Source organism: Podarcis pityusensis (genome assembly GCF_964106645.2).
Source record: "Podarcis pityusensis genome assembly, chromosome: 2".
In the NCBI taxonomy this organism is placed as follows: Eukaryota; Metazoa; Chordata; class Lepidosauria; order Squamata; family Lacertidae; genus Podarcis; species Podarcis pityusensis.
This window is the reverse complement of record NC_138029.1, coordinates 112,371,299-112,423,208: the sequence shown is the minus strand read 5'-3', so window position 1 is coordinate 112,423,208 and position 51,910 is coordinate 112,371,299. Positions and strand designations below refer to the sequence as shown.

The following is a 51,910-nucleotide window of genomic DNA, read 5'->3' as shown; positions in this document are numbered from 1 at the left end:
CTCTGCCTCCTTTCTTTCAGCAAATGTTTTGTGCCACTGGGGAAGTGGTAATTCTGTATTGATTTAAAATAAAAAAAATCCTTCCAGTAGCACCTTTAAGACCAACTAAGTTAGTTCTTGGTATGAGCTTTCGTGTGCAAGCACACTTCTTCAGATACACTGAAGAAGTGTGTATCTGAAGAAGTGTGCTTGCACACGAAAGCTCATACCAAGAACTAACTTAGTTGGTCTTAAAGGTGCTACTGGAAGGATTTTTTTTATTTTGACTATGGCAGACCAACACGGCTACCTATCTGTATCTGTATTGATTTGTTTTGGATGTTTGTATGTGCTGCCAATAAAAGGTTTGTTGATGATCGTGTTTATGGAAGACAATCTTACTCAGCTGCGAGTGATCGCCAAAGAAGAAGAAGAAGATAGAAAAAATAGGGGTGGGTGGCTTTTGCTGCCCAACTCCCCAAGGGACTGAGTCCCCTAAGTCCATGATCGGTCAGAGATGAATGGATGGAGGCAGGAGGCAGTGAAAGCAAGGCAGATCTTTATTTTTCTGTCGCAAGAGAGTTCCCTCCCCTGCTGGCAAGTAGGCAAGAGAACCCCCCCCCCAACCAAAAAGAAACATCTCTTTTAAGGGTTTGCATTTTGGCTGGAGAAGAATGACATCCCCTCTACAAACAGTCCAAAATTATATCACATGTAAGGTTGGGGTTACTGTGGCTCAGGTTGGCCAAGGTGTGATATTCCTGAGGATTTAGCAAGTTTTACATAGTTCCAGCAAGTTTTTACATAGTTTTAATGAGGGTGAAAGAGGAGATGGGGACAGAGACCAGGCTAACAGCAAAAACCTTTTAATAAAGGAGATATTTATTTAACTGCTACCAGGACCAATATTACAGGAAAAGAAAGGCGTTACAGCCACACAAATACAGTCATTTCACCCCTGTCTCTTAATTACAGGTAAATGTCTTAAAACAATTAATTTACATCTACTTGCAAAGGAACACAGCGAAGAATATTTCTGGGATTAATTCAAAAACAGGACCGATCATCTAGTCAGTACTTGGATATACTTCTGTTCACAAAAATAATGTTTTTAGAAGCATTTGAATTTCCCGGTATTTTAAAAGGGTGGGTGGAGTGGCTTTTTGGCTGATTGATTCAATCTCTTGTCAATTTAACACAATCATTTCTTCCATTCTGGAATGTCAGTGTTTGCTATGATTTCTACGTCATCCATCTTGTTCTCCATTTACAAAAGAAGGATTCGAAATACACTTTGAGTTTCCTGATACCCTAAAGGTGGGAGCTGTCAGGGAGATCTCGGGCGGTTCTTCTGAATGATAATCTTCCTGTATAATCTTCATGAAATGCTAGCATTCTGATTCTGATTCTGTCTATGCCTTTTCCCCTTGAAGATAGATCTTCCTGACTGCTTACTAAACCCTTTCCACTGCTCTGAGGTGGAGATGTTTTGCATAGCTATTGTTTCTGTTTGACTATGTGAGCCTCTTAGTTTTGTTTCAATAAAATGGAAAATAAAACCATCTATCTTGAGTAGCGATTCTTTTGATACTTTTGTCTGTGGTGAATCTGCCTGTCTGAGATTCATCGGAATGCCTGAGGGAAAATGGGTTTTAGATGAGGAAGCCTAAATAGGAAAACAGGAAAGAATGTAAATGTTGGGAAACATCTTAACACAGAGAAATTTGTTTCTACATTTCTGGTGGTCCACGGTGTCAAGATTAATCTCCTAAATTTTAACTCTTAGGCAGGGTTTCATATTTTCATATTTAATCTTTTTATTGAAAAGGTTTCAATTATAAAGTGATACAAAGATAAAGAGGAAAATAAAAGAAACATTAAAAGGTACAGAAATGTGTAGAAAGAAGCAATATACAAATATATACAATCAGTGCTTTTTTCCTTAAAAAATGTTTAGGGGTACTCTCATTTTCCTACTCATATTGAAATACTGCCCCTCGATGAGGCCAGACTTAGATTAAAAAATGTTTAGGGTATGCGAACCCCTGCGTCCCCCCAGAAAAAGAGCACTGTATACAATACAGGAAAAAGAAAATGTAGCATAATAACATCAAATTTAATATAAGAATGTATGGGAGCATATTAAATTGCTTGCTTTCATATTTTCATGTCAGAAAGAACCATGTACACCACTTTGAGCTCCTTGGAGGAGAAAAGCTGGATATAAATGCAATAAGTATTTTTTAAAGTTTGCTGAGACATATGAGCCAGATATTTTCCTATGTTCGATGTAAACAGTGCGGTTGAGGATAACGCATGTTATGTAACCATATAGCTGATATTGGGATTTCAACAACTGCTTGAATGTATCTTCCCAAATAATTAATGACTTGGACAGCTTCTGCATTTCCCCGCAGTTTGGCAAACTTAAAAATGAATTTTAAAATGTGTTAAACCATGTACAGTGGTACCTCAGGTTAAGCACTTAATTCGTTCCGGAGGTCCGTACTTAACCTGAAACTGTTCTTAACCTGAAGCACCATTTTAGCCTTTGGGGCCTCCTGCTGCCGCCACGCCGCCAGAGCACGATTTCTGTTCTCATCCTGAAGCAAAGTTCTTAACCTGAAGCACTATTTCTGGGTTAGCAGATTCTGTAACCTGAAGCGTATGCAACCCGAGGTATCACTGTATTATAGTTCTTAATCAAACTGAAGTAGTTCCCTGTGTAAATATGGCCGGAGTCAGACTTGTGCCCACCAAAAGAGGTGTGTCTCTCTCTTTTTTTGGAGTGGGCGGGTTGCAAGTCATCACAATACAAAATCTCAGTACAAGAACTGACACTCCCCTCTTCTCCTTCTTCTCACTCTTTGAAGCGGGAAACTGTTGGCAGCTTCAGTTTTCTTTTCTCTTTCTCTCTACAAGCAAAGCCATGGCTTCTGCAAACCCAGTCCAGTCCCTTCTCCATGAGCTCACTTGCTCCCTCTGCCTGAAGGAGTTCATGGACCCAGTGATGCTCATCGGATGCGGGCATAACTTCTGCAACACTTGCATCACCAAGCACTGGAAAGGCTCCCTTAAGAACGTCTGCTGCCCTCAGTGCAAGAAGGGTTTCTTGAAGGCCAAGCTGCAGCAAAACGGGCCGCTGAAGAACATGGTGGAGGCAAGTCGGCAGATCACCTGGGGAAGCCTGAAAGAGTCAGCCACGTCCGAGAGCACCTGCCCTTCGCACAAGGCGCCTCTGACACTTTTCTGCCAAAAGGACAGCATCCTGATCTGTGCAAAGTGTGAGGTTCAGCATCAGGACCACACCATCCTGCCCATACAGAAGGCTATTGACGAGCAAAAGGTAATAATAGACGGAGCTTTCAGATAGAGGGGGGGTGGCAAAACTATGTACAGTGGTGCCTCAGGTTATAGTCACTTCAGGTTACATACACTTCAGGTTACAGACTCCACTAACCCAGAAATAGTACCTCGGGTTAAGAACTTTACCTCAGGATGAGAACAGAAATCGTGTGGCGGCAGCAGGAAGCCCCATTAGCTAAAGTGGTACCTCAGGCTAAGAACGGTTTCAGGTTAAGAACGGACCTCCAGAACGAATTAAGTTCTTAACCCGAGGTACCACTGGAATTGTTATTAATGTTTCTTTAGAATAGGTTGCGTCTTGCCCAAAGTCAAATTTCAGCCAGGACTCTGCCTCCGTGCCCTTACAAGATGTCCAGAGAGACCCATTCAACTTTTGAGGCCACTAGCCATAAAAAAGAAAAATGACAACACGCAAAATTAAATTAAGGCACCAAAAAAAGGGGGGGTGAGTGGGGTTTTTTATATAATCAGCAGACCTGAAAGGATGTGTTCGTGATGGTCTAACCTTATGCCTTCAGAACATATATTATTTTATTTATCAATGTTTTAAACTTTTTAATGTGGCAGAATCTGTATCAGTTAACAAAAAGAAATACGTCTTTTGCCAAATCACATCTCTCATTTGTTTAAATCTGTAGCCCTAAATTGAAAAACAAGTTGCCAGACTTATTAAATGCCAAAAAAATACAAAACCACTCCACAAGTGTCTAATGGCGGTGTAAAGGCAGAGCCAGACACAAAATGGAGGCCGAGGTTGGCATAATCAGCTAGCAATTACTAACATCACTTTTTACTGCTCTCTGATCCATCTTTGGAAATAGCTGAAATCTTTCCCACAATATCTTCCTTGTGGCAAGCAGTTCCATAGCTCAGTTTTCCTCCATCTGCTCTGGAGGTATTGTGACTCAGCCTCCCCATGTTAGGGAGAATTTAGTGATCCCTTCCCTTTCCCACCTTTCTCTCAAATTATTTTTAACCATCTCCTGTAATTTCTTCTCCCAATCCCCTTTTGCATTCAACTTGTACCTTATTCCTCATCCCCAAACTGCTAGTTTTTTTTCATCCCTCCCCCTCCCCTGGTCATTTCACATTCACTTCTGCCTGCTATAAGAGCTTTCCACTCCTATTCCCTTCCTTTCTATCCCTGTTTCATTTATTTATTTAATCAATATGTTGTTGGGGGAAAGCTGCCTGGGCCTCATCACTCCTCAAGTTCTAACAAAAGTCTGGGTGAGGTTAGGAGGACATGTAAGTCATGAGTTTTCAGAAAACGAAACTGAAAAAAGCAGCCCTTATGCTGTCTTCACAGCAAGAGTCTTTCTGCGCCCTTCAACCTACTCTGTACTTTTCTGCCTGCTGTTAGCGAAACTTTGAAAAGCCTTTATATAAGGCGTCTGATATGCTTGGAACTTCCTGGGGAAAACCTCCTGATGCTTTGAGTGACCAACTTGCATGTATACTGTAATTAAATTGCTTCTGGCAGATTTTTACACTAAACACAAAGTGCAATATTCCAGAATATTAATTTTTAATCTCTCTCTTTCCCGCCCCCCCCTTCTAATTTTCTTTCTAATTTCCTCTGGTCCAGCCAAAAGGCTATCTGCATGAGTTGTAGTAAGCCTCAATATCCACCTTGGAGCAGGCAAGCCAGAACACAGATGTGTGTGAACTTTCTTTCATTTTTATTTTTTATTTCAGCCCCTTCATGCCTGCCTTCTACTCAGAACCTTGGGTGTTATCAGTCAAGCATCCAAGTATTCTGACTAGGTCGAGCTGTGCTGAAAGTTTTGAAACCAGGTAACACCAGCTGCACACATTCCTATGGGTCCTTTGTTCTGGGTTTCTTCTTCCTTGTTTTTTTGCTTGGGAGTTGGAACCTTGTTGCAACAATAAAAGATCAGGCTTCCAAGCCCCTGTTTTGCTTCAATTGGCCTGGCTGTGGTCTTGCTTGAACTTGACTAATTCTGAACTAGCAGAGCTAGCGAAGTTGAGAAATTAAAGTATCCTACCTCAAGTTTTGTCCTTGTCACTTGTGAATGTGTATTTCCCTCAGCACTGTCTGCTGCAGCCCCTATCCTCTTTTTAGAATGTGTGGGGTTTAGGTGTGCCATGGCAACAATAAGTGCTTGGGTGCACTGTGGCCAAAGTTTCCTGTTTAGGGAAGTTTTTAATGTTTAATGTTTTATCATATTTTTAATATTCTGTTGGGAGCCGCCCAGAGTGGCAGGAGAAATTATTATTATTATTATTATTATTATTATTATTATTCCCTTACGTGGTGCCTGTGTGGTAAACCAGTTGCATGAGAAGCGAACTAAGCTGGGAAAGTACACTGGTACCTCGGGTTACTTACGCTTCAGGTTACAGACTCCGCTAACCCAGAAATAGTACCTCGGGTTAAGAACTTTGCTTCAGGATCAGAACAGAAATTGCATGGCAGCGGCGTGGCAGCAGCAGGAGGCCCCATTAGCTAAAGTGGTACCTCAGGTTAAGAACAGTTTCAGGTTAAGAACGGACCTCCGGGACGAATTAAGTATGTAACCAGAGGTACCACTGTATAAGGGTTCCTCCCTCTCCCTTTTTAGATTATGTGGTTGTTTTGAAGTCAAACCACTGCATTAGCAACATCAAAGTGACCTCCCTGGCGTGCCAGTCTGGGCAGTGTCTATGGAGGTCTTAGGCTGCCCAGACTACAAGACCCCCTGTAGTGAAGTTGGGAAATCTCAGTATGCCAAACGCTGGTTCACGCAGGAGTGAGGCATTGTGGGAGAGATAAAATTGTGGCCTTCTGGGGAATGGTTGTGTTAACGGAGAAATCTGAGGGCTCCCTTGGACAAAAAAACAAGGACACTAGTCAGGAATACCAGAGCAAAACAGGAGCCAGTAGGCTTGGTCTTTATTGAAGACTATCATGACAGGACTCCCACCTGCCACAAGGTGGAACAAGATGGAAGCCCTGAACAAAAGCACCCCCAAACTTTTATTAGCTGCTAATCCCTATGTTACCCCCCCCAAACTACATCACTCATACATCACGGTTACATCATGAAAGGGGAGGTCTGGTGGCAGTAATCTGAGCATCCTGGACCCTGCCCCATGGCTCTCCTTGCCCTCCACCAAACACCCATCAAGTGTAACAAAAAAGATACTTACATTTCCCTGTTTCCCAGCCAAGTTAATCACACCCTTTTGTCTTCATCTGGGTTTGTTATTTCTGGAATGGCTACCTTTCTGGCACTCAGGTATCAGGATGCCAGGAATTATCACTCAGGCAGAGGGGCTGCTGAGTAGCTGAGCTCACATGTCTATATGAATTTCTGAAGTTTTCCCAGTGAGCCAGTACATTTATCCGTGAAATGTTACATTTGGTATCGTGCAGCAAATGCCCTTTGAATAGACAGGAAGAAGCTGTGATGTAGTGTTTTGTGGGGACAAATCACAAAAGTCACAAAAGCGATTGTGCTGATTTGGGTAGTGGGCTGCATGTGCAGGATATCTGCTGGAGGGCCAACCCCCCCAACCTATACATAAATTCCTGCAACAGTTGTTTGGTCTCTTTAAACTTAAAACCCCCTTTCTCTAGAAGTGTGAGTCAATTCCATCTTGACTCTAGGCAGGAAGAGAGCTTATCTGATTTGCAGACCCTGGCACAGCTAGGTGTAGATTGGGTTGTAAATAAGGCACAGGAGGCTATAAAGTAATTTACAGTTTCAGAGCCTGGGAACGAAGGAAGAGCCTTTTGAACTATTGTTGCTGTGTGAATATGGTTTTAGCTAGTTGTATTTTACAAAGTTTTTATTTTTTTGTTTGTAACCTTCTAAGAAACGCGCAACTTTTTGAGTGGCTTGTTCGATAAACTTGGAAAAGGACTTTTTGTGTTTTGTACTCTGCGCCTTTGCTCGGGGAAGCTAAACTGGTGCCTGACCGTTTGGACACCTACCTGTTGAATTTCTGTCTGCGTCTCGGTAAAGTGACTCAGGGCTGGGCCAACCCGGTAAATATCGAAGGGGGGTTCTCCTCCTTGAACCGCCTACAAGGGTGGTCCAGGAAAGGAGGTGTTTGGCAGCTTTACCGTTTGGCCTTCGATTTGCAACAACTAGAGATCTCTCCCCCTTCCTGGCCAAGTCCTGCCGGTGTCTAGGAGGAATGGTCAGGGGGGATGGATAGTCCCACTCACTACACCCCCCCCCCTCGGCCTCACTGATGTGGTCCAAAGGAAAGTGTTATGGAAATTACGGGGGGGGGGGCACATCTTTAAAGTTGTTAACAGTTAAAAATATTATACCTGAATGTATCCTTTCGACTTGACAGCTCAGGGAATATACCTAGCTTTATGAAATATATAGGGACACGGGTGGGGCTGTGGTCTAAACCACTGAGCCTCTTGGGCTTGCCGATCGGAAGGTCAGCGGTTCGAATCCCCGCGACGGGGTGAGCTCCCGTTGCTCGTTCCCTGCTCCTGCCAACCTAGCAGTTTGAAAGCACGTAAAAGTGCAAGTAGATCAATAGGTACTGCTCTGGCGGGATGGTAAACAGCGTTTCCGTGCGCTGCTCTGGTTCACCAGAGGCAGCTTAGTCATGCTGGCCACATGACCCAGAAGCTGTCTGCGGACAAACGTCGGCTCCCTCGGCCAAGAAAGCAAGATGAACGCCACAACCCCAGAGTTGTCTGCGACTGGACCTAACGGTCAGGTACTTTACCTATGAATTGTATAAAATCAACACCTTTGCCAAGTTCCTCCATTCCAACACCATTTTGCCCTTGGAAAAAGGACTTTTTCCCCTGCCACCTCCCCAAACTTGAAGACATGTATACACTCCAGGAAATGCCTAGAGGTGATAATTGCTGGGATCATTGTTCTCCAAGGGAAGCCAGAGCTCATCAACAGACTTGCCTCAGGCTCCAAACATGCAAAGGAAGTTCTATTGTACTTTGTGTTGTGGGACTTCAGAGGTGTTTGCCTATGCTAATCTTATACAGTGGTACTGTAGGCTTATGCCTTATACTTGCCAGGGAATCGTTTGCCCGCGTCCCCAGGACCGAGGAAAGAACAAAAATGGTACCAGGAAAGTTTCTTCTTTGGAGAAAAGATTTTATTACGATCTGTGCACAGAGACAGCCAGCAGAATAATTTCTGAAATCTGGCTGTCAAGCAATACGCATCTGCAAGCCTTCTTATACTTTGAGAGTATTTACCCACCTCCCAGACCTCCCCCCCCAAAACTTCCCCAATCAGCTGGCAAGTTTTCAACTTATTCCTTATATGGCACATCCATATTGCTTGCTGAACACATTTTATTGCTTGCTAAACATTCCTGTTTTTCTGCTAGCTAAGCACTCCCTCCCCTTTCCTTCGTACACGTGTCTTTTCACATCTTTGCATTAGTAAGCAGGAAAAGGGGCCTCTTTAGCAGGCCTGGTTAAATCTGCAAACAGCAGCTATAATGTAACAGGGTAGGAAATGGACTTTTGACCTGCCAGCCAAATTTAGCAGGTCTGGTTAGTTACTGCTAACAGCAGCGGTTTCTTGCTAGCTGGCTAGGCAGGAAACGGCTCCTGACCTGTTGGACTTATATTTTGCAAGCAGCTGCAATCTTGAGCCGTTTAACCACAATAGCAGAAGTAAGTTTAGGGCAGGAATTTACTGTGTGTAGGTAATATTAATGATTAACCCTTTCCCTCTTCCTTCAGTACCGCAGGTTACATACACTTCAGGTTACATGCGCTTCAGGCTACAGACTCACTAACCCAGAAATATTACCTCAGGTTAAGAACTTTGCTTCAGGATGAGAACAGAAATTGTGCTCCGGCGGCGCGGCAGCAGCAGCAGGCCCCATTAGCTAAAGTGATGCTTCAGGTTAAGAACAGTTTCAGGTTAAGAACGGACCTCCGGAACGAATTAAGTACTTAACCTGAAGGACCACTGTACCTGGGTCTTGCCCTGCCATGTCTGCTTATGGTAATCTTGTACCAAGGACTTGCCCGGACATGTTTGCCAAGGTTAAACTAGTGTAATCCCTGTCTACCCCTCCTCTTTTGTGACATGTCAGTGATGTAGCAATGATGCTGTACGAACTGTATTCTGGGATATGGTGGGGAAGTTTTAAAAGTCTTTGTCACCCCATCCTCGGGGTTCAAAATTCCTCTTTGAACCTGTTGCGCAATAAACTTTGGTCTACAGCTATTTGCTCCGGTTGATGGCTGGGCTCCTTCCTTTATTCCGCAGGGACCCACAGGCTCTGGGTGACTGAGCAGCCTCACACCTAGATTTTTCCATAACAGAAAGTAGAGCAATACATTTGGCACCAGTTTGGCTGCAGGAGTTGCTGAAAGGAGGCGTACAAGGCACCAAACCAACCACTTCTAGTAGCATTGCAGAATATAGCCAGTTTTCCCTGTTATTTGCATCCAGGAGAAAAAATATGCTTGCCAATAAAATTTGCACTATATTCTGCTACATGTCTGGAAGTGGCTTTTATTCCATGTAGAAGCTCAGATATATTGCAGAACTCAACTGTCAGAGAAACAGAACCAACTGTCCTATGAATGCAGCCTGAATGTGGGCAGGGGGACTGAGTTGTATTCTGGGGCAGGAAACTGCAAAGAAACTGCAACTACCTTTGACTCCTGAATGCTAGGACCTTTTCTCCAAGTTCTTACACCTGAGAAGTCTAACTGTAATGTGTCTGAAGGCAGGAACAAACTAAAATCCAATTCTCTCCTCCCCTTCACAACTTCCTCTTAGGAGCAAATTCTGAGCAAGCTGAAGCAACGACAAGCTTTGGTGGAAAGGTTCAAAGAAGCTCTTGCATGTGGTGCCAAGGAACTGCTGGTAAGTCTTGCATAAGCACTCAGCACCTACAGATGGATGCATGGTTTACATGATACAGCATATGAGGCCTGCTGTGGACTGGGAGAAGTCCCTGCCCCACTGCTATGCCTTATCTCATTCCCCAGGAGGAGAGAGAGAGAGAATTAAGAAGCTATTTGATAGTCATTTTCAAGTAACTGAATGTCAGGCACTTACTCAAGAGACCAAATTTTATTTTCTGTTGCTCTGGATGGTAAGACCCAAACCAATGGGTTCAAGTTACTCTCTCTCTCTCTCTCTCTCTCTCTCTCTCTCTCTCTCTCTCTCTCTCTCTCTGTGTGTGTGTGTGTGTGTGTCTGTGTCTGTTTATTTTCATTATGCAGTAACACAGCATATTAAAACCATCAAAACAACCAAGCTGTGAGTACTCAGGGCAGAAGTCCTGTCCAAACCACCACACTCTGACCATCTTAGAATCATAGAGTTGGAAGAGACCACAAGGGCCATCGAGTCCAACCCCCTGCCAAGCAGGAAACACCATCAGAGCACTCCTGACATATGGTTGTCAAGCCTCTGCTTAAAGACCTCCAAAGAAGGAGACTCCACCACACTCCTTGGCAGCAAATTCCACTGTCGAACAGCTCTTACTGTCAGGAAGTTCTTCCTAATGTTTAGGTGGAATCTTCTTTCTTGTAGTTTGGATCCATTGCTCCATGTCCGCTTCTCTGGAGCAGCAGAAAACAACCTTTCTCCCTCCTCTATGTGACATCCTTTTATATATTTGAACATGGCTATCATATCACTCCTTAGCCTCCTCTTCTCCAGGCTAAACATGCCCAGCTCCCTTAGCCGGTCCTCATAAGGCATCGTTTTCAGGCCTTTGACCATTTTGGTTGCCCTCCTCTGGACACGTTCCAGTTTGTCACTGTCCTTCTTGAACTGTGGTGCCCAGAACTGGACACAGTACTCCAGGTGAAGTCTGACCAGAGCAGAATACAGTGGCACTATTACTTCCCTTGATCTAGATGCTATACTCCTATTGATGAGGCCCAGAATTGCATTGGCTTTTTTAGCTGCCGCGTCACACTGTTGGCTCATGTCAAGTTTGTGGTCAACCAAGACTCCTAGATCCTTTTCACATGTACTGCTCTCAAGCCAGGTGTCACCCATCTTGTATTTGTGCCTCTCATTTTTTTTGCCCAAGTGCAATATATACATTTCTCCCTGTTAAAATTCATCTTGTTTGTTTTTGCCCAGTTCTCTAATCTGTCAAGGTCGTTTTGAAGTGTGATCCTGTCCTCTGGGGTGTTAGCCACCCCTCCCATCTTATGAGAGGGCTACCTAAGCTACCACGTTGCTTGCACACTTTCCAGTCCATTAAAAAGTGCATCATCGTTTTTTATTTCAGTCCTCACGTAAGAACAAAAAGTTCTTGCCTGAACATTAGAAAGAGCTTCCTGACAGTATGAACTGCCCACTAGTTTGAGGCTTGTTTATACGTTGCACTGAATGCAAGTACAAGCTGTTGTATCTGTCTACTCATGTTGTTGGCACCCGCCTGTCACAAGAGACAATGGAGTGCGCCTCTGAGGGTGAAGTCAAACATTAGCAGCAATGAAGTGACCTCCCCAGGGTGCAAGCCTGGGTGGTGTGTATGGAGGTCCTGGGCTGCCCAGACAACAAGACACCCCCCCCCCCCGCCCTCGCTGGTGTGGTCCAAAGGAAAACAGAGCAATACTCACGTATGTGTGAAATAAATCAAAAAGAGGCTGCGGACATACCATACATTTATTTTATTTTTAAATATATTTTATTAGATTTTCTTCCAACTATACAAAGGTAAAAATCACCATAACAGAAACAATAGTCGCACACGCACACAACTGTATGTCAAAACAATTTCAAATCCAAAAATAGGGATTCTCCAAATCTTCCCTCCACCCCCTCCTCTGATTCCTTAATTTTTCTTTTCAACTGCCTATCATTACTACTACAAAAAAAAATTCAACCATTTTTTTCCTATTATATTTCTGAAATTACAAGTGTTCTTAAAATCCTGCCAGTGTGTTAACTTGTTTACAATACTTTTGCATATATATAATAAACATTTCCCATTCTTTTCTGAATTTGTCGTCTTGGCTTCTGAGCTTTCCAGTTAATTTTTGGCATATTCCATCAACTTGATTTGCCAGGGACATACCATACATTTAAAGCATACAGCTTCATTCAAAGAATCCTGAGAACTGTAGCCCTCAGAGCTACGCTTCTCAACACCCTTAACAAACTACACTTCCCAGGATTCTATGGGGCTAAGTCATGTGTTTTAAATGCATTGTCTGTAGGCAGCCAAATAATATGAAATCTGTTGGGAAAGGCAGTGGGTAAGATGCTTGCAGGCCTATGATCCAGTCATCAAAGGTTTAGCATATATAGTTTGAACCTACAGTTCTGCTGCGAGGAATAATTTTCTTGTTTGGCTTGTTCTTTGTTTCTGTCTCACTACAGGATCAGGCAAGCCTTGCACACCAGGCGTTAGTGACTGAGGTCGAAAACTTCTGCCAGTCTTTGAAGGATCAGGTGCAGTTCCTGGTGCTCTACCTGGAAGAGCTGAAAAGCACAATCTTAAAGAAGAAGAAGGAAGACGACAGCAAATATACCAGGGATGTGACTCAGCTCAATGTCTTGACCAGTGCTGTAGAGAAGATGTGTTCTCAGCTAGGGGTTGAGCTCCTGAAAGGACCATCCCAAGTCAATGTCTTGATCAGTGAGGCAGAGAAGATTCATCGTCACCGATCGGATGAATTTTGCAAGGTGAGAATGTTATAAAAAATGCAAGCTCCTGCAGTGAGGATTGCGAAGCCCAGGTTTCAGAAATCACCATGGGATTTTGCACTGCTCATGCAGCGGCACGAGCGGTTTTCAAAGTGCAAGTTGCAGATAATGGTTCATTTGCAGTCGTAATCCCTTTCCTGTTGTGGGGAACTGAACCCTGTGCAGTGCAATCCATTACTGCTCCTGATGCTCAAAGATAGCTCTTAATTTGCATTTTTAAGCAAAGAAGTTAGATGCGAACTTCCAGAGACTGGTATGCGGATCAGAACACAGTTATGCTTCAGAGTCCACACTTCTCCAAATTTGTGGGCAGATTTTAAGGTGAATGCCATACAAAAATGCATATATTAAGGGAAAACGTGCATTTTAAAGGAAAACGTGCATTTCTCAAATGCACATTTGAGAAAAATACCATAGTTTTCCGTCCATAAGATGCCCCCCTTGGATAAGACGCGCTCTAATTTTGGGGACTCAATATTAAGAAAATGGGGGGGGAGAGAGAGATTGTCCAGAATGGGAGGAATGCCAAAAGAAAGCTCACCCAAATTCCAAACACTTGCGATCAAACACAACACAGAAGACTCCTATCTTATTTCCGATCGACATCAGCAACCGCCAATCACACACCCAATTGCCGCAGCGGAGACCAATCACCAGCGGACATTCTTGCAGCGGCGACCAATTGCAAGCGAACATTGCCGCAGCAGGCTATCACACACAATAACACCAGTGATAATCTACTACTCAAGATAGAAATCATTTCCACTGCCCCCCACTCTGCACTACGCATGTATAAGACAACCCCAATTTATAAGCATTGTTTTAAGGTGAAAAAAATCGTCTTATAGACAGAAAAGTACGGTATGCTAGAAATGATGCAATTTTGCATACGGGTGTGTTTCAAAAAATGCCAGTTGATGCCGGAACAGGTTGGAAAAGCTGACAAAAGTAAGTAGATTGCTTTTCCCGTTAGCCAAACCGATCACATTTCGATTGTTGCTGTTAGTACTACTACTACTATTTACATTTGTTAGTCACTTTATCTTGCCCAAGGCAACCCAAAGTCACTTACGACAAACTAACCAACCAACCAAACAAATGAAAATGGAAGAACATGCATGTACAGAATGTGGAATAGGCCTTCCTGAGCAGTGCTATCAGAAAATAAGTGAGGCGGTTCCATGCTAGAATGCGTCAACCCCAAATATCTGCACCTTAGAAACTAGCATGTCCAAGCAAAGGGTTTTAATCTATCTTTCTGTTCTAGCTTTCCATCTAGAGGGAGGCATATGTGTGTGTTTAATCTGGGAGAGCAATCCAATGAGGGTCCCGTCCCCCCGTCTGAAGTGGTAGATTGCAAGCAGGGTTGTGCTATCTCACATGGCACCCTGGGGTTTTAATCCACCCCAAGATTCGAACGATGAGGAAAACGCATGTGTTTAGACTCCCTCACACGGCCATGAGGTCTAAGGATTAAATCTGCTCACTGTGTGGCAACTGCAGTTCCTAGCTGCGCCAATCTCTGTGTTACAATTAAACACGAGGCTGGCAGAATAATTCCTTAAAAACAGCGGCACCAGTGCACTTGCGGGGTGGAAATTCTCTCACGTCACCATAGAGCCCTGTAAATGGTAAGACACACCAAACTGGGATCCCAATGGATTTTAATGGGAGTTGACTTTTTACAACTTCAAAATAAAAAAATTCCTTCCAGTAGCACCTTAAAGACCAACTAAGTTAGTTCTTGGTATGAGCTTTCGTGTGCATGCACACTTCTTCAGATACGGTATCTGAAGAAGTGTGCATGCACACGAAAGCTCATACCAAGAACTAACTTAGTTGGTCTTTAAGGTGCTACTGGAAGGAATTTTTTTATTTTGACTATGGCAGACCAACACGGCTACCTATCTGTAACTACAACTTCAAAGATACCCCTTTTTTCATATCCCTAGAAACTTGACTACTCGTTTTCTCTGTTTCTCCTTCTTCTAGGAAGATGAAACGTTCACCAACTGGTATGTATGTTATATGTATTATTTTTATTGGTTTTCCAAATTATTACAAACCAGTCCAAATTAATTAAATTTAATACAAAATGTTTTCCCACTCCTGTTGCAAACATATGTTCATTACTTCCTGATGTAGCCACTTGATTCTTGTTTAAACTCCTCTTCATCCTTGATGTTAGTCCATTCTCACAGCCGACTTTGCTAGTTTACTCACATTCAGCACCTCTGTTACTTTTCATAAATATAAAATCCATTTCATGTTTGTGGTCCTGCATAAACGTTGTTCCCAGACCTGGTGTGTTGAGATAGTTAATTCCCATCCTCCTTTGTTCGGTCACATTCCATTCCTTGGAGATCATTCCTTCCTCTGTTCACCAACAGGTTGCGGCTATAAATAACTCTCCATCATGATGACCAATCTCTGCCATTAAAATTTCACTCTGGAGTTCTTCCTCAGCACGCAGTTAAAAAAACCCAGCCTTTTCACAAACACAGGCTCTTGCCAGATTTAGTTAAGCAGCCATTCATCTTCTTTTAATTGCTCCCTTAAACTGTTCCAGTCCAAAGATAATTTAAATAAAGTCCATTCAACCTTGGTCGAGGGGGGGAGGACATAATAAAATGTTGTTAAATCCTTTGCTGGGCATAATAATAATAATAATAATTTATTTATATCCTGCCCTCCCCAGCCGAAGCCGGGCTCAGAGCGGCTAACAACAGTAAAATGATAAAACATTCTAAAATCATTTCATTATAAAATAATTCCAATCAGATTAATGGCAACCATTGGGCTAGAGTTCTGTGAGGATTGCCAAAGGAGGGAGTCAGGCTGTGCCCTGGCCAAAGGCCTGGTGGAACAGCTCTGTCTTGCAGGCCCTGCGGAAAGATGTCAAGTCCCGCAGGGCCCTAGTCTCTTGTGACAGAGCGTTCCACCAGATCGGAGCCACAGCCGAAAAAGCCCTGGCTCTAGTTGAGGCCAGCCTTACCTCTCTGTGGCCTGGGACCTTCAAGATGTTTTTGTTTGAAGACTGTAAGTTCCTCTGTGGGACATACCAGGAGAGGCAGTCCCATAGGTACGAAGGTCCTAGGCCGTATAGGGCTTTGAAAGTTAAAACCAGCATCTTAAATCTGATCCTGTACTCCACCGGGAGCCAGTGCAGCTGGTATAGCACCGGGTGAATGTGATCTCGCAGCGAAGACCCCATAAGGAGTCTCGCCACGGCATTCTGCACCCGCTGGAGTTTCTGGGTCAGTCTCAAGGGCAGCCCCACGTAGAGCGAGTTACAATAATCCAGTCTGGAGGTGACCATCGCGTGGATCACAGTGGCTAGGTCAGGGCGAGAGAGGTAAGGAGCCAACTGCTTAGCTTGGCGGAGATGAAAAAATGCCGCCTTTGTTATAGCTGCAATCTGCGCCGCCATGGAAAGGGAGGTGTCGAAGATTACACCCAAACTCTTAACGGACGGTGCTGGCACTAATTGCGCCCCCGCAAGAGATGGGAGTTGCCCCCCCAATCCCATATCGTCCCGACCCAGCCAAAGGACCTCTGTCTTCGAAGGATTTAACTTCAACCGGCTCCCACGTAACCATCCAGCCACAGCTTCCAAACATCTGATAAATCAAATGCCTCCTCTTATCTTTTCCTCGGTGTCAGACAAAATAACATAGCTATGAAAACACACGGCTCATTCATTTTGCAGAGGAGGTCAAGAATCAACTGGTATGTATCTCATCCTTTTGCCTCCTCCCTCCACCTTCCACAAGTAGAATTTTTAAGTCTCTCTCCAGAGGATCTTTTGCACTAATCATGGCCTCCTGCCTTTAGATCTGTCCGTTATCACCATCTTAACATAAGTGTGGTGGGAGATACACTTGGGCTGTTTTCCTGATGGTTCAATACCTTCAGTGACACGTTTGTGTGTGTGTGTGTGTGTGTGTGTAATTTTGTGTTCCTCAAAAGTTCGTTTTTGCAGAAGCAAATCAACAGAAGACAAGTGAACAGCATGCTATTGTTTTCCCCTCTCCAGGTTTGGTGAAGAACATTATAAGGAAAACAGTTCCAGGGATCTGGAAAACAAATGCTACGAAATCACTGAGCTAAATAAAACTTTGAAGAAGACGTTTCAGAAATTCAAAGGTATCAGTAAGCAGGAGAGAAATGGATGGTTCACTTCCTGTGATAGAGTGGAACAAGGCTATCGGCTTCAGTCCTGGCTCACAGTCCTGGAGCGCCTTTGGGTGTGATGCCCTTGGTGGACCCCTACTCTTGAGAAGGCCCCTTCCTCCTCCTCACAGCTCTCTTCAGTGCCCATTCACTTGCAGCAGAGCAGAATTTAAATTGCGATACGGCACACTAAATTACAACCACAAACATGCAATTAAAAATCAGTCAGAATATTTGGTGTGATGGATTTGCAGTCCCTCATCTTCAGTCACCATTCCTCAGACAAGCTGCAGAAAACATCACTGAAGTTCATCCACAAAAGGGTTTAGGGACCCCTATTCTAATGCTTTCTGTTATCCTCCCTGCCCTTTCTAGATCAGATGGCAACTGAGCTGTGGAAAGCCAGAAACGAAGTCCTGAAGAAATATGAAAAAGGTGAGTTCACTGGGGGATAACTGAGAGTAAAACTGGACTTGGTGTGGCAGATCCACGAACAGGATCCCTTGTGATGGCAGTTGTACACCATGGCCCTTATTGGGATGCTGTACTATGGTGATGGAGCCCAGAAATGGTCATGGTACTCAAAGGATGTGGGCAACCTTTCCCCTCCCGATGCTGCTGAACCCAGCATCCCTTGCAATCATGGCTAAAGGTGAAGGAAATTCTTCTTCATCTTATGTATTTATTTATATTCTGCCTTTTCCCCTGACAGCCTCAAGCGTCAGGGACATGGCTGAATCAGAGGAGGAAGAGTCGGACTTGGGAGATGAAAGATTGCTAGTACAAGGAGAGACAGATTCTTACTCTGGAGACGAAAGATGGCAGACAGAGCAGGAGGAAGTGGGCTCGACTCTCCCCCTTCACCAAGAGTTATCTGACTCAGCTAGAGCAGACATGGACAGCTCACAAGAAGGGGGAGAAATAGATGGCAGTAGGGAAGTTGCTAGGCAACCAGCAGAGAGTCAGAGGTCAGAGCTCCTCCTTTGAGAGAGGGGTGTGGGAATTCCCTCCTCCTCATTCCAGGAGAGCTGTAAAGGTCAGAATGCAATGGAAGTGCAACAGGGGAAAGGCTGGACGTTGGCATATTTTCTGTTGTGACCAAGGTGGAGTTTCAGAATGAGCAACTCCTTTCAAGAGCGGCAGGCTGGGAGCAACTCTCTGAGTGTAACTTGTAAATGAACGCACCATAAAACTGCCAGGGAGTCATTAATTCTTATCGAGGCTTGCTTGAGATCGTTACATCAAGGCAGCTTACCGATAAAAATAAGAAACACTAAAAACATAGGAAAACCAATAATTAAAAAACAACTAAACATTGATAGTATTTTATCTCCATCTATCTATTATACATCATACAAATAATTACAATAAAACAGTACATTTTTATTACAATTTTTAAAAAGTAAACGGCATAGATTTTTTATTATATCAAGTAGTATATATTTAAAATAAATACAGTAATTCTTTTTTCAGCAGAGCAGCTTAGCCATCCTATAACCTCCCCTTCCTCTTGCAGAAAGTGTGTACTTGGATCCTGACACAGCACACACCTTGCTGGTCCTTTCTGAGGACCAGGGAAGCGCCTGGGAGTCGCACGAGTCGCCTGAGGAGATGCCTTATCACCCTGAGAGATTTGAGAACCGTCAGTGTGTGCTGGGCTTAAACGGATACACCTCGGGGAGAGTCTACTGGGAAGTTGATGTGGGAAAGGCGAAAGAATGGGGTGCTGGGGTGGCCAGAAAATCTGTGGAGAGGAAGGGCCCTCTGGACTTTAACCCTGATGCCGGAATCTGGGGAGTAGGCCTAGACAGAGTTGGGTTAAACAAGGGATACTGGGCTTTCACCCTTCAAGGTCCTATTCCCTTGACCGTGCCAAAACCCCTCAAGAAGATCCAGGTGTATCTAGATTACGACAAAGGGGAGGTGTCATTTTGCAATGCCACCGATGCTGAAGCCTTAATCTTTACCTTCCCTCCGGCCGCATTCAACGGAAAACAAATCTATCCCTGGTTTTGGGTTGGGAAGGGGGCTATCAAAATATGCCAGTTAGAACCAGAAGATATCGAGCTCAAACTGGTAGAGGCTGGGCTTATTAAACCTTGGGATTACAGTGGTATCTCTGGTTTTTGATAAAAGATACAGTGGTACCTCGGGTTAAGTACTTAATTCGTTCCAGAGGTCCATTCTTAACCTGGAACCGTTCTTAACCTGAAGCACCACTTTAGCTAATGGGGCCTCCCGCTGCCTCTGCATGATTTCTGTTCTCAACCTGAAGCAAAGTTCTTAACCCAAGGTACTATTTCTGGGTTAGCAGATTCTGTAACCTGAAGCATATGTAACCTGAGGTACCACTGTACTATGATTTCTGAGGAATCTCCTCTTTGTAGGCATTCCCTGGATTTGCAATTCCTAAGCACTCTTACTTCCTATTGCAATACATTCCCCTTTGTAAATTGGGGTCTGTGGCCAGCTCCCTCCTTGCTTCCTCTACTTAAATCACTTGGGTGGGAACGGCCTCAGGGCATCTTCCTGTATGGAAATCTTAAGTACCGTCAGGTGGTTAAGCATGTGACCCTGTTTCTTTTTAGGGAAAGGCGCACAAACGATTGCAGCAGTTGTATGTATGGGGCTGTAGCCAACCTAGTGACGCACTGGGATTTCTCCTTGCATGATGGAATATTTTCTCCCTCTGCTCCCCCCAACCTATTTTTGAGGTCCTTCCAACGCTCTATGGCAGTTTGGGGGAGGGGGGAATTCTCATTGTGCAAGTAGAAATCCTGGTGCTGGCAAGACGCATTAGTTGAACACTTCCCTCAGCTTCCATGCCTATTGATGCAATGCTGGGTGTGGAATTAATCAGGACACATTTTCGGTGTATGCATTGTTTTTTTGGGGGGGGGTGGAGTGGTGTGGATTGCAACGTGCATTGCTTTGTTGGGATGTCTCTATCAATACTGTTGGCAACCTGGTACCATCCAGATGTTTTAGACTACAACTCTCATCGGCCTCAGGCAGCATGGCCATATGGAGTTTAGAACATCTGGAGGGCGTCAGGTTGGCAATGGCACATGCGCATGCACACACACAAACACACTCCATTGGTGGCACAGCAGTTTGGCACTGAAGTGGAGGGAAGGCACCAACATCAAAATAAATAAATTCAGCCCCACACGAATCTCCCTTGAGGCACTGTCAAAGAACACAATACTCTCTGGTTTTCTATGTGCTGTGTTCTATGCAAAACCCCTTTGTGACAGAGCATGCAAAAATACTGTGTTGCTTTGTTTTGCAGCGCCCCTGACAAAATTAGAAAACAAAGTGCATTGGGCTGACTAAGCAGTGGAGGTTCTCTGTTCTATTTCCCACTTTTGGTGTTAATGTAACTTTCTCACTGTGCCAGCTGAACATACATTTAAACTGCCTGTTATCACTGATTGTAATTTTCACATTCCATTGCCATCCAGCTCCCACCTAATCATTTTCTCATATATACTTGCCAACTATGATTTCCTTGTCTGCATCTAACAAAGTAGGCTGTAGTCCACAAAAGCTTATGCCATAATAAATTTGTTATTTAGGGTGCCATAATACTCTTTTTTTGTTGCCTTTTCTTAGGTTGTTCTTTTTACATATTGTACCCAGGGATTTGCATAGTTCTTTTTTTTAAACTGATGTTGTTGGTACCTTTTTTGCTGTTCGGAAAGTTCCTGTATCTATTTGGCTGTTTCTTCATGCTCTTTGGCTGTGTTCTAATAAAAGTGAGATGCTCACACTGAAAGTTTTGTGTGTGTTTAACTTGGTTTCACTCCCCACTCCAGTGAAAATCCAGTGTCCTGCCACTAAAATAAACCATAGAAATGAAGCAAATATAGTTAAGATAAAACTTATAAAACTCCTAAAAGGCAGGTCCTGCTTTCAGACTCTTAGAAAAATCAGTAGGGCCTCGAATTTTGATTAACACAAATGAGCTTTGCTCTGATCAACTGTTAAAATGTGTGGGTACCAAAGGTTGGGGGATGAAGCTGCTGTTTGCTTGGTTCATATCCTGTTCTAACCACATGAGCAATCACCATAGATGCTAAGATAGCCGCTAAACAAGCTGATTTTAAAAGGATTTTATAGCCGGTTTTAGTAACTTGTTGAAATCCTCTTGCAATTTTCCAGTATATTTGATAAAGTGATTTGCAAGCTTGTTATGTGTCAGCTACTGTATAAATATTGTATAATGTTCAGAGCACCAGTGGCAAGGCGACTCCCCTGAGAAGCATATCAGAAAATAAAGGATAATGGAATCAGAGAATGGTAGAGTTAGAAGGGACCCCAAACTCTCTGCAATAAACCATCCGTGACTGATGGTCACTTAAAGGTAAAGGTAAAGGGACCCCTGACCATTAGGTCCAGTCGTGACCGACTCTGGGGTTGTGGTGCTCATCTTGCTTTATTGGCCGAGGGAGCCAGCGTACAGCTTCTGGGTAATGTGGCCAGCATGACTAAGCCGCCTCTGGCGAACCAGAGCAGCGCACGGAAACGCCATTTACCTTCCCGCCAGAGCGGTACCTATTTATCTACTTGCACTTTGACGTGCTTTCGAACTGCTAGGTTGGCAGGAGCAGGGACCGAGCAACGGGAGCTCACCCCGTCGCGGGGATTCAAACCACCGACCTTCTGATCGGCAAGCCCTAGGCTCTGTGGTTTAACCCACAGCACCACCCACGTCCCTGATGGTCACTTAACTTCTGCTTAAAAAACTTCTAGTGAAGGAGAGTCCACAACCTCCCAAGGGAATCCGTTCCACCATCAAACAGCTCTTGCTGTCAGAAAGCTCTACTACCTGATGTTTAGTCCGAATGGATTTACAAACCTTAAATTGTTTTAGAATTAAGTGAATGAGGCTAGATCAGGGTAGATGTTTGCATACAGTGTATGAAGCCAGAACCTAATTTCTCAGCTGTTGGGAACAGATAAGCACACGGCTGGTGAGGTCACGCCGTCCACCCTTGGGTGGAGCAAAATCACCCAGCTTCCCATGCACACAACCCCACCAGGCGGACTTCTGGGACACTGGAACTAGATTGCTTCGGTTTGGTCTAGTTCCACTCGGCATCCGAAGTGATAAACATCACATGACCCATCCATGTTTCTGTTATCTTGGACTGAAAGGGTCTATGCCCCGTGGCAAGAACCCGAACACTACGAAGGAAGGCTTTTCAAATACCTCCCAAGACGAGGCAACTCAGACCTCCAGCCACTGAACATCTGCCTCCTCTCTTAGGTCTGATTATCCCAACAGTTTTGACAGTGAGAGCCTGGTGAGACAACCTTATATTTGTTTATGTTTTTGCTTAGACTGGTACCTTTAGGAATATAGGAAGCGTAGTGCTGATAAGGGTGGCGCTGTGGGTTAAACCACAGAGCCTAGGACTTGCCGATCAGAAGGTTGGCAGTTTGAATCCCCGCGACGGGGTGAGCTCCCGTTGCTCGGTCCCTGCTCCTGCCAACCTAGCAGTTCACAAGCACGTCAAAGTGCAAGTAGATAAATAGGTACCACTCCAGCGGGAAGGTAAACGGCGTTTCCGTGCACTGCTCTGGTTCACCAGAAGCGGCTTAGTCATGCTGGCCACATGACTCGGAAGCTGTACGCTGGCTCCCTCAGCCAGTAAAGCGAGATGAGCGCCGCAACCCCAGAGTCGGCCATGACTGGACCTAATGGTCAGGGGTCCCTTTACCTTTGCCTAGTGCTGATAATGCCAAGGTTGCAGGTTTGATCCCCGTATGGGACAGCTGCAAATTCCTGCACTGCATAGGGGTTGGACTAGATGATCCTCAGGGTTCCTTCAAACTCTGCAATTCTAGGATTCTATGATCTAGCCCAGAATTTCCAACACTGACTGGCAGCAGGTCCCCAGGGTCTCTGCCCATCTTCTGTTGTCTGCTCCTTCTTAGCATTGACGGAAAACACGTTACTCATGTGTGCAGTGTAGTGTGTAAATGCTTTTTGTTTGTTTGTTTGTTTTGCAAATTTTTAAATTTAGTTTTACATAATGATTATACCCAACAAACAACAATTCCAGAGGAAAACGAAATAAAAAAACAAAAGCTTCTCTCGAAACTTCGGACGTCCCTCCCTCAGTTCCATTTCTAAATTTTATTCCTGCATCTCTTACTGTACTATATCTATTACCGGTATATATCCATAGTGTCCAAAGTTCATGTTACTTTACAAGTGTTATTGTACCTCGGGTTACAGCCGCTTCAGGTTGCGTTTTTTCAGGTTGCGGACTGCCAACACCAGGAAGTACCAGAACGGGCTACATCCAGTTTTTTGTGGTCGCGCATGTGCAGAAGTGCTAAATTGCGCTTTGCACATGCGCAGAAACACCGAATTGCAACCTGCGCATGCGCAGACGTGGGTTGTGAACGCTGCGGGTTGCGAACGCGCATCCCGCACGGATCACGTTCACAACCCGAGCGCCCACTGTATTCCTGTTTACATTGGTCTCTAAGATATGTTATAAAATTATTCCAGTCCTTAATAAAAATTTGGTCTTCCTGTTTTTTGATCGTCCCTGCCATTTTGCCATTTCGGCATAGTTCATCAACTTGGTCTGCCATTCTTCTCTGGTCGGGACTTTGTCTTCTTTCCATCTCTGGGCTAAAAGCATCCTTGCTGCTGTCGTTGTGTGCATAAACAGTGTTTTCTTCTCTTTTGGTAATTCCCTACCTATAATTCCTAATAAAAAAAGCTGCTGGTTTTTTAACAAAAGTCATCTTAAACATTTTTTTCATTTTTTTTTAATAAGATATTTATTAAAGATTTTAAACATTATAATCACCAAACACATATAAAACCATCACCAAAACACAATAAACAAAGAAAGACACAAAAAAGTAAAAAGATTAACACATAGTAAAAAAAACATACAACAAAATCAAATACTTAATAACCATATTTTCTTCACTTTTTGGACTTCCTCGCATCTCCCGTTCCTGCGTTCCCAATTATAAAATTTTAAACAGCAATTTATCACCTTGTTTCAACGCTTATTTTGTAATTTTCAAATATTATGTCTCTGACTTTAAATATTTTTATCAAAAACTTAAATACTTAATATTAGACATAATATTAATCCAAAGTTTATCTTTTTCTCAAATCTCACTTATTCTCATGTTTCTTTCAGCTAGATTGCTAGTGCCATATTGTTTTCAGTCCTGCATCCTTCTTAACACTCATATAATTTACAATGTTTTTGTAAATAGTCCTTAAACTTCTTCCAGTCCTCTTCCACTGCTTCTTCTCCTAGGTCTCGGATTCTGCCAGTCATTTCTGCTAGTTCCATGTAGTTTATCAGTTGCGTCTGCCATTCTTCCAGCGTGGGCAAATCTTGGGTTTTCCAATGTTTTGCTATGAGTATTCTTGCTGCTGTTGTTGCATACATAAAAAAAGTTCGGTCCTTCTTTAACACCCTCTGGCCAACAATGCCCAGAAGGAAGGCCTCTGGTTTCTTAGGAAAGGTATACTTAAATACCTTCTTCAGCTCATTATAGATCATTTCCCAGAAAGCCTTGACCCTAGGGCAAGTCCACCAGAGGTGAAAGAATGTTCCTTCAGTTTCTTTACATTTCCAACATTTATTATCAGGCAGGTGATATATTTTTGCAAGCTTGACTTAAACATTTTTTTCAGTTCATTATATATCATTTCCCAGAACGCTTTTACCACCCCACATGTCCACCACATATGATAAATGGTAGCTTCTTTCTTTTTACATTTCCAACACGTATTTGAAGCACTTCTATACATTCTTGCTGATATACTAGGTGTAACAGATACCAGCGGTACATCATTTTCATATAATTTTCTTTCAACGTATAGCATGCTGTAAATTTTAAATCTTCTTTCAATAACTTTTCCCATGATAAAGACTGTACAGTGGTACCTCAGGTTACGAACGCTTCAAGTTACATTTTTTTGGGTTATGAACGATTGTAACCCGGAAGTAAGTTTTCTGAGCTCTCAGAGGCCTCGCCGCTGCCTGGAGCCAAGCCCGGACATCCGTGGGGCCTATGGAGCTCTTGGAGGCCTCTGCGAATGCCGGGAGCCAAGCCCCAACATCAATCCACTGTCCATTACAGTGGCACCTTGGGTTACATACGCTTCAGGTTACAGACTCCGCTAACCCAGAAATAGTACCTTAGGTTAAGAACTTTGCTTCAGGATCGGAACAGAAATCATGCGACGGCAGCGGGAGGCCCCATTAGCTAAAGTGGTACCTCAGGTTAAGAACAGTTTCAGGTTAAGAACGGACCTCCGGAACGAATTAAGTTCTTAACCTGAGGTACCACTGTACTTTCAATGGGAAAGTCCGCTTCAGGTTAAGAATGGACTTCTGGAACCAATTAAGTACTTAACCTGAGGTACCACTGTATATAAATACTTTTTGAGTCCACGTTCCTTTGAGGCCATTTGGTCTATCCCTATATTTGGGCTTTGAAAAATAACTTTCAAGGGTGCAAGTTCCTGGGTGCTTCCAAACACAAGTTTACTGCAGAGTCAGTGCTGCTCATGGCTGAAACCCATTTGCACCGTCCACATGACATCACCATCAAAATGCCAGAGCGTACTTGGAATCTTAGAGTTGGAAGGGACCCCAAGGGTCATCTAGTCCAACCCCCTGCAAGGCCGGAATCTCAACTAAAGCATCGATGACAGATGGCCATGCAAGATCTGCTTTAAGAAGGAGAACCCACAACCCCCGGACGGATACTGTTGAACAGCTCTTACAGTCAGAAATTTCTGCATCCTTTAAACTGGATTCCCCTGACACACCCATCCTTTGGTACATACACATTTTAGCTGTTGCCCAGTTAAACTAGGACATGCTTCGGGAAGCTTTTGCCCAGTTAAACTAGGACATGTTTCGGGAAGCTTTTAATGTTTGATGTATTATAGTATTTTAATATTCTTTTGGAAGCCGCCCAGAGTGGCCGGGGAAGCCCAGCCAGATGGGCGGGGTATAAATAATAAATTATTATTATTATTATTATTATTATTATTATGCGTGGAATACACGTTTTTCAACTTATTTTCCAACCTGTCAATCATGATGCTTTGTGAATTACTGACTCTGCCATTCATATTCAGGCGCCTTTATTACGCACGGCTACTCGGACCTGTCTCCTCTCCCAAGCTGCTCCATGGGCTTGTACTTGCACAATTCTCCTCTATTGCTACATTAAAAAAACCACAAAACCCTTTTCCTTGGGCATTGAGACACAGAGCCCGATCACCGACAGCTCTTGGGGAGGAGACATAGCTGTCAATTTACAGATTTGAAAATAAGAGACCAGCAGCCTCAAAAATAAGGGATCAGCAGCCAAAATAGGGGATTTGGGCTTAGTTTATGCAGAAATCCAGCACTGATGGAGCCATGCTGCTTTGGCTGCGACTGACTCTGTTTTGCAGGGGGTTGGACTACATGATCCTAAGGGTCTACAACTCCCACCAAAGAAGAGGGGCAGACAAAACTGATGAACGACGTCGAGATGGCAAAGCTTATAGGCAGAATTAGAAACCAGGAAGAGGACCTCTTTAATAAAGAATGGGGAAAGTTTATAATTTATTCGAAAAGCTATTGTAAAGAGTTACATACATTGGTAGGATTGACAGAAAACTTGCAGTAAAAATTTGAACTACGGATGGACAAATGATTTATAAAAATAGAGTTATGAAAGGGATGCAGAGGGGGAAATCACTACATTAAGATGCTGCACTGGTTGGAGGGTATGCTAAGCAGAACGTTGGGGCTGCCGTCGTCCTGGGGCGAGGAGTTCCATCGGCCCTTCCCCGCCCGAGAGAGAGAGACTCACGACACCCATAAGCCCAGCATGAGGCGGTTGCGGCGTCGCGGCGGTCACTGAAGCACCACCCTTCTGCGTCCCTCCCCAGCCCCTCCTCTTCCTCCTCCCTCAGGCTGCCTCCTCAGCCGCCGCCGCCGCTGCTGCTGCCTCTGGCTTCCCCTGGCAGCGCGGTGGAAGTCTTGCAAGAGAGGGGCTGCCTGCCCGCCTGCCGCCACCCGTCTCCTCACGACGCGCCCCTGAGGGGGAAAAGAGAGAGACAGAGATGCGGCAGCTCGTGCGCGTGCGCTCTCTCACTCTCTCAAGGCGGAGGACCCCGAGCCGCTGCTTCCCTCCCGAGCCGGGCGAGCATGAAACCTGGGAAATTTAAGGGACATCATCAATAAGGGACAGCAGCGGGAAACGGCACTGGGATAAGGGAGTTTCCCGCCAAATAAGTAACGGTTGACAGCTATGGGAAGAGACCCTGTTTACCAAGGATCTCTTGTCTACGTGACCGCAGTAATAATAATAATAATATCTTTATTGTCATTGCCCCCTTCGGGGACAACGAAATTACTTGACTGCTCCATAAAAACACTAATTAATCAATACAGTATAATACAGCAAGGGAGATTAGATGACTTTCAAAGTCCGGGCTTCCCATTCAGGGCCGAGATCGCTCTGGAGAAGAAGCTGTTCTTAAGACGGCTCGTTCTTGTCTTCATCGTCCTGTATCTCCGTCCCGACGGCAAGAGCTCGAAGAGACAGTGACCAGGATGCGATGGATCTTTTACTATGTCCAGTGCCTTCCTATGGCACCTTGTGGCATAAATCTGCTCTAAGGTGGAGAGTGGGCAGCCAACAATGCTCTCTGCTGCCTTAACAACCCTGCACAACCCCATCCTGTCCTGGGTAGTACAGCTTCCGTACCACACACATAAGCCATAAGTGAGCACGCTCTCAATGGCACAGTGGTAGAAGGCAAGCAGCAGTTTCTGCGGAAGATGGTTTTTCCTTAGTATTCTCAAAAAGTACAGTCTCTGCTGCGCCTTCTTCACAAGCCCCCTTGTGTTGACACTCCAGGACAGATCCTCTTGTAATTCAATGCCCAAAAATCTGAACATTGTTACCCTCTCCACACAGACCCCATCAATCAAAAGTGGCTGGACGTTGCTCTTCTGTCTCCTGAAGTCCACCACAAGCTCCTTTGTCTTCCTTGTATTTATGAGCAAGTTGTTAGCTCTGCACCACTCTGTCAGCCGCTCCACCTCATCTCTATAATCCGTTTCACCCTCCCTTTCAGAGATGAGCCCAATCACGGTTGTGTCATCTGCAAGTAGCCCGACCATCGGTCAGGCATTGCTTTCTGGTTTTACTTGAAGTTCAACTTTGTGTTTTTTTCACTTGCAAATACGAAGCGAGAGCCCTAAAATGAAATGTTTCCGGTTTGGCAGATGCCTCCTGGCCTTTTGCTGACTCCTGCAGGGGGCGCTGTTGCGCAGGTTGAAAGTCCTTTTATTTTTTTTACATGCAAAAAAGGAGCTTAGTAGAATCAGAATCAGAAGAATCTTTATTTGCATCAACCACTAGCCATAGCAATGAAATGAAAGGTACTGAAGATAGAGGTAAAAACCTAACTATAGAAAATACATTTTGGGGGTTTACATCAATAATCAAATACTGTAACAGATCTTATTTTAATTGCCCCTGCTTAGTAGTGATCATCTATGACGAACCCCTATTTTCTTGCGACAGACCCATGATTCCTAGGCATGCGACAAGCGGAAGCATGGATGAGCAAGTTGTGCTTTGCGCCAATTCTTCCTGCCCCAGGGATCTTGACCGAGAAGGCGGATTCCTGGGCTAAGGGCTAGGAAGCTTCCTCTGTTGCAGCAATGGCGAGCTGTTTGTTTTCGGTTTCTTCCCTGCACAGAAGTCTTCCCCTCCCTCTAAAAAAGGGAGCATGTCACCAGTTTGCACCCTCCTGCTGCTCACACCCCGCTGGGACTGAGCGCACCTCAAAAGCAGGGCACACCCAACTCTCGCCATCACCCTCTTGGCAGGGGTGAAGGGTGCCCTCTTTTGAAAACATGGATGAAGAAGCAGCAGCAACAGCGAAATTGTGCCCAGGCTGGGGGCGAGGAGCAGGCTAGAAGAAGCAAAGATCACCAGTGCCGAAGCAATGATTCTTCAACATCAACTTCGTTGGACTGGTCATGTTGGGCGGATGCCTGACGATCATTTTCCAAAGCAACTACTCTATGCCGAACTTAAAAATCGAAAGCATAATGCTGGTGGCCAACAAAAGAGATTTAAAGACTCTCTCAAGGCAAATCTAAAAAAATGTAGTATAAACACTGACACCTGGGAAAAACTGGCCTGCGAGCGCTCCAGTTGGAGAACAGCCTTTACCAAAGGTGTCATGGGCTTTGAAGACACTCGAACTCAGGACGCAAGGGAGAAACGTGCTAGGAGGAAGGCATGCTTGGCAAATCCACATCGTGATCAATTCCTGCCTGGAAACCTATGTCCCCACTGTGGAAGGATGTGTGGATCCAGAATTGGCCTCCACAGTCACTTACGGACTCATTGTTAAAACCATGTTTATGGAAGACAATCTTACTCGGCTACGAGTGATCGCCAAAGAAGAAGAAGGCAGGCAGGCAGGGTGGATAATGTGTGTGGGGGGGAGGGGATTTTAATTATTTCATTTCTATAACGATTGATAGTTTAAAAAAAAATCCTCATAGTGATTACTTCTCAGAGAATAACAATACATACCTCAGGATATTTAAAGAGACAGAGAGAGAGAGAGAGAGAGAGAGAGAGAGAGAGAGAGGTATTTCACAAGATCTCTTCACTCCTTGGCAACTTTAAAAAATCTTGTGCAAAACTTCAGTTTTTAAAATATTTGTTAAAAATGGAAATTAATATTTCTCCCTTTTTTTAACAACAACAAAAGCTAAAGCCTCGTTTTGCCCATTGAGAAATAAGGCATGCTTACAGGGACTCTGTTGTAATTTATCACCATGCCAGAAAAATAATTTGCCTGCTTACCTTCTTTCCTAGGAGTACATGAGCCAGGGCATGAAAAAAAAAGAAAAAAGAGGTTGCATCCCATATTGCCTCAGGAATTTTTGTGGTAAACAGAAGCTGTTGGAAATAATGAGAGCTCATATTTTAAAATAAGTGTAGATAATAATCAAGCTGTGATCTACGAGCCTGTGTTGTGTGAGATAAGCCAACCCTGTTAGCAGTATAAAAATAATCCTTCCAGTAGCACCTTTAAGACCAACTAAGTTAGTTCTTGGTATGAGCTTTCGTGTGCAAGCACACTTCTTCAGATACCTGCATCTGAAGAAGTGTGCTTGCACACGAAAGCTCATACCAAGAACTAACTTAGTTGGTCTTAAAGGTGCTACTGGAAGGATTTTTTTTATTTTGACTATGGCAGACCAACACGGCTACCTATCTGTAACTGTTAGCAGTAGTCTTTCTAGAACCTTCCACACTAACCCAGTGCTGACTAACCCAGCCTTTCTCTATCTTGAGTCTTCGGATATTGTTGAACTACAACGCCCATCACCCCTGACCACTGTTCACACCAGCTAGGGATGATGGGAGTTGTAGTCTAACAACATCTGGAGACCCAAGTTTGGGAAAGCCTGGACTAACTTGACAGCACAGATAGGTAGCCGTGTTGGTCTGCCATAGTCAAAATAAAAAAATTCCTTCCAGTAGCACCTTAAAGACCAACTAAGTTAGTTCTTGGTATGAGCTTTCGTGTGCATGCACACTTCTTCAGATACACTGAAACAGAAGTTGCCAGATCCTTCTATATAGTGAGAAGGTGGGGAGGGGTATTACTCAGAAGGGTGGTGGGAATGGGTGATTGGCAGATAGCTGAATGAGCCTGTTGACGACTCTTAACGACTGCAATAGGTCTTACAGGAAAAGGCAAGGGGTGAGAAGGTGAAAAATGTCTTAGTCATGTATAATGAGATAAGAATCCAATGTCTCTGTTCAGACCAGGTTTCTCCATGGTTTTAAGTTTGGTAATGAGTTGCAATTCAGCAGCTTCTCTTTCCAGTCTATTTCTGAAATTCCTTTGTAGTAAAACAGCTACTTTGAGATCTTGTATAGAATGTCCTGGGAGATTGAAGTGTTCTCCTACTGGTTTCTCTGTTTTGTGATTCTTGATGTCTGATTTATGTCCGTTTATTCTTTGGCGTAAGGTTTGGCCTGTTTGTCCAATATAGAGAGCTGAAGGACACTGTTGGCATTTGATGGCATACACAATGTTAGACGATGAGCAATTAAATAGTCCCGAGATGGTATGTGTGATGTTGTTGGGGCCAGTACACCTCTAGTCATCACATACAGCTCCCAAGTTAAAACAGTACAACGCATCATCAGAGACCTACAACCTCTCCTGGACAATGACGGTTCTCTTTCTCAAGCTCTGGGAGGAAGACCTTTCATTGCCTACAGACAGCCACCCAATCTTAAACAACTCCTAACCCACAATAATACTACAACCAGACTTAACACGGACACTGGCACCAGAGCCTGCAATAAACCCAGATGCCAACTTTGCTGCCACATACACCCGGACAACACCATTACTGGCCCCAACAACATCACACATACCATCTCGGGACTATTTAATTGCTCATCGTCTAACATTGTGTATGCCATCAAATGCCAACAGTGTCCTTCAGCTCTCTATATTGGACAAACAGGCCAAACCTTACGCCAAAGAATAAACGGACATAAATCAGACATCAAGAATCACAAAACAGAGAAACCAGTAGGAGAACACTTCAATCTCCCAGGACATTCTATACAAGATCTCAAAGTAGCTGTTTTACTACAAAGGAATTTCAGAAATAGACTGGAAAGAGAAGCTGCTGAATTGCAACTCATTACCAAACTTAAAACCATGGAGAAACCTGGTCTGAACAGAGACATTGGATTCTTATCTCATTATACATGACTAAGACATTTTTCACCTTCTCACCCCTTGCCTTTTCCTGTAAGACCTATTGCAGTTGTTAAGAGTCGTCAACAGGCTCATTCAGCTATCTGCCAATCACCCATTCCCACCACCCTTCTGAGTAATACCCCTCCCCACCTTCTCACTATATAGAAGGATCTGGCAACTTCTGTTTCAGTGTATCTGAAGAAGTGTGCATGCACACGAAAGCTCATACCAAGAACTAACTTAGTTGGTCTTTAAGGTGCTACTGGAAGGATTTTTTTTATTTTAACTTGACAGCAGTCTTTCCATCAGGCCAAAGCAAGGCTTCTCTCTTGGCTGTTCTGAGAGAGTGGCTCCATTTAGTTCCCCCTCTTGCCGAATTCTCCATCCCATCATTATTAAGAATGTGATTACTTGTAAGAACCGGTGCCAGAGCTTGCTTACTTTCCTCTTCCCTCCCTGGTTCTTTTTCCTTTTGTGCTGCAACTTTTCAACTGGCCCTCTTATGCTAGCTGCTCTTGGAAGCTCTTCGACCAGTGAGCAGGGCGAAAACACCTTTAAATAAACACATAACCTTTAACTGCAGTGGTTAGATTCTTCCTCTGAAGCCCCCAAGTTTTAATGTATGAAACCGTTGTAAGTCTTGCCTTTATTAGTTCATAACTGTTGCAACAGTGGCCATGAATAAAACTGGCTACAGCTCGTGGCTGGTGAGGAGAGATTAACCATGATCCCATCTTTGGTCAACACATTAAGCCGAGCTCAGCACAGTGCAGGAGTAAAATAGACCAGGGAAGTAGAAGCTATAGGCCTGTTATGTTTGTGTAGTGCCAATAAGCTACAGTTTAGTTTACCGTGACATACGAGCCAGGTCACTGAGCGAATACTGGCAGCAGCAAAATGATTTTGTGGACCTTCGAAATCCAGAGTGTGTGTGTCAAATACCAGCAAACAACTTTGGATAGTTCTGCAAATCGGCCAAATTCTGCAAGAAACTTAAGCTCTCTTCTGCAAGGGAGATTATTCTGCAATTCAGCATTCCCTCTTCTTCGGCAGAGGGAATTACGCTTGCAGTTTCATGAAACGCAAGGCATAAGTGCTCGAATGCCAAATATCTGTCACAGTCTGGAGGCCCCAACTGCCCAGAAGGGAACTGGAGCACGCATACATGCCAAAAGACCCAAGTCCTCGTTTGACCCAGGAACCAGAACGGCGGTGAATAAAAATGCATTCCGGTTTTCATACTACCGTTATTTCGAGGAGCCCTCTTGCGTACTGACTCAGGGGTTCAGGTTTGTAATTTCAGAACCTTTGGAGCTGGCGGACATGACCTGTTTACTGCCCAGGGTTTGAAATGGTTCCCTTAAAATGTTCCCTCCTTCCACATGGGTCACTGTGGGTCGCACTTGTGCCTGTCGCTCCAAAAAACCCCTCGGCCTCCTTCGTGTTGACATCCCTCTGTTATTTAATGTCTGCTGGCCTTGGCAAAACCAAGCTGGGCCCGATTTAGCCTGCTCAGCTAGGCAGGATGACCCACCTTACGCCCCAAGCTCCCTCCCAGGTCCAGTGCCAAGCTGAGCTCCCCTTTCAGTTAGTTGCAGGTTTCCTTGGGAGCTGTCAGAACTGACCAAATCTCCTTGCCCCTGAGAAAGAGGCCTGAGGTTAGGGTGGAAAACTAGGATTCAGCCAGGAGCTCAACTCCCCCCCCCCCCAACTGGTTTGAGAGGAACTCGAGGCGGTGACATTCCAGGTACGTCACCAAGAATTTGTAAAGGCTTGGTGTGTGAAGGACAGCTAAAAGTAACAGTGGAGCGGTCTCCCTTAGGAGGTTGTGGGTTCTCCTTCCCTGGAGGTTTTTAAGCAGAGGTTGGGTGGCCGTCTGTGAGGGATGCTTTAGCTGAGATTCCTGCATTGCAGGGAGTTGGACTAGTATAGTATAACTGGGTCATTTCTGCTCTCTATGTGAGTATCTGTGATGGGGACGCTTTGGGGTGTTTATGTAAATGGGTTGGGACTTAAGAACCCAACCTGCCGTATACCAGGCCAGAGATTTCTCCATCTAGCCTAGTGTTGTGGGTCTCTAGTAGAAATCTTTCACTTCACTTGCTCTCAGATCTCTTTTAACGTAAGGCGAAGATTGAATTTGCAAAGCAAGTGATCTACCCCAGAGCTGTGGTTCCCACACCTGAAAACTGCAGGTTCTCTCCCCTGAACTCCTCTTCCACCAAAGCTTGAACTGACCAGTTTCTGTTCCTACTGCTCACCCTCGACTGAAAAGGCTCTTGACGCAGGAGCAGCCAGAGTGGTACCTTCCAGATTCCTTGTCCATTGGTCATTCTGGCTGCGGCTAATGCAAGCTGGACGCGGCTGGCACTGTGGTCTAAACCACCGAGCCTCTTGGGCTTGCTGATCAGAAAGTCGGTGGTTCGAATCTGCATTATTGAGTGAGGTCCCGTTGCTCTGTCCCAGCTTCTGCCAACCTAGCAGTTCGAAAGCACACCAGTGCAGGTAGATAAATAGGTACTGCTGTGGCTAATGCAAGCTGGACGCGGGTGGCGCTGTGGTCTAAACCACTGAGCCTCTTGGGCTTGCCGATTGGAAAGTCGGTGGTTCGAATCCCCATTATGGAGTGAGCTCCCGTTGCTCTGTCCCAGCTCCTGCCAACCTAGCAGTTCGAAAGCACGCCAGTGCAAGTAGATAAATAGGTACCACTGTGGCGGGAAGGTAAATGGCATTTCCGGGTGCTCTGGTTTGCGTCACGGTGTTCTGTTGTGTCAGAAGTTTAGGCATGCTGGCCACATGATCCGGAAAGCTGCCTGTGAACAAACGCCGGCTCCCTCAGCCTGAAAGCGAGATGAGCGCCACAACCCCATAGTCGCCTTTGACTGGACTTAACTGTCCAGGGGCCCTTGACCTTAATGCAAGCTGTAGTCCAAAAACATCTTGGCTACTCATGCTGCAACACAACCAGTTTACAGTTATGCTCCTTACTAGACATGTAAGAATTTTCTTCTTCTCTTCTTTCTAGCCAGAGTGATGGATGCGCACTCTCTGATATGTCCCAGTGGGGAAAGGGTTTGTTCGATCTGCTTGAAGCCTTGCCAAGGCCCAGCCATGCAACCCTGCGGGCACAGCTTTTGCCAGTCGTGCTCCAACCGATCCTGGGTGGATGAACTAAAGGAGAAAGTCACCTGCCCCGGGTGCAGGGAAACCTTTCTGAGAAATAAGGCAGGCTCTTACGAACCTCTTGGGAAAATGGAAGAGGCCACCCGGCTGACCACAGTGGATGAAACAAAACAGTCAGCTCAGAGTATCTGTGAGATACACAAGGAAATATTAAATCTTTTCTGTGTTGAGGATCAAGCCCCACTCTGTTCAGTCTGCAGAAAATCCTGGGATCATTCCTCACACACTGTGATTCCCAGATGGGAGGACAGTTTTCCAAGATCAAAGCCTTCCGATTCTGGCATTATAGGATACTCAAACACAGCAACTTGCATCAAAGGAAACGGTAAAGAAATGGAGCATTTTGTGATGATAAGTGCATGGCTTGTGATATCCTGAAGCAAACGTTATGGGAATTATTAGATAAATGTCTGGAAGTAAAACCACAGGTTTATCCTCACGCCGTTTAATGGTTCCATGTCCTGCCAAGGGGAGGGAGATATACCAGGGCAGCTTTGCAGAACTGGTATCTTTTGAGGTGGAGGTGGGGATTCAACTCTGCGTGCATAGCTCTTCAAAGGCTTGCAGCACAAAAACGGGAAAAATAAGTCGACAGTGAAAGAATAGCTCACAAAAATCTGGAAGGTAGCAGCAATGTACAGGCTTCCGGAATTGATTAGAGCGAGTGAAGGCAGACAAGAAAGAGAACATTTTAAAGATAAACGGAAACCATGCATTGGATTTAGAACAGGCATAGGGAAACTCGGCCCTCCAGATGTTTTGAGACTACAGTTCCCATCATCCCTGACCACTGGGCCTGTTAGCTAGGGATCATGGGAGTTGTAGTCCCAAAACATCTGGAGGGCCGAGTTTGCCTATGCCTGATTTAGAACATAAATATGCATGAATGTGGTAGTTTTTCCTATGTAGTAAAATGCTAAGTATAGTATAATTATGGTGGTGCTCTCCACCCCAAAAAAATAAGAAAGAAAAATTGCACTAATCCAGGGATTCCCAAACTATGGCCCACGGACCACTGAGTTTAATTTAGGGGGTTCTGTGGCATGTCTGTGAAGAACAGTGGGGTACAGTAGCTCCATCGTTCTTAGAACCTGGCAGACCACCCAGAAGGTGAGCAGGACACCTAGAATTAAGATAATAATAATAATAATAATAATAATAATAATAATAATAATTTATTTATACCCACCCATCTGGCTGGGCTTCCCCAGCCACTCTGGGTGGCTTCCCAAAAAATATTAAAATACTGTAATACATCAAACATGAAAAGCTTCCCTAAACAGGGCTGCCTTCAGATGTCTTCTAAAAGTCTGGTAGTTGTTGTTCTCTTTGACATCTGGTGGGAGGGCGTTCCACAGGGAGGGTGCCACTACACTATTAAGAAGCTTAATCTCGATGCAATTAAATAGTGAATCTAGTACCTAGCACAGTGCATTGCAATTGCTGCAACAGGTTGATGTGAGCCACTAAGACCCTCAGCAATTTTCAAGTGGCCGATGCGGGGAAACACTGGGAGCCATTGCACTAATCAACTTATTGGGGGTGGAGAGGGAGGAGAGGATACTGAATACATCCCCCTATGGTTTCATGCCTTTTGAAAGTGAACTATACTTGTGTATCCCTGAGTGTTGGATCCAGTGGTATAGCATGGGTTGCCGGTGCCCGGGGCCATGTAGAGGGGTGTGAGGAAGGGAAGCAGACAGAGCACGCATGCACATTCAACTGCCTAGCGGCATCGGCATCACCCAGGAGACCGCTGCTGCAGAGATAAGAAAATAAGAGTAGTTCCAATGTCTGGAGAGGTCACTTCCTGGTTCGCATGGAGAAGCTGTTTTCAACAGAGCCCAGCAATGGAAGCAAGCAGCTGTACTGAGGCAGTACTGGGTGTTGAAATTTCGCACCCCTAATAATTTTGTGCCTGGGTCAACCGCCCCTGTGGCCTCCAATGCTACGCCACTGGTTGGATCAGAATAGGAAATCTTGCATGTGACATCTGTTTGGGCATGGAGTCCGATAGCCAGCTTAGGTTCCATGCACAGAAAAAACCTCCTTTCTGGCATATGGTCCCTAGCTGGATCAGTGTGAGCATTTTTTTGTTCCCCAACAGACAGGGTGAGCAGATACAAAAGCAGTATTAGTTGCAAAGCACAGTCTCCAAGCTCTCTCAGTCACCACCAAAAGTTTAAACGTTGCCCCGTACCTGATCTCACTGCTTACCAGTGAAACCTGGATACATAAGAAAATACGTATCCAGATAAAATGTTTCTGGATATGAATACCGTGATACCTCGGGTTAAGAACTCAATTCGTTCTGGAGGTCTGTTCTTAACCTGAAACTGTTCTTAACCTGAAGCACCACTTTAGCTAATGGGGCCTCCTGCTGCTGCTGTGCTGTGCTGTGCACATTTTCTGTTCTCATCCTGAAGCAAAGTTCTTAACCCGAGGTAATATTTCTGGGTTAGCGGAGTCTGTAACCTGAAGCGTATGTAACCTGAGGTACCACTGTACATATCTGGACAAAATGTTTCCAACGGCTGTGGAAGATATGGTCAGAAATCATTGTTGGTTTGTGTTTACCCTTCAAAGGAGAGGTCCTTGGTGGGAATGAGAAGGACAGCGCAGATAAGCTCATGCTGATTGAGCCGCAGGTTGACTTCAACTTGGAGGAAAACAAGGAAGAAGGTAAAAAGGCTTTGCTAAGAATGTAAGAGCCACATATCTCAACAATGAGCAATCCTGATTTGCTTGCGGGATATTTACACATCTTCGCTCGTTCCACACTTTTCATTGCATTGTCCCATTGCTTTCCTAACAGCAAAAACTCTGTGTTGTTGTTGTTGTTTTGTATAATTTCCCCCCCAAAAAAGAGAGAAATCAGTGAAATAAGATTATTCTCCGCAGGCCTCTTAAGCAATATAATATTGTGATAGTTTTAACCATCAATCATGGCATTGAACAGCTTGATATTTTATTATTGACTCTGCTGCTATGGCAATTGGATATGGGGCTCACGAGATTGTTTTAGCGCTTATTACGATTGGATTTATGTGGCATGGCTGTCTTATACTCTGCCTGGTGGTGGGGTTCCCGGGGTTTTGGTATTATATTGATTTTATTGTATTTTTAAAGTCGTATTGGTTTAGAATCTGTGTTTGTTGTTGCTTTAGTCATACATCACCTTGGGAGCATATACGGAGCAGAAATTCAGGCACGCAGCAAAAGCAAGCAAGCAAACAAACAAACCCAAACCCCTAAATAAATAAGCAGAGTGTGTTCCCTTTCTTCACAGACACGCCATCAAACTCCAGGGTCCAAAATTCCATAACATGGATCCTCCTGATACTGTTCATCATCCAGATTGTGGGCTTGGTGACAACCATCTTCGTTTTCACAAGTGAGTAGGAATCAGCCGGGTACCGTCAAAAGATTGGTAGTTGTTGCAGCAACAAGCTCATAAATGATTATATTCGCTTGCTTCACTATAAGCTAGTTGGCTTGCTTTGATGTTACCCTTATCTGCGGGACTGGGGTGCTGGGCGCTGAAAAGCCCAGAAAAGGGGAGCTATCTGTAAGATTTGGGTATTTGCCACCTATGACCTCACCTGGGCAGATGTCAGAGACCAGGCTGAGGAGTCCTGCTCTGAGGAGGAATGGTGTGAGCCTCCCCCTCTTCCTTTTCCTGACCAGGATCCTGAAGCTGCCCAGGAGCAGTGGAGCAGTATAGATTTGGAGCAGTGGTTTGCAGAGGGGCATAGTTCGGAAGACAACAGCTGGGCAGAACTGAGTGGGGAAGAGCTAGGAGAAGAAGAACAGGGAGAGAGAGAATTAACAGACTCCCTTTTGCTGGAAAGTGTCCCAGCACTCAATCTAAGGTCAAGGAGAGCAGATAAGGTAGCTATGCAGAAGGCCAAATGGTTGCAAGATCAGGTTGCCAGATGAGGAAGTGATGGGGGTGGCTAAGAGGGAAGTGGGTGAAAACCTTAATTGGGGGCATCTTTCCTCTGAGAATGGAATCTTTGTTTTTCTCTATGAACATTAAACATCTCTTTAACTGGTAAGAGACTATTTTCGCTTTGTTCTGCTTATCCACGGCCAAAGGGAGGGAGGAAGCCATTTCCCCGAAGCCTGACAGCAGGTGAAATGAAGGGAAGCCCTGGCCAGAGTGACGTGTGCTGCTTTATGTATACAGAATGTATGAATGTTTGCTTGGGTGCAGACATGCCATCTCCTTGCTGCGGTGCCCATCCTGCGTCTGTAAAGCAGGCTGATTTGCTGTAATTATGCACCTTTCTTTTCTTTTTAAAAAATTTATTTAATCATTTTTTCAATACAGACAGCAACCACAAAAACCACATACAACAAAAACCACAATAACACAATAACACAATTTAACAATTCAGATTTGAGTACTGATATACTATAACTACACCTTTTTAACAATATTTCCCCACCTCTCCTCCCCCTACTTCCCACCACTTTCCGCCTTATCTCTTAAATAATCCTTCCAGATTTCTTCATATTTATCCATTCTTAATTTGCGTCGATATGCAATTCATTCGTATGTAACTAGTCTGTCCATATTGTCCATCTATGTGCTCAATGGGATCTTTTTGCAGCTCTTCCCATTCATCAGAACAAGTTTTTTTTGCTTCTAATATAGCACGGTACATCCATTTTTTTTTACCCCTTGTAATCTCCCACGTTTCTGGTATATAATTTAGAATTAAATTCAGATCTCCTAAATAACAATTTTTTTTAATTACTCTTGCTATATATATCCTCACCTTGCACCAGTGTGAGGTAATTATGTGCCTTTCTTTAATAAAGCACTAGAGCTGATCACTCTGGTGTTGTGGACATCCTTCTTTGGTATCCCTGCACCCTACTGCTGCCAGGATCCCACCTTTCGGACTGCGGTTCAGGACAGTCATATAATGCATTTATATAATGATCAGGTAGAATAGCAACAGGTGGGAGCGAGTACCGTGAGGGGTGGAGTTACATGACAACTGGCCAGTTGCATTGCGGGAGGTGGGGAATCTTTGTGTGCCCTGCCATGCCCTCTGAGTCCCTCGGGAAGCGGACGGGTTTCTATAACTGTTATGTACTGAGCTGAATAGGATCCAAACTGCAGCAGTCTGATTGGTCCTAGAACAATAGGATCCAAATTGCAGCAGTCTGATTGGTCCTAGAACAATAGGATTCAGAATGCAGCAGTCTGATTGGTCCTAGAACAATGCAGCAGTATGATTGGTTGGCAGGAACCACCCAATCATGCTCCAGATATAAGTGAATCCACAACCTGATTGGCTTACAGTAGAATTCCAGAATTAGCCAATCATGTGCAGCCCATTGTGTAAATAATGTATATAAAGCAGATACTTTGAGGGGACTTTCATTCATTCCTCCTCACCACTATGAGCTGAATAAAGAGCATGAAATCACTTTGCGACTCTGAGTATATTTCAATAACAAACAAAACAATGCTGGTTCTCGTCCTCAGAGGCTAAAGCTGAGCTACCAGCCCCTTGTTGCCCATCTGGCTGGATTGTGAACCAAGGGAGCTGCTATCACGTCTTGCAACTGGAAGGGTCCTGGGATGCCGGCCAGCGCCACTGTTCCTCGCTCGGTGCCTCCCTGGCTGTGGTTGGGGACGTGGGAAAACTGGTAAGAGAAGGGGCCTGCTGAGATCGCATGCTTTATACTTTTTTTAAGGCTTCTTTTCAGAGCATGCGTCCTGTTAATATGCAGCGGTAGCCAATGTGGTTCGCTTCAGGGGTTGTCTGATTACAACTCCCACTGGCTGGAACTGATGGGAGTTGAAGTCCAGCAATGTTTGGAAGGCATCATGACAGCAGTTCCTGCATTGCTGTATCCAAACTGGAAGATGTGTCTTCAGTTTTGATGTTTCAACAAGTGGGATGTGATACATAAGTAGCAGTCAAGTGCAACATTCCTTGTTTTCCTAGAGTGGACATGCGAGGGAATGTTTGGTCCAGCCAGTCGGAACTTCCTGTTTCCTCCTGGGCTGGGACATACTTCCTTTGCATGTGACTAGAGGTGGGCGTGACCTTACCTGTCCAGGGAACAAAAGGACAGGGCACGCAGCACCCTCTCTCTCTCCGACTCTCTTTTTTACTTCCTCCATCATTGGAGCAGCTTTCTAGCTAAGGATGCTCTGTTGACTTCCAGCCAACAGAAGACGCTGGGACTATCCCCATATGAGATAGTTCCACATGTATATACTTTGTAGCTAAGTCTGCCTTCAGGGATCCAACTGTGAACTGATGATGATGTGAGTAAACTTCTTTTAGTACTTCACACAAGATTGTGACATGTTTATTCGTTTAGGAGGGATACAAAGGGGACTTACCAGGAATATACAATTCAATACTGAATTGTATGATATTGAGAGGCTTAAACAAGCCTGCAACCAGCTAGCTGCTGTGCGTTAAAAGGGGAATGTGAAACTCTGCTAAGTATATTATATAAACAATATTAATAAGGATAATATTAATATAAGGATATTAATAAACAATATATCTCCTGCCTCTCTGAACATTCCCACGCATCATTGGCTGAAAACTTCTCTATGTCACCAAACGCAGTAATCTATGATTTTTATCTTTATGAGGTTTTTTTTTATCATGTGTGTGTAGGCACACATGCACAGACACTCCTATACCACTTTGATAGTATGAAATCATGGCACTGAAGCATTTTTATCAGTCCAACAAACAAACAAATATGTGAGCTTGGTGCCCAGTGCTCCTGAGATGAAACCTAGCTATTAATCTCTCAACTCTGCTCTGGTTTTCATATAAACGCATAATATGCATAAATTTGGTAGCTGGCCCAGCACTTAGAAACAAACAAGTTATTTTAAAGTCAGGTCCCTTGGCTATCCTATATGTACAAAATCCAGCCCTGAAACATACTGAACCCCACATTCTCTCTCTTTCGGAACCAGAAAGTCGCCATGCAAGACAAAGGCCCCTTTGACCACTGGGTTGGCCTCTTCAGAGAATCAGGAGGAAGCTGGAAATGGACCGATGGGACGGATTTCAACAACCTGTGAGTTCTTCATGCCTGAGCACCCGCAACTGGGCAACTGCTGACATTCCTGCATTTCAGCGGGTTGGACTAGATGGCCCTTGGGGTCCCTTCCGACTCTACAATTCTGTAATTCTATGAAATGACACCCTTGGGGAGCTTAGCTTAGTCCCCACTGTATATCCATTGCACCATCCGCTAAAGACTCTTGTTCTCAACAACCGTTTTCTAGACATCATTGGGAATTGCGCTTGGTGCCGTTCTTGTGTTGTTTCGGTGTCATTTGCTCTGGTGTTGAAATACTTTGACAGTTTACAGGCTCCTTCACAAAATCTGTCCAGTCAGCATACATCCTGATTTGCTTGCTCAAAGCTTACTTAGTGGTTAGACTATGGCTAGTCTTGATTGATCAGCTGTTCTGGTTTGTTTATGGTCCAGTTGTACCACAGAGAGCGTTCATCCTGATCTCCTTGCAGGATGTTTACATGTCTTCCCTTTCATCGTTTGTTCGCCCCATGCTTTTCAGCGCATTTCCTAACCGCAGAAAGCGAGGGGTGTTTTTCCCCGTAATGGATTTGCTGTGCTAGGTTGACATTCAATGCACATGATCTCCAGAAACCTAATATCTGGTGAGTGCTTGAATCCTTCCTGCAAAGTAGTAACAGGCTGGAGGCATTCATAGTGGGTTGTGTAGTTGTTGTTTAGCTTAATAATAATAGTAAAACTAATAATAATAATAATAATAATAATACCCCATCATCTAGCTTGTTGTGCTCGCCCCAGTCTCTGAATGGCAAGAGGCACCAATGGCTCCAGGACTTACCCAGGGTTTTGTTTTCTTAGAACAGAGGTCAGTGGGAGCTGTGATGTCAGTCTAGGATATATGTGGTCTAAACCACTGAGCCTCTTGGGCTTGCCGATCAGAACGTCGGCGGTTCGAATCCCCACTCCCGTTGCTCTGTCCCAGCTCCTGCCAACCTAGCAGTTCAAAAGCACGCCAGTGCAAGTAGATAAATAGGTACCGCTGAGGCGGGAAGGGAAACAGCGTTTCCGTGCGCTCTGGTTTCCGTCACAGTGTTCTGGTGCACCAGAAGCAATTTAGTCATGCCGGCCACATGACCTGGAAAGCTGTCTGTGGTCAAATGCCGGCTCCCTCGGCCTGAAAAGTGAGATGAGTGTCACAACCCCATAGTCGCCTTTGACTGGATTTAACAATCCAGGGGTCCTTTACCTTTTTACCTAATATGGTTTTATTGACACATACACACAGCCTGAGCACATGTTGGAGGGGTTCACAGCATTAACACTCTTAGCCAGGGGTAGGCAACCTAAGGCCCAGGGGCCAGATGCGGCCCAAACACCTTTTCAATCCGGCCCCAAGGACAGTCCAGGAATCAGTGTGTTTTTACATGAGCAGAATGTGTCCTTTTACTTAAGATGCATCTCTGGGTTATTTGTGGGGCATAGGAATTCATTCATTTCCCCCCAAAAAATATTGTCCGTCCCCCCACATGGTCTGAGGGACGGTGGACCGGCCCACGGCTGAAAAAGGTTGCTGACCCCTGCTCTTAGCAGATCTTACTTCTCCATCGGGTCTCCAGGGAAGCCGCAAGCAACAGCTTTGAGTGCAGCACAAAGCAAGCAAGGCAGGGATGTTTTGCCCAATATGGGTCTCAAACACACAACCATGAGATTCAGAGTCTCACGCTCTACCAACTGAGCTATATATAAGTAAATTAATAGTGCATGTTGCTTTGGGCCTATCGGTTGGGAAAGCACATCTGAAATTTTGCAGGCAAACTGCTGTATTGTTTACGTGTCTGTTTCCTCTCCCTTTGCAGTTTTGAAGTGGAAGGAGACGGAGACTGCGCTTTCCTAAGCAAGGGGGTCCTGAACAGTGGAGATTGCTCAGCTGAGAAGAAGTGGCTGTGCAGCTGGAAAGCACAGACCAGAGGCGGATTCCACAGCCCGGCTGGGGGACGTGAAACTTTAAGAGCTGACCCCGTGCCAAAGGACCTTTCCACGCTTTTACCGTGTTCCTAGCTGCCACTCCCTCTGCGTGCGTGTGCAGTGATAAATCAGTCACCAACCCAAGTGACCAAGCTCGCATCCTAGAGGGTAGCTTCCCTTTCGGGATTTGAGCACTCGATAAACGCTTTCTCGTGGCGTTGCTGCTACGAGAGCCCGTAGGCTGAAAAACCAGGTGATGCAAGAAAACATCCTAACGTGTTCTGTTTTTAGAAATCTTCTTGTTTCGTTCTTGCAGTTGCAATCTCAAGCATAACTTTCTTGAGAGTCGGTCGCGTTGAACTCAGTGGGGTTTACTTCTGGGTAACTAGGCAGAGGATTGTGTCTCTGTTTTAGTGCGGGCATTCTCTAGTCAGTTTTAAGAATGGCCTGTGATGAAGATGACCGCCTCAGCTTTCCTTTTAGATGAAAACATGGGCAGGTTTGTGGTCCCCAGGACAGGTGAAATTCTTCAGCAGAGTGCAACCCAAATCTCAGCCACTGAAAGGCTTAAACAGTGAAACAAGCATCAAGCTCCACCAGTTCTAAAACCATGCGATTCTGAGATCTGTCCGGATGTATTTCGGACCTGACACTCGGTTGCTGAATGCCCAGGTTAGAATTAACAGTTTTACAGTTCTGTCATGAGACAGAACGTTGCGTAGTCAAAGTTTTCCAAGCAGGGAATGTTTCTGCTCGCTCGTACGGAAATGCTGGTTAGGAAACTACTATTTAGCGCTGCAAGTAAGATATTTATATCACTCTTGGAAGGGAAATCAGTGTGACCTATATAGTAGGAGCATAGGAGAAGACACAATCTGCTGTTCGTTGGTGCGGGACGACCAGTGACATATTTCTGCGACAGCTTTATTGCTTTGTAACCTTTGCTCTGAAAGAGGGAGCGTTTCCGAGAAGCAATCCCTGCATGGGCCATGCTGGCGGCCCATGTTCGCTATCATATTTACGCATGTGGCGCATAGCTGGAATACTGCACGTAGATCCAGTATCCATTACGGAGGCTAGCATGACAACACAGCCCTCTGCGAAGCTGTTTGCAGACTCAGCCCGGGAGGGCGCAGCTAATAAACGCAGCACTACCAAATGTCAGCACCAATCTTTCTCTCTCTGTGCATGCATGTACGTGTGTGTGTGTGTGTGCGCGCGCGCACACATTTGTGGTCTGTGTTGACAAGGAAATTATGCTGTTCTTCGGGGCCTCGGTTCTTGAAATTCCTCCTTTTATATCACTGTGAAAGGAGGCCTCTAGGCCCCCTTATGTCGTTGCAGGGCCGGCCCTACCATTTGACAATGTGAGTCAGTCAATTCAGGAGGCAGATGCTGGAGGCCAGGGAAACAGAGCGGCGTATATGCCGCTCAACCTGCTGTGCACCCACCCCCCAAGAAGCATGTTTGCTGCCCTCAGGTTGGGGCAGCACACTGTCTTATCCCCAACCTGGTCAATTTCTTTACATGGAATGGGAGGAAGATGCAATCTTGTCCTTTGCCTCAGGCGGCAAAACATATTGAGCTGACTGTGTTTGGATGCTCCAGTTCAGTTCTGGACCACGCAGGGTGTGTGTGTGTGCCACCTATGTGTTGTTTTCATAGATGGGTCACTTCCTAGTGAATGTGGCTGTTAACGGTGGCTGAGAGCTAGCGCCACCTCCTGGACTGGATGTATGCAAGCAGGCAGGCAGGTGGAAGCTGGATGAGGGCAGAACCAGGTTGGTTGGGCAGTGCCCTTGTAATGGACCAGCCTCCACTGGCGACATGTTTGCTCATCTTGTGCATGTTACTGTCAAGGGGGCACAGGGCACTTGGAGAGGGTGTGTGAGAAGTTTTAGGGGAGTGTTCCTGAGGCCGATGGAGGCTTTCTCTTACCAGCAACTGGCTACGCTCAATGCCCTCTAGGAGAGGATCCTCATAGATCCACACTATGTTTGTGGAGGAAAAGATGCTCCCCGCCCCCACTGCTCCATCAGTCCATACTGATTTGGGAAGAAGGAGCCCCACTGTCAGGAGGGAGCCGTCAGTAAATCACACTGTTCAAGTTGGAGTTAACTCTTTATTAGCAATAAAGAGTTACGACCTGCACAGACTTGGCGGAGTGTCAGGCCTAATGAACGCAGCAGCTCATCCCTGCTAGGTCTTGCCCCATGGATCAGTTGCCAAGATTGAAAGTCCCCATCTCCCCACAGCTGCCTTAAGTTCCCTCCTCTCCAGGGTTTTCTCCCCCAAGTAATCGGAGACTGCGCCTGTGTGAAGCCAACCGCTCCTCCATTCTTATCACGCCTCTCCTGGTTCTGGGAGGCCAGCAGGGAGGGGAGCTGGTCGCAGCAGGAGGGGGAGACACTTGTGGCTCTTCACCAGCCGGACTCTTCTCTGCCTCTTGGCCTCCGTCCTACTTCAGCTTCTGCCTCTGATTCTGAACTTCTCTCTGCCATAGACTCTCCCAGCTCACTAAGACCTGTTACCTCTTCAGCTTCTGACACCTGCCCTCTGACCAGTAATCTTCGTCCCACTCCCTGTACTCTGAGCCTTCCTTCCTTGCTGGTTCCCCAGCTGGTTCTTCCCACCGTTCCTCTGCACCAAACCAGTCCATGACACCCACAAAGAGACTGCTTTGTTCTAATAAAGTCTGAATGTGCATGGGCTGAGGAGGTGGCGAAGTTGCCTTGTGTCTTTTCTACTGCTGGATTAGTGCCCCAGTCCACACACACGATTCTGCTCTAGGTAAAGGTAAAGGGACCCCTGACCATTAGGTCCAGTCGTGACCGACTCTGGGGTTGCGGTGCTCATCTCACTTTACTGGTCAAGGGAGCCGGCGTACAGCTTCCGGGTCATGTGGCCAGCATGACTAAGCCGCTTCTGGTGAACCAGAGCAGTGCACGGAAATGCCGTTTACCTTCCTGCTGGAGCGGTACCTATTTATCTACTTGCACTTTGGCGTGCTTTCGAACTGCTAGGTTGGCAGGAGCAGGGACCGAGCAACGGGAGCTCACCCCGTCACCGGGATTCGAACCGCCGACCTTCTGATCAGCAAGTCCTAGGCTCTGTGGCTTAACCCACAGTGCAAACGCAAACCCTCATGCAAGAGTGATGGTGAGTTCAGAGCTTGAGGGACATACAGGGAAGTAAGAATCTCTCCAGACTTGAGGTGTGTGTTTGTTGGTGAGTGTGTTTGTGGTTGGCAACATATCATAGATGCAATAATAGTGCTTTTTTGGGGGGAGGGGGGTGTTTCCACTCCACACTGGATTCTCCACAAACCATGCCACTTTATTTGTTGTCCTGCAACGCTCCACCAATGTTGCTGCATTATATGGCGCTGTGGTCTAAACCACTTAGGCTCTTGGTCTTGCCGATCGGAAGGTTGGCGGTTTGAATCCCCGTGACGGGGTGAGCTCCCGTTGCTCTGTCCCAGCTCCTGCCAACCTAGCAGTTCGAAAGCACACCAGTGCAAGTAGATAAACAGGTACCGCTGCGGCGGGAAGGTAAACGGCGTTTCCGTGCACTCTGATTTCCGTCACGGTCCTCCATGCGCCAGAAGCGGTTTACTCCTGCTGGTCACATGGCCCGGAAAGCTGTCTGTGGACAAACGCCGGCTCCCTTGACCTAAAAGCAAGATGAGTGCCGCAACCCCATAGTCACCTTTGACTGGACTTAACTGTCCAGGATTACCATGGGGGCAGGGGGTACTCTTGCACTGTGATGGAACAAAAGCAGAACCAAAAACAAACCCTGGAACATTTGTTGTAGAAACATTACAGGATTTCAGTGGGAAGCTATGGGACACGCACTGTCCCAGCCACCCTGCCTGGAAGCTTTTGCAGGCACACACTTTATTAAAAGTGAGATCACGCACATCTGCCCCAGTGCCATCATGAATGCCTTAAACATTTGAGAGCCTCATCTAATTGTATTAAGCCCAAAGGGTACTGTGCAATAACCAAGTTTGGTCAGCAGGTGGCAGCACCTACTCACACTGCAGCTCACTGGGTTGTTTCAGCTTGGGCTAATTTACTTTTAAGAAAACCAGTACTAGAAGCAGCAACAACAAGGTTTAAAAAAGACTGAATAGAAAGCAGGCCTGCCACAGTTTTTTGTGTCATTTGCTCCCAATGCAAATATAAATAAGACATGTACACAGACCTTCACAAACACACAGCATGAAGATGCAACGAAGAGGAAGCTTTGCCTGTTGAATTTCTGCCTGCCGTTCTCGCCGTTAAAGTCACAGGAGCCCAGCTAAGGAGAGAAGGATACCAATTCTAATGCAGATAATGTTTCTGTGGATCATTCGATGCAAAGAAGGGCCATGCGCAAGTACATACAGTGCTTTTTTCTGGGGGGGACGCAGGGGTACGCATACCCCTAAACAGTTTGTGAATCTTAAGTTTGGCCTCATTGAGGGGCAGTATTTCAATAAGAGTAGGAAAATGACATTTTTTTAGGGGAAAAAGCACTGAATACATATAATACCTGAATGAGTGGGAAATGAATTTTCAGTCATTTTCAGCTAGGGAAAAATGTTTCCTCTGTCTTTGCATGTCAAAACCTATACCTGCCAAAATCCCTCCTCCTAAAAAAACAAAAACAAAAAAAATCTGTTACAATTCTGTTTGCAGTCTTCCCTGAAGAAGTTGGCTACAGTGAGAAAAGGGGTCTTTGGCCTGATCCTGAAGAGCTCTTGTTACACTTTTGAAAAGGACAGGAAGTCTCCCTGGAAGTTGGCGTTGTATACATGCTTCTAGGAGTTCTTGGAAATAATCTGTGGAGGATTAAACCTACATTACCCAGTAGAGAAATGTGAGGCAATGACTCCATCCAGCTTCACAACCTGTGGGAATGTGCCTAAAGAGTGCTATACCTAGAAAACCACCCTGGTAAGAAAATATTAAGAGTATAACACACAGTCTGTGCTGCTCTCTGTGGACGAATAGAACAGCACCTCTCCAATTCTGCACCACTGTGGTGATAGTCCTCTTCACCGGGCATATCAGTTAGAAACCAGTTCCATTTAAGATCAGAAGGAGTAATAAGGACAGAAGCAGAGGCCTTCTGTTAAAAACCGTCCACATTCCTAGAGAGAAACCTATTATTCCGAGAGATGCATACAGATTTATTCCACCAGGGGGAGATCTCTTGCAAACACAGTACAGCGGTACCTTGGTTCTCAAACTTAATCCATTCCAGAAGTCCGTTCCAAAACCAAGGTGCATTTTCCCATAGAAAGTAACGCAAAATGGATTAATCCGTTCCAGACTTTTAAAAACAACCCTTAAAACAGCAATTTAACATGAATTTTACTATCTAAATCCATAAAATGAAAGCAATAATGTACTGCAGTCATACAATCAATCAGTCGGTAGCTGAACTGGGTTCCACACAGTCACAAAAGCAAAACAAAAAGAGCCACAAAAACAAAAATGCAAAATAAATAGCAAAAACAGACAGATCTTAGCGTAACACTCAAATCGGAAGCGTAACACTCCAAACGGAGCATGTTCGGCTTCCGAAAAAAGTTCACAAACTGGAACAGTTACTTCCAGGTTTGCAGTGTTTGGGTTCCAAGTTAAACAAGGCGTTTGAGAACCAAGGTACCACTACACTGAACTCAATAACATTATGCAAAGCCAGTTAAATAGTTTAAGGGGAAAGTTTCACATGAAGAGCCAACATAATTTTAAAGAGAGTGTGTGTGTGGTTTCTCCTACCAACCCCTCCTTTTTATAACATCTTGCCTGATGAAGAATTCTGCGGAAACTGAACGCTTGTGCAGTATTTTGCGACAATTTGCCTGCTCCTTATAAAAGTATTGTTCAATTGTGCATTGGTGGGTGGGAATTGGAGTGGAGGGGGGATGCTGCTGTTTTCAAAAGCATCTTAAGAGACGTGCAAGCTTTTCTGCTGTGGATCAGTGATGAGCAGTGTGGTCTAGTGGTTAGAATGTCGGACTAAGAGCCGAATGCAAATTCCGAACAGCTGTGAAGCTCACTGGGCGACCTTGCGCCAATCTCTCTCAGCCTGGCCTACTTTGTGTTCATATCCCACCTATTTTCCTCTGTTGTTGTTGTTTAGTCGTTTAGTCGTGTCCGACTCTTCGTGACCCCATGGACCAGAGCACGCCAGGCACTCCTGTCTTCCACTGCCTCCCACAGTTTGGTCAAACTCATGCTGGTAGCTTCGAGAACACTATCCAGCCATCTTGTCCTCTGTCGTCCCCTTCTCCTTGTGCCCTCCATTTTCCCCAACATCAGGGTCTTTTCCAGGGAGTCTTCTCTTTTCATGAGGTGGCCAAAGTACTGGAGCCTCAGCTTCAGAATCTTTCCTTCCAGTGAGCACTCAGGGCTGATTTGCTTAAGAATGGATACGTTTGATCTTCTTGCAGTCCATGGGACTCTCAAGAGTCTCCTCCAACACCATAATTCAAAAGCATCAATTCTTCGGTGATTAGCCTTCTTTATGGTCCAGCTCTCACTTCCATACATCACTACTGGGAAAACCATAGCTTTAACTATATGGACCTTTGTTGGCAAGGTCATGTTCCTCTAAGGGAGCTTAAAAGGTGCTCCTCTGCCTTATTTAATCTGCACAACAACCTTGTGAAGGTAGGTTTGACTGAGGGGCAGTGACCGGCCCAAGGTCACCCGGTGAGCACCATCACCAAGTGGGGATTTGAACCTTCATCCTCCAAGTCCTAGTCTGACACTCTAAACACTGTGTCACACTGGCTCCCATCTGGAGGGCAGCAGTTTGGGGGGAGGCTAACCTATGTTCATCAATATGCAGATGATACCCAGCTCTACCTCTCTTTCAAATCAGAACCAGTGAAGGCGGTGAACGTCTGGAGGCGGTTGGAGGATGGATGGTGGCTAATGGATTGAGACAAGACAGAAGTACTGTTTTTGGGGGACAGGGGGCGGGCTGGTGTGGAGGATTCCCTGGTCCTCAGTGGGGTAACTGTGCCCCTGAAGGACCAGGTGCGCAGCCTGCGAGTCATTTTGGACTCACAGCTGTCCATGGAGGCACAGGTCAATTCTGTATCCAGGACAGCTGTCTACCAGCTCCATCTGGTACGCAGACTGAGACCCTACCTGCCCGCGGACTGTCTCGCTAGAGTGGTGCATGCTCTAGTTATCTCCCGCTTGGACTACTGCAATGCGCTCTATGTGGGGCTACCTTTGAAGGTGACCTGGAAACTACAACTAATCCAGAATGCAACAGCTAGACTGATGACTGGGAGCGGCCGCCAAGGACCACATAACACCAGTCTTGAAAGACCTACATTGGCTCCCAGTACGTTTCCGAGCACAATTCAAAGTGTTGGTGCTGACCTTTAAAGCCCTAAACGGCCTCTGTCCTGTATACCTGAAGGAGCGTCTCCACCCCCATCATTCTACCCGGACACTGAGGTCCAGCGCTGAACCAGGCAGAGGGCCTTCTTGGTAGTGGCATCCGCCCTGTGGAACGCCTTCCCACCAGATGTCAAAGAGATAAACAACTACCTAACATTTAGAAGACATCTGAAGGCAGCCTTGTTCAGGGAAGTTTTTAATGACTGATGTTTTAATGGATTTTTAATCTTTTGTTGGAAGCCGCCCAGAGTGGCTGGGGAAACCCAGCCAGATGGGCAGGGTACGAATAATAAATTGTTGTTGTTGTTGTTGTTAATGTCCTAAGG

General features: G+C 45.2%; 2 protein-coding genes across 4 annotated transcripts; both read left to right on the top strand.

The window, feature by feature from the left end:
- Positions 1-2,805: 2,805 nt before the first annotated feature.
- LOC308469691 (E3 ubiquitin-protein ligase TRIM39-like) lies at positions 2,806-20,940 on the top strand. The gene is made up of 7 exons (XM_080992521.1): positions 2,806-3,325; positions 10,092-10,178; positions 12,663-12,968; positions 14,982-15,004; positions 17,026-17,135; positions 17,538-17,597; positions 18,679-20,940. Exons 1-7 carry the CDS (start codon positions 2,909-2,911, stop codon positions 19,290-19,292), a joined length of 1,617 nt encoding a protein of 538 aa, XP_080848647.1. The 5' UTR covers positions 2,806-2,908; the 3' UTR covers positions 19,293-20,940.
- Positions 20,941-22,279: 1,339 nt separating this feature from the next.
- LOC308469928 (uncharacterized protein) lies at positions 22,280-45,328 on the top strand. Of its 3 annotated transcripts, none has more exons than XM_080993044.1 (7): positions 22,280-22,471; positions 35,009-35,491; positions 37,753-37,848; positions 38,456-38,560; positions 40,670-40,833; positions 42,137-42,240; positions 44,061-45,328. In XM_080993044.1, the coding sequence occupies exons 2-7, from the start codon at positions 35,017-35,019 to the stop codon at positions 44,260-44,262; spliced, it is 1,146 nt and encodes a 381-aa protein (XP_080849170.1). In that variant the 5' UTR covers positions 22,280-22,471; positions 35,009-35,016; the 3' UTR covers positions 44,263-45,328. The 3 variants fall into 3 exon arrangements, with proteins under 3 accessions (XP_080849170.1, XP_080849168.1, XP_080849169.1); XM_080993042.1 differs by lacking the exon at positions 22,280-22,471 and adding an exon at positions 33,459-33,730; XM_080993043.1 differs by lacking the exon at positions 22,280-22,471 and adding an exon at positions 33,785-33,942.
- Positions 45,329-51,910: the final 6,582 nt, after the last annotated feature.

Excerpts from the sequence above, each read along its gene's own strand:
- LOC308469691 (XM_080992521.1), top strand. The coding sequence starts at position 2,909 with ATGGCTTCTGCAAACCCAGTCCAGTCCCTTCTCCATGAGCTCACTTGC. Across the intron at positions 3,326-10,091 it reads AGGCTATTGACGAGCAAAAG|GAGCAAATTCTGAGCAAGCT; the intron begins GTAATAATAGAC and ends ACTTCCTCTTAG. Across the intron at positions 12,969-14,981 it reads GATCGGATGAATTTTGCAAG|GAAGATGAAACGTTCACCAA; the intron begins GTGAGAATGTTA and ends TCCTTCTTCTAG.
- LOC308469928 (XM_080993044.1), top strand. The coding sequence starts at position 35,017 with ATGGATGCGCACTCTCTGATATGTCCCAGTGGGGAAAGGGTTTGTTCG. Across the intron at positions 38,561-40,669 it reads AACCATCTTCGTTTTCACAA|AGGCTAAAGCTGAGCTACCA; the intron begins GTGAGTAGGAAT and ends TCTCGTCCTCAG. Across the intron at positions 40,834-42,136 it reads TTGGGGACGTGGGAAAACTG|AAAGTCGCCATGCAAGACAA; the intron begins GTAAGAGAAGGG and ends TTTCGGAACCAG.